Below are 60,948 nucleotides of genomic sequence, written 5' to 3' on the forward strand. Positions count from 1 at the left end.
AAACCAAAATTTGAGTTTAGTTTGTTTTAATTTTATTAGACGTTCCAGTAATTAGGTGGCTCATCTATTCGCCAAAAAGTCACCTAAAGATGTAGAATTATGTTGTAACCCTCTAACACATATGGTGTGGTTAGAGTAGAAATTTTTGTAGTCAATTTTTTCGTAATAAAAATTCATTTTTTGATAAAAAGAAAGGCTAAAGGGCTGAAAAATTACCGACCTTAATTTGTTTTGTTTTTCAATTCCACACCGACGTTGTAATTTGTCATTTTTACTCTATTTTACGGATTTAATTTTCAATAGAACTCTAAATTAGAAAAATTAGATGTTTTTATTGCTATAAGGATGAAAATACGTAAAACAGTTAAATTTAAAGATCATATCATGCTTTTTCTAATTGGATAAATTTAAAAAAGTCCTTTAACTTAAAAAAGTTTCAAATAAATCCTAAATAAAACATTAATTAAATAAGTATATATAATTAATTATTAAATTTCAACACGTCCGACGCAGCTTTCATCAGACCCGCCATCGTCGGACTCGTCGACCCCTTCTCCGCTCGTCCTCCCATGGAGGACGAGCTGGTTGTTCGTCCTACATGGGAGGATGAGCAGACCTTCTTGCCCGTCCTCTCATGGACGACGACGACAGGTTTGGGGGCCAACGGGTTCGCGAAAGACGGCGATAGTCCGAGGGAGGTAGTAATGGAGTCGGATACGTTTTAAATAATTTAAATTATTAGTTTTATTTTTATTTTACGGAGAAGATATTTTGTGTAATTTATAACATGAAAGAATATTTGATATATATTAAAGGTTTATTTTGAATATTTTCCAAATAAAAAGAGTTCAATTTAATGTTTCAAGGTGCTACTGAAAGTTAAAATCCGAAATATGATAAAATTATAACGTCAGGATGCAATCGAAAATCAAAACAAAGTTAAGTAGTGTTTTAGCTTATTAAAAAAACACCATATTAAATGAGCAACCTCAAAGTCAAAACAAATTAATTTCTATCTAAATTTTGTACTAAGAGGATAAGGCATCAATTATGTCAGTCTTTTGGGTTTTTAATTTTGACTTGTTTAAATATGTCAACTCCAGTAAACATATCTATTTTTCTTCAGAAAACTCCAGTAAACATTTTTAGATGAATTAAATATGCATGCTTCCTTTGCAGCGGAAACTCCCTGCAACCTGTGTCGTGACAGTTTAGGGGTGAGAAAAATCAAATTAATCTATTAATTTGATCTAAACTAGATCGATTTTTTAGTTTGATTAAACTAATTAAAACGGACTGGTTTAGATGAACATAATAAAAAGAGTATGGCTTTCAATTTTAGTTTGATTTTTATCAATAGTTATATATACATATAACTTGATACACACACGCTCGCACGCGCGTGTGTGTATATATATATATATATAGTTAATGTTCAAAAAAATCACGAACTTTACACGTTTTTTCATTTTAATCACGCATTTTAAATTTTTTTCATTTTCATGTACGAATTATCATTTTTTTCTCAAATTCATGCACGATGATGAGGTGGCGCTCATTCATTGGTGTAAAATGACCTCTACCTCAGCAAATTACGCCAATGGAGCCGTGACACCTCAGCATCATGAATGAATTTGAAATAAAGTGTTAGTTCGTGTATGAAAATGAGAAAATTTAAACTACGTGATTAAAATAAGAAAACGTGTAAAGTTGGTGAAACTGACAATAAATCAATCCGAAACTGACAATAAATTTTGATTAAGTGAACCAAAATATTTATTTTAATATTTGATGTGGTTTGATTTCTATTTTATTCTTAAAAGTATAATTTGATTTTAAATGTTATTGAACCAAATCGGACCGAAATGACTTACGCTCCACCTGTTTCTGTATTATGATTTAATTAAGCAATTCAATGCATATACTGAACTGGTCAATTAACTACTATACAAATGATGTACGATTTTGATAAAACTTGCAAAATAATTAGAAATATGGATTCTTGATAATAACTCTTTTGAACTACTTAATTTTCAGCCATTGAGCTCTATTCCATGTAATAAAGCTGATCACTGATCAGTGCAGATTCATTTTACATCTTCAATTTGACACAAAACATTAATAAAGGACGATTAAATTTATGATTTTGGACAAAAACATCTATATGTCAGAAACTAATTGGAGGGTTGTATATAAATTGTAGTTCAGGTAGCAAATAACTGTGGACAATTTGAAGATAAATTTAAGGATATTTTTGTCTAAACGTCCATTTTTAAGATATTTTTATATAAAGGCCTAATTACTTAAAAACCACCCACTTTGTAATTTTTTTTCATTTATACCACGACCTAGGAAAATTTTCAATTGTACCCTATTTTTGATTTTTATGTTTCATCTCTATCCTAATAAGTTGAATTAACCTATTTTCTTTTAAAAAAGAGTTTAAATTAGTCCTTCATTTTTAACCTATATTCTAATTAAACGTTAATGTTAATCATTTATGTATCTTGTTTTTAATATTTTCATCTTTAAATTAATTAAATCATCAAAAAATTTACTTTTGGGGTACAAACGAAACATAAAAATCGAAAATAGGGTACAATTGAAAATTTTCCTAGGTCATGGTATAAATGAAAAAAAGTTATAAGGTAAGTGGTTTTTATGTAATTAGGCCTTATATAAATATGTGAGTTTAACTTTATTTGATATTTTGTATCAAATTAAAGGGCTTTATACATAATCACCTCTTTTACTCAATTCATTTGTATATATACGCTGGGTTTAATTCTTTGACAATCGTACTCCTTTTGAGTAAAAACATATGCATTTATACGCTGTTTTTTCTAATCCTAGAGTCAAACTAATTTATATGTGCCCCATCACATTTTGTTTTTGTTTTTTTTTCCACTATATTAATTATTATACCTTAAATACCTTTTATATATTATAATTTAATATTTGATATATTTTTATTTCATTTATGTTACTTGAACACTTTTAGAATTTTAACTCCAGATACTGTATATTTTTTATATATATTTTTATGTTTATAATTAAAATATTTAATTTTAATTTTAAAATAAAAATAAAAATTTAATAAATTTATTTTTATCATCAAAACATTTATTTATTTTTAAAAATTTATTTTTTAAAATATAAATACATATCCTATATATTAAAAAAAATTGTCATTTTAATTTTTTTTATTTAATATTATCTTATCAAATCACTATGTATATTAACACTTTTTATTTAAGTTTTATATTTTTTGATAGTACACTCTTTTATATTTTATTATGTTTAAATATCATCTATTTTCATAAATATATTTTAAAATCAACAATTTTTAAGTTGTAATTTAAAAAAAAAAATATGTGAATATTAAATTTAATCTGATTTTGTTTTTAGATATTGGTTGGTTAATTTTTTATTACTCGTTGGTTGCTTGTTTGTTTATTACTCGTTGATTGCTTTTTTATTGTTCGTTGGTTGATCGTTGGTTGCTCATTGGTTGATCATCGATTGCTCATTATTTGTTCTTCACATATAGAAATTTATCATATAAGTTTAGACATATATTTTATATATATTTTTTATTTTTTAAAATAAAATCTATTTTATTTAGATTATAGAAAAATAGAAAAAGTTGATCATAATAATTTTAGAGTTGTTTAGCTCTATATATTCAATCATGCTATGTTTCTAGGTATTGAAAAAGTTAAAAATTTTACAATCTCATCTGCTATTTTAAGATTTTACTCTGCTTTCAACTTATATTTGCACCAGAAGTACCATCGTTTTTTTCATCATCATCATCTTCGCCGATGTCGGCATCCTCGCCGTCTTTCATTTTCTAAGTTAAAGAGATAGAATTTGAAAAAGAAGAAATATTGATTTCAATTGATTTATGTAGAAATTAAATTAAAATTTATTTTTATAAAAAAAATAGTATTTTAATAATAATTTGATTTTTAATATAAAAAGAATAATTAATGGAGAGAAGAAGGATGATTATTTTAAAAGAAAGAAAATTATGTTAACAAATAAGTATAAAAAGTTATATTTAGAATTTTAAGTAAGTAGAAAAAATTTCACAACAACAATCAGGGAAGACACATGGTATGGTCCCACTGCATAAGGTAAAGGTGGCTGGTTACAATGCAAGAAGAAAGAAAAAGGCGTATTCATGCAAATTTAATTTTAGAAACACGCACGCTTGTAATTGAAAAAGTTAAGAGAGTGGGTTTGCAAATAATTTGAAAAATTATGTAGAGAGTGTAATTTCCTCCAAATTAAAAGGGAAAATTAAACCTTTGTTGCAAAGCTAATTCATTTTTGTCAAAAGAGAAAATTAGGAAAAATACTCTCTTTTTAAAAATAATAGGATTTCCTACCTCAAGAAGGAAAAGATAGAGAAAATACCTCACCCTTTTATTATAATTATTTTTTTACTCTAAGACATATTTATATTATAATTATACCTACTTTTTATTATTATTTTACTCTAATCATATTTATTTTACTCTAATCATATATTATCTGTCACTTTTTTTTCCCTTTCTCTTTCTTCTTCTTCTTCTTCTTCTTTATTCTTCTTTTCTTCTCCATTTTCATTCTTTTTTTCGTCATCGTTCCTTCATCAATCCGTTGTTGCTCCGCCATCGTTTCGTTGTCGCTCCGTCGTTCTTTCATATTTGATTTTAGCGATTTTTTTCTTAATTCGTGGTGATAAATACAATTCATTTTAACTTTCAGATCTAAATAAATTAATCTTGATTTTTTTCAATTTTAGATCTAAAAAGCTGCATGAAAAACGATTTTATGATGAAAAAAACGATTTTCTGCAAACAAAACAGCATCTGATTATCATATGAGTATCACTGCATTATCATCACATTATCATAACACTGCAGAAAAAATTATTTTTTTTTATAAAAAAACAGCCTCCGATTATCATATGAGTATCACTGTATTATCATGTAGTTATCATAACATTGCAGGGGAAAAAATTCTGCATAAAATAATGTTTGATTATAAAATCGTTATCATAATATTATCATATTTCGTTATCATAACATTATCATATGATACCGAGATGATGATATTTATGGTATCAAGATGATAATGTTATGATAATATCTATGATTATGTTATGATAAAACAATATTTGATTATCATGTCAGTATCAGTATATTATCATGTTGTTATCATAACACTGCAGTAAGATAACTAGATGATAATGAAATATGATAATGTTATGATAATATCTATGATTATGTTATGATAAAACAGTATCTGATTATCATCTCAGTATCAGTATATTATCATGTTGTTATCATAACACTGCAGTAAGATACCTAGATGATAATGAAATATGATAAGATTATGATAATTGGATGATAACGTGCGCAAAAAAATAATTACAGAAGGATTTATGATAACCAGATGATAACGGAGTAAAATCATAAATATTTTTAAACCCAGAGTAAAAACATAAATCTGAAAAAAAACGTGAGGTATTTTCTGCAACTTTTCTGTGTTGAGGTAAAATGTGCAAATATTTTCATTTTTGGAGTAAATACCTAAACTTCCCTTGTCAAAATGCCTTCACGCAAGTTCAAAAGTCTGCTAACCCATCTAAAAATTGCTTTCTTTTTTCTTTCCTTTTAATAGTTGCTATTGCATTGCACATTTATAACATGTTGATAACACCAACATGGTTTATTATTTTAAATCATCTCAAGAAGAACAAATGCAGACCATAATCTTCAGCATTAGGCGTATATGCATCAAAAACTTTAATTGAGGTGTCAGTTACCAAACGTCGATTTGGTGATGCTAAAATATATAAAATCCGACAAGGAATTGAGTTTTCTTGTCAAAGAATATGGTCGAAATCGTCGTGATTCGAATATTGGAGCGATGTTAATTCCGCCAAAATCGCTCAAAACAGTTTCGCCACCTCCAAACAATCCTTCAATTGTTTCTATCTCTACGATTAAATTAAAGCTAAATTATGTCTTAAGATCTTATCCTTACCGAGGGTCACAAAGTTATTCACTGTGGATTGGGTATTCAATCGTCAAAAGTTCATCATTAATTAGCCGTTTCGATTCATGCCAGCTTGTACAAAATCGATAATTAACTAGTTCACTACATGTAATTAACTGATTAATTAAACTATAATATAAAATCCTAAGAGGCTGCCACAACACAAGTTGTAGGGACTTCTTGTGGCTAAGGGAGAGAAATTTTTTATTCTGTTCTTATTAGGTCATGTTTGGTTCATATCAAATGATCATTATCGGTGCGCACGCAGTCTCAATACCAAATGGTCATATACCGATGCGCACGCAACCTCGATGATGCCGGCCCATTGAGTAGTCCGTTCCAAATAAGATCCATAATGTCAAAAAACAGTTCAAAAGTTGCGTATACAATATATATACAAAATATACAATTTGTTTAACAAAGCGGTAAATAGCAACATAAACTCACTGCTTGCGGAAATTTCGGAAAAGCATGGCAAGCAGCTAGACCAGATTCGACTCAGAAGCACATGTTGTTGACGGGTCTAAAAAATGAAATATAAGTTAAATTCAATATCAACCTTAACTTTAAAGAGTACTAGACACCACTAATAACTAGCACAACACAAAATCAACGCTAAATCATAAGTTAAAGATAGAGTAAACACATAAATTCAAACCATAGCCATGTCATACAGCAAGTTAAGTTCTATTGAGTTTCATTTAAAAACATAATTCGGATACCTTTTCAAACAACTTGATAAAACAAGTTAAAAATCCAAAATGGTACTTAGTCGAGTCAATTAAGACTTCAAAGCTTAACTCACATGTCGAGCGACCCAAGTCTAAGCCGACCCAGCATAACTAAGTTGTAAACCAAAGTTTAAAATCCGAAAATTATTTAATAAATCAAAACCAAGTTTGAAAAGCACATTAACTCAATATCACTTAACTAACCAACATTTAATCAACACATATACAAGGTGTTCAATAAAATCCACAATGATCCAATCATGCTTGAAAAAACAACACAAGCCACAAAAATGCCTTAGCAAACAAATTAACAATAAGCGTATCCATCATACCCAAGCAATGCCAATAATCAAACTAATCATCAATTTAATACTTAAAAATAGAGCATGACATATCACAATATTTTTTAGCTTAGTTTGGGAATAATCCAACAATAATTAAACACCGCAATCCAAGTATAACATTACCATATAGAGCATTATACAAACAGCCATAAACATTTAGATTAAGTCAAAACAGTTTGTAGGCATCCATCAACATACGAACTCAATAAACAATCGCTAATCTTGGATTCAAACAACAATTTATAACCCAACATTTATGAATCGCAAAGACATGAAAAACATCCCTAGAACATGCTTGGTCAATACTAAACAATCAACAACTCACAATATCCAAACAAATCCATAATTCCAAATCACACATGAACTAGCAATTGGATAACTCAATTCGAACTCAAAAACCAACCAAAAACATATGAATCGAACGATACAAGGTATAATAAAATAACACATCAATAGTCATATCTCATAACCTTCCTAACATGAATTAACATAATTGAAATCCAAACAATAATATCATAGCAATATGATTATGGGCAACCCTAACATTTTAATTACATTAAAACCTAAACAACGCATAAAAAATTCAAAATCAAAAGAATATATTAAATCCCAGTAATAACACAACAAATATCGATAACTGAATATGACATACCAATCATAAAACATAATCAGAATAGCCCATATATACATACCACAACAACCAACATCTAAAAATGAAATCCAAAAGATTCGTATCAATAGAGAAAAGAAAGTATTAATTACCTTAGCAACCCAAAGGGCATAGCAATCTCAGAAATAATATGGATCTATTGCTACAACAATAAAATCAAAGGACAAAATGAATACCCAAATGAATCAATCGCATAAACAAGGATTTGAAATGGTAAAAGGTGGATTAGAACACTTATCAAGTGATTGAGGCAGCAAATATTGGTTGATAATTGATTAGAAATGCTTTGGAATGAGTTTAGGGTTTGTGAGAACGAGTGGGGGATAATTAGGTCGCAAAACGAGTTATTTAAAGGAAAAAACAAAGTGAACCAGCTCTATGGCCGGTTCTACTGGCAGAAACAGTTATTGAACCGTTCTAGGAAAAAGTGAATGGGCCCTATGGCCGGTTCTACTGGCTTAACTGGTTGGTGAACCAATTTGCTCATTTCCCGGTAAAATGGAGCAAATCGGACCAGATTGCATCGGCGTCCTTCGATGAGTACTGCAGCTAGGAGGAAGCAGTCTTGAGTTACCCGGAAAGATGAAGTGCGTAGTATATATTTGGCGATGAAGAATACCAGGAAGGCGACATGTTCTTTGTGGTCTGGCTTGTATGGCACCTCGCCCATGAACAACTTCACAAAAGGGCCATAGCTTAATTGTGCCTTGGTTAGGATAAACTCTGGAATATCAGCATATATGTTCGGGTTGATCCGGTCGCCGTTGATTGGAATATTTAACATGAGCGCTAGGTCGAGCAAAGTGATAGTCATTGGCCCAGATTTGAAGCATATGCAATTGATGGCGCTTGACCAGTACATCGAAGCCCCCATGTCGTAGATGCCGCCGTCAATCCATAGTTGGCAAAAATGGGGAGTAAGTCTGATCACCCACTTTGAGAACCCAGTATGTTCGGTCGGCCAGTTTTTGAAAGTAGTGTCGGCCCAGACGGATGACTGGTGGGGTAAGGTAAACCTGGGTGGAGCAGCTTCGTGATAGGGGGAGGCTAAGTTACATAGATGGCTGAGCAATGTAATGATGGGGCCGACATAGATTTGGTTATCGCCAGCATCAACAATTACCTGAAACTCTGTATTCGGAGCGTTGGATCGAACATCGTCGATCTTGGCAGTCACTTGATCAATGAGGTTGTTGTTTGGAGTAGCCATGGTACGTGAAAAGGAATCGCTCTGATTAGGAGAGTAAAAGGGGCGATTAGGAGAGAATAAAAGGCGAGTGCTTACCAGGTATAGGGATTGCTGAGAGCTTGAGATTGCAGAGAGGAAACAGAAAGTCTTGGAGATTGTTGAAGAAGTAGTGAATGAGAAAAGTGACTCTGTATTTTTCTTAAAAGTAAAATTCAGGGAAGCCGAAGGGTTCATGGAGTTAGTGCGTGACATCGTGGGGGACAGCTGGAGGTGACGTGGCATCAAGGGGGTACCGAACCGTTTATAGATACGCACTCCTTTAAATCTTGTCAAGTCAGAATTTGGGGGAGGAAGTGTTGGATCTGTGCCGCTTTTTTATAAGGCACAAGCCCAAAATGTTTATTTCAGGCTTGTTGGTGGCGTTGTTTACACCGGCCCAAGAAAATTATGGGTCAGAGTATCACATGGGCTTATCAAGAGAATTGAGCCCAACTAAAAGCCTTTTAGATTAGTTTTTATTCTTAATAGGAATTTGCAGCTTATTAGGAGTATTTCTCTTTAGAAATATTAGTTAGAGTTAGATTAGAAGACTTGATTTTGTAGAGCTATATATAGCTCAGAGCTTTATTATTTTTGGGATCAACAAATCAATCAATTAAAAACCAAGCACAATGCTTTTTACCCAGCAATCCCCAGATTGTTTTAGTTTAGGAGTAGTTTCGATACTAATCTCGTCTGAGTTGCTTAACTCCCAGATTAGTATTATTTAGATTACGTGGTTGGGTATTTTAACCAAGGAAGCCCTGTGAATATTTTCACGAGTTTGTTAAAGCATCAAACCTCAAACCGATCTTGACTATAAACTCAAAGATTCGAATTCGGATTATTTCCAGGCGAACACAATGATAGAGTGGTTTTAAGATTATTTTTATTTTAAATAATATATGTATTAGATAACCCATTTAGTGGTTATATAAACTCTAATTGATAACTGTCTTTGCAGTTTTCATTTTTATAGAATAGTTCACGCAAATCTGTTGAGGAGTTATTCATCTATATATTTTTTGTTAATTTTAATAGAAAATTTAGCCTATGGAAAAAAATATGGGTCAGAGTGTCATGGGCTTATCAAGGGAATTGAGCCAGCTAAAAGTCTTTTAGATTAGTTTTTATTCTTAATAGGAATTTGCAGCTCATTAAGAGTATTTCTCTTTAGGAATATTAGTTAGAGTTAGATTAGATGACTTGAGTTTGTAGAGCTATATATAGCTCAGAGTTTTATTGTTTTTGAGATCAACAAATCAATCAATCAAAAATCAAGTCCAGTGCTTTTTATCCAGCAATCCCCGGATTGTTTTAGTTTAGGAGTAGTTTCTATATTAATCTCGTTTGAGTTGCTTCAGATTAGTATTTTTTAGATTACGTGGTTGGGTTTTTTAAACAACAAAATCTTATGAATATCTTCACGAGTTCGTTAAAGCATCAAACCTCAAACCGATCCCGATTATAAATTCAAAAATTCGAATTCGGATTATTTCCAGGCGAACATAATGATAGAGTGGTTTTAAGATTATACTTTTAATATTTAAATGATATATGTATTGGATAACCTATTTGGTGGTTAGATGAACTCTAATTGATAACTGTCTTTGCAGTTCTCATTTTTATAAAATAGTTCACTCAAATCTGTTGAGGAGTTTTCTCTATATATTTTTTGTTAATTTTGATAGAAAATTTAGCCTATGGAAAAAAAATATTTCCTTAAGAACTAACTTCTCGTTTTTCAGAAATAACTAACTCTCAAGAATTCAAAATAATATTTATTAAATTTATTTGTTGACCAATTTTTTATTATTAAAATACTCAAAACACCTGAAATTCTGTAAAATGTTGTGCTTCTTGACACAAGCCTAACTGAACAAGTATATATGTTCATCAAACATGCCACTAAAATTGTTCCATAATTACTACTGCAAGCTGTTTAGTAGGTGGTGCTATTGGTTTCTATTTATTTACAATATAATAGTATATCTGTAGGTGATTTTCCTCTTTGCACAAGCATATCCTACGTAGTCATTTAATTTTCTTAACCACTTGTTTATTTTTTATTATAATTGAGGAGGAAGAAATCAAATTTGAAATTTCAAATCTAATTTATATAATTTTATTACTGTATACTATGCTTACTTTAATTATTTTAATCACTTATTAGTAGTAAATTATATTTGCAATTAAGGCTGCATGTTATTGATAGATTATTTAAAATAAATAATAATGAATCTATCTTTTCTATCTACCACCTTATCTCTCTCTTAAATGTGGATTACGCATATTGGGTAAGCTACTAACTGTAAACTATAATGACCTTTGCATGCTTATTCATACAAATCAACTCAAAGTATATTGACTCAAACGTGCAATTAAAAAAATTATGTATTTAAATTTCAGACGTAGACTTTCGCAAAGAGTCAGTGTGCACTCAAGTATAGTTTTTTTTTTCAATTTTTAATTTGGTTTGTAAATAATTTGAACCTTTAAAAATATTGGAGTTTATTATCTTTAATTGGCAGCAGAATCAAAAAAATAAAGAAAAAAAATATAACACTATAACTAAAATAATCTATAATTTGTAATTAGAAAAACAATCGTTCATCCTATCATGTTTTTTTGTTATTTTCTGATTGAAATAACGATTCATCAGTGATAAATCTGATGTAAATTTTGCAAAGTTTAAATATCTATAAAAAAATTAGAATAAATTATTTACAGGCTCTCCACGAATGTTAGAATTCACATTTACATCCTTTTTATTTGAAAATAAAATGATATAGCTTTTCATTTTGTTTTTATTAACTTATTAACCCTTAAACTTATTTTTGAGACAAATGTAAATAAAAATTATGTTTTTATAGGATTCAAGAGTCTGAAAAACTCAATTTATATTGAAACTTAATTTATTTATTTAACAAATGAAGGAATTTGGAGAGAGAATTAATTAGAAATGTTTAGGTGTATCTTTCACATGCCTAAGGTGTGACCAAAGTTGAATTTGTAATAAAGACTAATACCAAAACTTACACACAAAACAGTTGGTGGGCGTTGAGCTGATGGAAAAAACACTTCTCCTTAAGCATATTCACATGTCCAACTCATCACACTTCTCCTTATAAGTCCCTCAATTTTTCATTTCCATCTAACAAAATTTTACTCCTACACATAATAAACTCTCTCTCCCTCTCTCTATTTCTTGATTTCTTCTCTATATTTTCTTGATTTTCTTCATCTCTTCTCTCTCTAATTTCTTGGTTTTCTTGATTTTCTTGAAATGGATTTGCTCATGTTAGTGTATGCATTCTTGATCTTGTATCCACTTCTCTTGCTTTTTAGGTGGGTTGATGGCAAATTAGATCGAGAATGTTATATACTGGATTACGAGTGCTATAAACCTACGGATGATCGAATGCTTAACACGGAATTCTCCGGGGATATTATATTGAGAAACAAGAATCTCGGTCTCAACGAGTATAAGTTTCTCCTGAAAGCTATCGTAAGCTCCGGCATTGGAGAGCAAACGTACGCTCCAAGAATGGTTTTCGACGGACGAGAAGAAAACCCTAGATACGAAGACGCGATCTTGGAAATGGATGAGTTTTTTCATGATTGCATCGACAAATTATTGACAAGGTCAGGCGTTTCTCCTCAAGAGATCGATGTTCTCGTCGTAAATATATCCATGCTATCCGTAATGCCGTCTCTATGTTCAAGAATCATAAATCACTACAAGATGAGAGAAGATATTAAATCTTATAATCTCACGGGAATGGGCTGTAGTGCTAGTCTTATTTCTGTCAACATTGCACAAAACATTTTTAAGTCTCGAAAAAATGTTTATGCACTTGTGATTACATCCGAATCTTTAACTCCGAATTGGTACTCGGGCAACAACAGATCGATGATTCTCGCAAATTGTTTGTTCCGATCCGGTGGGTGTGCGATGCTTTTAACTAACAAAAGAGCATTAAAACATAAAGCCATGTTCAAACTCAAGTGTCTAGTAAGAACCCATCATGGAGCTAGAGATGAATCTTATAATTGCTGCATCCAAACAGAAGACGAGCAAGGCCACTCCGGGTTCCACCTCGATAAGACGCTACCCAAGGCGGCAACGAGGGCGTTTATCGACAATCTACGAGAGATTTCGCCGAAAATACTACCAATAAGAGAGCTCCTCAGATTTGGGATCATGGCTTTGATAAGAAAATGGCGTAACCGTAACAATAAAGGCGCCGGAGGACCGAGACCGGTGATTAATTTCAAGACGGGAGTGGATCATTTTTGCATCCACACAGGTGGGAAAGCTGTAATAGATGGAATAGGAGTGAACCTTGATTTGTCTGAGTATGATTTGGAACCGGCAAGAATGACATTACATAGATTTGGAAACACTTCAGCTGGGAGTTTGTGGTATGTGTTGGCTTACATGGAAGCTAAGAAGAGGTTGAAGAAAGGAGATAGGGTTTTGATGATAAGTTTTGGTGCAGGTTTTAAATGCAACAGCTGTTTGTGGGAAGTGGTTAGAGATTTAAAAAATGGTAATGTGTGGAAGGATTGTATTGATAGCTACCCACCAAAAACTTTGGCTAACCCTTTCATGGAGAAGTATGGTTGGATCAATAATGAAGATGAAAGTACCTTTGTTTTTCCTTCATAAAACTTCAAAATCAATTTATCTACCTACAAATATACCAGGTTTGTCGTATATACCATATTTTTTAAATTTTATCAGTATGATCCGTCACATTTTCGAGCTTTTGTTAAATATATTTACGATTCATTTGGTACATGTGACCAACCTGATGTGTAATATCCATGTGTACAAAGTTCGTCATATGTGGCGTATAAAACATCGTGTCACGTTAGTTCCAAAAAAATCATAAATATATTTAATAATGTTCGAAAAGATATTAAAATCAGACTGACGGAATTTAATGGTATGTATGACGAATGAGCTATACTTGTTACTTGATAAATTTATTTTGCAAAAACTATACAAGTATTTTTATCAAATACTCTTATTTATTAATAATCATCATCATTTCAATAGGGTCTTCTTTTAAATTTTTTTGTTTCCAATTTTAGTTTTCTTTGAATTTGTCAATTAAATTTGTACACTAGTTGTTATTATTATTTATTGTTAAATCCACTTTGTGGATTTCATAACCCAATAAGATGTGCTGCTTCCAAAAGATGAGAAGTTTGCAATATATCCTATTGGAGGGCTGTAATTTTTATTTTTTACCTTTTTTTTACAAGTTGGATAGTGTGGTACTCTTGTTGTATTATGTTTTTTTTTTCACCTTTTTACTTTTCAAGAAATAGAAGTCTCCCATTTGAATGTTCATCTCTTAATATACATGATGAATTAAATTTGAAATTTCTTTGTTAAATGTCCTTTTCTGAACATTTTATTAATTATATTCTGACCACACATGTTGTTGTACTAGTTTATTATTGTGAGATAAATTTTGAGTAACACTAATTCTAGAGGAAGCAGAAGAGAATCCAAAGTGATCAGGAAGCGTAACAGTTATTTTTGAAATTTTTGTTTAGTTTTTTAGGCCAAATATCGTAAGAAGGCCAAACATTTCATAAGAATTTCATAAAAATCCTGACCTTTCAATTTTGTCGATTTTATCCAAGAACAGATTATTTGGTTTCAATTGTGGCCAACTCTCAATTTGATTTCAATTTGCCTATATGACGCCTACGTGGCATGCACATATATTGAAAAGTCGGGATTTTTGTGAAATAATCCATTTTTGGCCAAAATCGACAAAATTAAAAGGTCGGGACTTTTGTAAAACCAAATAATCAGTTTTTGGCCAAAATCGACAAAATTAAAATGTCAGGACTTTTGTGAAACTTTTATAAAAGGTTTGGCTTTTTTAAAACATTTGGCCGTTTTTTTTATTACAAATGGAAGAGCAGAATCAAAATTAGGTCGAAATATAAAGTCTACTATTATTCCAGATAATGGCAGATATATAAACTTTTTAAGATGGATAAAAATATAATGTGATATATAGTAGTTTACAAGTATAATTTATAAATTAAAATTTTAAAGTCTATACAACTATAAAGTATATTATTATATTATTATATTTAATGATCTTATTTGTGAATATAAATTTATAAAGTGACCAACTACCTATCATATGTTATATATAGATCTAGTCATGTATGCTAGGATTTTTTGAAACATTAATTTTGAACTTTTATGTTTACAGACAAATTTTTTTATCTATAAATCTATTTATATTTTTTTAATGTCCTAGGATAGATTCAAATCAAACAAAATAAACTATAATATACAAAAGAGAAGCAAATATGCATAACCATGATTTTCAAAAAACAAACTAATAAATAGATAAAGAACATAGGAAACACAGAAATTTGTATCTGAATTATTATTTCGACAGAGAATTGGACACATAATTAAATATGCTACCTATTTTTGTGTAATTCATTTGAACAAAATATTTTTTTTGATGAATATTTGAACAAATTATTGTTATGCATTGTTGGAGTTTCTCTTAATTCAAAACACTTTCTTTATTTATTATCAAGATTTGAAACTTTATAGTAATTCAGAAAATGATTTCATAGCAATGAAGTTACATGATTTCTTATACCAAAATATTTTTGGTTGAAATGTGAAGGATTTATGACAAATTTTGGAGAGTTTGTGGCGTAAAGTTTCCACCTAAATTTTTAGGACCGCAGTTTCCTTCAAAAATTGATTTTAAATTTGTACTTTAAATTTTTTTAAATGGCCTCCTTATCACACATTTATTTTGGTTTAAAAATATCTGAAAAAAATGTAATTTAACAGCTTGTGCCAGTACCATATTCTATAAATACGGCATTAAATCAAATAGGCTTTCAGTTTAGAGCCAGCGTGGTCAGAGAGCCCACACCTTTTGCCATAAATAGCAGAGATGAAGCCTTTTCTTTTTCTTCTTCTCTACTTGATTTATAGTTGTCGGAAATACAAGAGATCTCACATTAAAATTGAGTTATAAATGAAAATGATATCTTGTTATTTGTATTTATGTAGTGTTATTATAAAATGAATATTGAAAAAAAAAATAGATAAACAAATAAGTGAGTAATGTGTAGAAATATTTTTCTTTTTTTACTCATTGGAAAGCAAAAAAAAAATAGCACTTATGAATATAATTGATCTGGTGATTTTAACAAAATTGTACCTAATACGGATGTCATTTGAGCTATAGTTTCTTTTCTGTGAAATAACATAAAGCAGAAAGAAAACAAAAACTATTGCCTAGCTATAATTAGGGGTGTGCACGGTTCGGTTCGGTTTGGAGTGCAATTTATCATAACCGAACCAAACCACCCCTAATTAATAGGAACCAAACCTCCTACTTCGGTGAACGGTTTTGTCGGTTCGGTACACCGAAATTTCGGTTTAACCGACCGAACCGAGTCATTTGAACCGAAATTTCAGAAGCAGATTTTTTTTTCCAAGTTCAGAAGCAGATCAAAGTTTCAAAAATTCTAAAGCAGAAATAAAAACAAAAATATGAAATCAACAATACAAATACAATAATAAATTCAAAACAAATTGTTCACAGTTACAAATTTAGAAAATATAAACCAAATCACTAGGAAATCATCTTATATATATGACTAACTTTCAACAATAAATTCACAGCAAGCTTTCTACATCCACCCAAGAAATCAGAAGAGAAATCAACAAACTTCATCTCTTCCGGCGATACATGCAACGCCCGATCTCCACCATATTATCATCATCCGATCTTGTTTGGTCTTCACTGGTATACACGGGTGGACAAAACCCATGAGACAACGGTCGGCGATAATAATGAAATAGTAGGGTTTAGGTTCGATTTAGGATAAAAGAGAATAAGAGAAGGAAATAGTGGGTGAGAACATGAATTTTGGTGAGGGTGAGAATGAGGGAAGAGTGCGGCTGGGTAAATTATTAGGGTTTTGGGATTAAAAGACTATATATAGTATTATATAAAAATGACTGAAATGACCTTCCCATTAATTCGGTTTTTTCGGTTCGGTTCGGTGACCGAACACTTAAACCAAACCGAAACCGAAAACCGCAAATTTAATAAATACAAAACCAAATCAAACCGTTTTAATCATTTATTTTTCGGTTTGGTGTTTTTCGGTTCGGTTTGACTCGGTTTTTCGGTTCGACTCGGTTTTTGCTCACCCCTAGCTATAATAGATAAATCAACTTATGCATTTCGCTTTTCTTTTCTCCAACACTCTTCAACTACAGTCGAATGTTCTTCGATCCACACTCTTTCTCGTACGATTATGTCATAGCAACCAAGCTATGGGCCATCTGATTTGCTTCTCTGAACACGAAACTGCACTTAATCTACAAAAACTCATGAGCCAGTTGATGCAACTCTACAGAAATAACATTTAATTCATTTAGGTAAGTCACCTCTGAGTTTACAACCTTGACTAACTGCATATTATCACTTTCCATCATCAGCTTCTAAATGTCGCAATCCTTCACAATTATGGGACCGAATAACATCACTGATCTCTTGGATATGATAATTTATACGTCTATCTTTAGCATTTTTTTCCCAGCTACTAAAGTATCACCATCTTCATTTTGAATCACCATCCCAGACCCCATTGACCACCTTCAGTCTTTCCTGCATCTGAGCTAAGCTTGGACCAGTTTGGATCATGGTGCCTTTGCACCCTACAAACTCTCTTTACCCGACTCACTAGCAGCTTGATTGTCAGTGAACATATTACTACTAAGCTCCATAATTCGTTCACACGAGATGTCAAAATTTTTGAACCAAAGTAGGTTTCTGGAAAACGATATAGACCAACACAGAATCCAGAAGTTTTTAATGTCTGCTTGTTAAATCGCCTTGGAGTGTAAATTTGTCCACTACAAGAAATTGCACTTGGGACCCCTATTTTTGTCTAAACCAAACGTGCTAGCAAACCGAATACCACGCGCCCAAGGACACTCTTTAATGATCAACTGTTTCTCGACTTCTAGACCTTAGGAATTAACCTTCTCCCATTTTTGTGTGGTGATAAACTGAACTCTATATTGCCAGGCTTCGCTTCACCAATCGTCATACGTAGTGTTCGATTTTTTATTTAATATTCATATTCCAAATGGTAATCCATCTCAAGGAACAACCTATTTCGCTACCGAAGAGCTCGTTTAAAGGGAACTATCGATAGCCAAAAAATACGCTGATTTTACCAAGAAATGGCATACCTTTAAGAAATGTCACACTAGCAAATCATCTTGCCAAGAATTACACCAATGCAAGTCCTTAATAGTTTTAGCATCAAAGTTTTTACACACTTCATTAATAATCGCATTATCAAGACTCATCAGGCCACACTTGGTCCTGCACTATGATGTCTAGATCAACATCATTTTCCTATGGATAAGCACATAACAAGCCATATGTCGGAAACCAAGGGTCTCGAAAGATATTAATATTATCCCCAGCCAACTTCCCATCTAACTCCCTTTCCAAGTGAAGGAATTTCTCCATGAATGCTTCTCCAACTGTAACTTGATCTAGAGAAAATTTTAGTATTAAATAACGACGAGCTAGAAAAATATCTCGATTTGAGAACTCTATCAGCTAGCGATATTACATCATAAATTAATTTCCAAGCTTGCTTAGCTAAAATAACTGAGTTCAAACACTCGATATTTCAAAAAATAAGGTCCCCACTTTTATTTTCCATGCACATTTTCTACCACCCAACAAAAGCCAAACCCCGCTTACCATCACCTTTATTCCACCAAAAATTAGCCTTTAGACTTTAGACTTCGGTACAAATCGCCTAAGGAAGTTTAAAAACACCCATTGTATCTGTTGGGATGGCATGAACACCCGCTTTTAGAAGAACCTTTTCCGCACCTTTAGAAAGATAATTTTCCTTCCATCCATTTAGCTTTTATCAAACTCTTTATAGATGGATGTTGAATATTCCCCGTTTGGATCTTCCTACAAACGTCAGAAGACCCAAATATCAATTACGGTGAGCCACCTAAGCCACCCTTATAATTCTTGTTAACCTCTTTTGCTCCTCCTGTTTAACATAATGGCTGATAGAAATTATCACTTTATCAAAGTTGATAAGCTGTCTTGATGCCTCCTCATAGCATTTGATAATTCTTCTAATTTCAGTCTCTTCTGCATCGTTAGCATGGACAACAATTATAGATGCATCCACAAAAAAAACAAATGGGAGATGGCCGAGGCACTTTCAGAGACTTTGATCCCATGTAATTGCAAATCAAAGCTACCGTTCATGAGGAGCCCAGAGAACATTACCGACATCACAAATTGACTTCTTACCATCACCTCAAACCTCAAAAAGCTTGGAAAACATTACACACATGGAGGTATTAATGACAAAATTCTTCGTTCATTGCCTCTCTTAGATTAGCAACTAAAGGTAACCGCCATTAATGAGTCTCATGATATAAGGACCTTGAGAAACGATGAGCTCATTGAAAAAGTTTCTTCTTCATGAATTGACTTACAATAAGAGAATTCAAGAGGCCAAGCATCTTCAAGATGAGAAGACCAAGGGAATTGCCATGAAATATTCAGAAGCAAATGAAACCAAGGTTGAGGATGAAGACTACTTGAGTAATTATGAGGATGATTATGATATTACAATGATGGAAAAGAAGGTTAGGCATCGGAAGATAAGGAAGAAGGGGCGAGCAAAAAGATTTAAGAATAACAAAAGAGAAGCCTCCAAATTCAAGAGGGCTTCCACCCCTATAAGAGATACCCTCACTCCTAAAAGGTATGTCACCTGCTATGGATGTGGGGAACTAGGTCATACTAAACCAAAATGCCGGTAAGGTGCTAGAAGAACCTTTCAATAGGATAAGAATGGGTATATAGCTACATGGGATGAGGAAAGTGATTCTCAATACAATAGTGAATGGCAAAGAGAACCGTATCACAAACCTTATGAAGATTATAGAGCATTTGATTTTAAATGCTTTATTATAGCATGTGTTATATCAAATATGGTTAGTATGCATGTTAGGGCTATTGTATGTTGTATTTTTTTCCTATTTTCGTATGTTTGTCCTTGAGGGACTTTTATCGAACATCTTGTGTCCGTGTTTATTTTGGTTGGTTTGGTTAAGCTATTGAGTTCCATTGTTTTTCAAATAATTATATGTATGGTTTATCAAATTGATTTCCGGATTTTAAACTTTGGTTTGTACTTTGGTAATATTAGGTCGAGTTAGACTTGGATTGCTCGACATGTGAAGTGGAGCTTGATAGTTTTGGTGACATGTGTGTGCGTGTGTGCGCGCGCGCCATGCGAATATAAAAATAAAATTGTATTATTATTGATTTTTAAAGGGGGATAACTCCACTTGATAAGATTTTTTAGCTTTTAATTTGTTGCTCTTTAATAGTTTCACAGTTGTTTGTGTCGTTTTTTCTTCATAAATTATTGTAGTCATATTTTTATCGATAATTCACATAAAAAAGAGCCTAGTTATGACATCATTTTAAAATTGGAGCACAAGATGTTTTTATATCCCATTCTGCCTTTTCTCCTTTGTATATTTTGAAACAAATAGATAAGTTGTACTTGATTGTACCAAATATATTAATCATTACAAATTGTTGTAATTAAGGGTATCCAAAATAATAACAAATTCGCTTTACATATTAATATGAGATTGTGACAATTTTATTTAGCATATCGTATGATAATAATTAAGAGAGGAGTGTTTATCTCACTCAAACCATTGCGCCACATCATTTTTACAACAAACCAATAAGCATTTGCGATAGGGAATCTTTTAGTAATTAATTTTTTTATCATTCAATTTTCCACAAGACTAACGCTTTATAGGTTTATTGTACAAATGACATGGCGCAACGGTCGTGTTGTATAATGTTTCTTAAGAGAATGGTGAGCGCAGACATGACTTCTAAACTAATATTATATAATTATCTACCTTGTTTAATTTTAAATTAATTTATTAGGTGTAGATAAGTTAGAAGGATCATTTGTCATTCAAATGTTATCGATGGACCTCAAAATACTTCTCTGGTTTTTGACTTAGACGTCATGAGATAGACTCAGTGATGCTTGAAAATCTGGGGTCGTCCCAGACTCTATGCGCTAGCTGCAAACATAGTCAATCAGAAGCACATGCCAAGAAGTTAAAGCGATAAAGCATAATTCCGAAATAACAGGGATAGGGATCAAGCTTATCTCGCTCCAACAAGAATATGAACTCAAAGAAGAGAAGGGTTAAGTATTCAACTACAATCGAAACACTGATGCATATATATAAAGAGAGAAATAAGTCAGGTAATGAAGGTATGTTCATTGATTCTATTACTTCGGTGATTTCACCATTATAACCTATCAAGATCCTGACTTAGGCATCGAAGGGTGTTCGGACCAACATCGGCTTAAATCCTTTTAACTTATTCTCTATTGAACGGGTTGAAGTATTACCAGCCCGACTGCGTCGAAACCATCAGTCATGATGTTAGTCGGGAATAGCAACCAATAAAATAGAGTAAACAATATATCATACAATAAGCAACCAACGAGCAATCAAAAGTAACCAATAAGCAATCAAACTGCAACCAACGAGCAATGAAAAAGCAGCCAATAAGCAGCAAAAGATCAACAAACAAGAAATCAAAATTAAAATTAAATCAAATTTAATTTACACACATATCTCTTCTCATTCTTTTTTAATGTACATCTAATAAATGATTGTTTTTGAAATAAATTTATAAATTTTATTTATTTAATTTGTCTAAAAAATTTTATTTATATAATTGATATGGTGGTGGAGGAATAGAGAGCGTTTCAATATATATTCGAATCATCATTGTAATTTGTATCACATCAGAGTTTAATATGTACCAAAGTAGGATCAATATACTCAAATTTTATAAAATTCCAGTTGTTGAATATGCAATATTCTTGATATCGCCATCATTTATATAACTAAAAAAATGACAAAGAAAACGTCGCATCGAATCATTAATATTTGCTATTGTATGGAGTTCTTCTTTTGAAAAAACCATTGCATGGAGTTGGCAATTTAAAAGTATATTAAGCTAACATAAAATTTATGTTTAGTAAAGTAGAATATCAAATAGCTTATATAAAAATATGGCACAATTTATAAATAAATATATAAATAATTAAAAAAACAAAAATCAAAATCTTGCTAAGAAATGAGATAGTTCAGATGAACAGTAGTCTTCAAAAACACATAGATTAAAAAACAGAAGAATTATAAATGAAGGGTTTTGAATTGGAATTAAGAAAAATGAGGTTTAGTAGAATTAGTGGTGACACGCCAACTCGGACAGATTCCATTAAGAATATGAGGCCAAATAAAATCATATCCTTTAAAAGTACCATATGTTACTCTTCTTTTTTGACGGAATAGCATTTAATAGAGCGGATTGGGCCAAACCCATCTAGAGGTCCCTGTACTTTGTATTTTTTTCCGTTGGTCCTTATACTTCATTTTTGTATTTTCTGGTCCCTCTACTTACTCATTTTTTATTTTCAAGTCCTTTTTGAGTTTTTTTCTATCCTTTTGTGTGACCGGAGGAAAAAAGATTGTAAGTAGAGGGACTGGAGGAAAAAAAATTATAAGTACAGGGACTGGAAAAAACTCAAAAAGGGCCTCAAAATCAAAAATAGGTAAATAGAAGGACAAAATAATATAGAAATGAAGTATAAGGACCTACGAAAATAAAAGTGTAAAGTACAGGGGCCTCTAGATGGATTAAGCCAGCGGATTGTTCTATTTAAATAAATGAGGTATATTCGCAAACATAACTTGAAAAAAAAGGCATGCTTGAAATAACCTAAGATCACAGAATATTGTTGCAAATAATTTGAAAAAGAGGGTAAAAGGTGTAACGTCTTCTTTTTATTATTAATTTAAAAAGATGGTGAATAATATATGAAACTTTAAAGCAAAATTCGGGAATTATTGATAATAAAGGTTATTGTAGTTTTTTTTTATTGTTATAGTTTATTATCATACTATAAAACATAACAAACTGGTTATTGTACTTAAAATTGTAATAAATTAGCTATTGTATTGGGCAATCAGAGACTCTAACAAGTTTTTTTTTTTGATAAAATTTGGCCAATTTATATTTATGCGTGGGAAATTTCTAAATTTGAGAGAATAAGATATCTTTCGTTTTATTAGTATGGTTGATGTGGAAATGAGAAAAAATTAAAACACAAACTGGAATTTGTCATATATTTTTTAAAGTATATACCAGAATCACTAGAAGCATAACACACATTTGAAAATTTAATTACCAAACTGCAAAAATAAAAATCAATTACCCAAAATCTAGCAAACAAAAGAGCTAGACAAATTGAAATCAAGTGTTCTTGATCTGTCAACTACTCCACAGTTGGTGACATTGATACTATCCACAAAAAGTAGCCACCAATGTTGCCATTAATGTACCTTTAAACCAGCTTTTGTTGGCTAACTTATTGCAATTCTCTCTAAACTTAATTATTTCAAGACCCAATTTTTTTCTCTTACGGCATACTATTTCTTATTACAAGAAAAATATAATTGATATAATGTCAATTCACTTTATTTTATCTATTTCAAGAGTACGCATGGAGGTGAGGCAGATGAATCCAACAAAAAGAGATTGGACAGGATAGCACTAGGTGTTTATTCATGTGCTATGTTGGTGGCATGAAAATGAATTGCATTTAGTAGCCGTCTCTTTTACTTTAATATCAGGCAAAAGGTTCACTTTACCTTCTAAGTTCAGACCAAGAAAATAAATAAGTTTCTGATGTGGAAATTGTCTCAATTATCATCCTGATATTGTCCAAAGTAATTCACATCGCACCAAACATTAACTCTGTTGGTTTTTTCCGTCTAGGTCTTTAGAAAAAAAGTTCCAAAACATCCTTCATGTTTAAAATGTTAACCAATTTTATATTTATAATCTTTTTAATCATTTTCACCTTTATTCATTTAAGTATATAATATTAAATAATAGGCGAAACAAATGAATGCGTAGCATCCAGATCAAACAAAACTAACGCATTCATAAAAGCGATAGAAAATGTACCTTACACAATAACATTAGAAGTTTGAGCCTTTTGGGGGTTCAACGCGAAAAATTCTAGCATGATTCCCACCAGCCTGTGAGGTCTGACCAGTTCCATGACCGCCACCATTCTTTCCTTCTCGATTTCCATAACCTCAGACTGTCTGGCCAGTAAACGTACTCCCCGTCCGACCATATCCAAACACTGCCTGATATGCAGGTCTCCGCTGATGATAGGATGGTTATGCAATTGTGGTAATTGAACTTTGGGTGCTCAACAATTCAATATTATGCATTTTATTTTATAGATCGAATTTGAAATTTGAAATTCTTTTCAGCTAATAGCTATTATAGATGGTCTTTGAGTGGTAGATACATATGTAATATAAAAGATAATAAAATAAATTTTTATAATTCTCCTCCATAATTTTTCACATCATGAAAAATATTGAATTATTCGCACAAATTTTTGTTTTAATTTTTATTTTGGCTAGTTGTTTATTTTTAATTCTTTTAATTTTGTATTTGAATATAGTATATTTTCTTTTTAAATTTTATTATTGATAGCAAAAAAAATATTGTGACTATAAATTTTAGTTAAAAAATAATTAACATTTCATTCAACCAAAAGTACATTAAATTGTCTATAGGATAAATGAATTAAATAATAATTTTATTTATTTTGTGAGCTAAATTTAAATAACCCATATTTAATCCGTTTTTTTATTTGTCTATTTAGAGTACACACAAATTGAAAAAGTGCTATTTGTATCTTAAATTATACTAAAGATAAAGACTAATTTAACCATGTTAATCAATAAATGTTTCAATTTATTACATGAAGTTATAATTATGAGGAGCAGTAAATTTGAAAGACAATAATAAAATTTATTTTGAAATTTAAAATGAAAAAACAATTACTAAACAAATGAATTTAATTAAGTGATTATTTTCCAAATACCCGTTTTTGCAAATTATTTACACCATTTTAGCCAATCTTTTTCTATTTTCAAACGCTATCTAATTTGCTAACTTATTCACCAAAAATACACTATATAAAAAAAGTCTTATCTCATTTTAGATTAAATTTTTACATAGCCATTTTTTTTTCTCTCTCTTCTCTCTCAAAGTTCTCTCTTCTTTTCTTCTTCTTCGATTGATTTTCAGTTTGTCTCCACCGGTTACTTTTCTGTTCGTATTTTTCGTTCGTTTTTCTGTTTGCGCTTCCGTTCATCTACTTCCAATGGATTTCTCGTCGTTTCCGATCGTTTTTCCATTCGTCTTTTCCGTTCGCGCTATGATTTTTTCGACTCGTTTTTAGATTTGTGTAATTTTTTAGGTTTTTTGTAAATAAATTATTGTAGATCTATAATTTTTTTATTTATAAAATTGATCTAGTATTCATATAATTATTTATTTTGTATTTCTCTTATTCATAGATTTGTTTATTGTTACTGATTTTGTAAATAACAAATTGATATATGGTGTATTTGTAGTAATTTTATAATATATTAGTGTATTTTTGATGTATTTATAGTGTATTTCTGATATTTTTCTAGATATCTATGTTTTTTTGGTGTATTTCAACTGTTATTTAGTAAATCTATGGTGCATTTGCAGTGTTTATGGTGTATTTGCAGTGTTTTCATGGTATAGACCACAAAACACTACAAAATGCCATAAATACACTATAAATACACTATATATACACTGATCTTAGACTATAAATACACTATATATACATTATATATACACTAATCTTACACTATAAAAACACTATATATACACTAGTGTTACACTATAAAAAAATAAAAAAAATTCAGGAAAAAAAAAATCTTTAAAAAATAAATAAATTATTCAAAACTGAAAAATATGGCTGTGCAATCGGTCGGTTCGGTCGGTTCGATCGACCGAACCAAAAAACTGAAAACCAAAATTGGAAACCGAAAGCTATTTATGAAATTTTTAAAAAAGGTATTTTTCGTAAATAAAAAAAGTCGGAAAAGAAAATCAAAACTTAACAGGTAAAAGTGTAAATAAGTTACCGAAACATGTATTTTAGGAAACCACTTGGACAAATAGATAAAAATAGAAAAAGTAAATGACTATTAAATTATTTTCATCAAAATTAATGAACTTATTAATTTTTTAAAATGAACTTATAGTTATTATACTATATCACTGTCTTAAAATTAGTTATTACACTGTTGTATTTTTGGTTGAGGAATTTTGTCAAACATTTGGCGTGCGTTCTGCAATTTCAATGGAGAAAGCTGACTACAAGCTTCTTCTATCGTCTCCTTCTGGTCTCTCACCATCTCAGGTTCATAAGCATAAGATGTAGTACATGTTTGTGTATTTGTACCTGTTTAATTTTGTAAATGTTGAATTTCAGGTATCGGTGGTTTTTGATCAATTATATGACAGGATTCCTCATCCTGATATTGAATTAGAAAACTCCATTGCTAAGGTTAGTGAATTTTCTCTAGTGGGTTTTGCTATTCTATTCTACTTTCATTTAATTTAAATATGAAATGGACCCATTTTGAATATCATGTTGAATCGCATTCATTTTTGTAATCTTAGCATTAACTTGGATATTGGAATTATATAAATATGTATCTTAGTTTGTAGAATTAAAGCTGATTTTACGATGATTTATGGCACATTTTTTTTAATGAATTTTGAATAGATTTGGGACGAAAGGGTACTGAAGAATCCATCATTTTACAATGGAAAAAAGTTCCGGGTATGTTCATGTCTTGAACTATCAACTTCTGGTATGTATATTTCTTTATTTTCATCTGTTCATATCGTAAAATTTGTTGAGAAAAGGAACGTCAGAATACCATCGAACTAGCTTAAATTTGATATTAAACACTGTGTGTCGCAAATGTTTTTAGTGATACTACCAATTGGGACAAAAATTCTCTTGTAGTTTACGACGCAGTGTATCTGTGGCGGTAAATCATAAGCTATTTTGACTAGATCAATTTAATTTAAAAGTTTTAAAAATCACTTTAAAGTTCAATATCTTGTAATTCTAAAAGTGCAAGTATGATAGATTTACTAGGCAATATCAAAATGAGAAAGGAACTGAACCTTTTTGGTTGAACCATTTGATGCAAGAGACCACAATGCATTAATACCACAGAGTCACAGACAAGAAATTAAGGACATGCTGCATTGATTTGTACATTTAAACTTTAATCTTTAATGCCTATATGTATGTCCCGCATTTAACTTTTCATAACTTTCTTACCAATTGAAATGGCCTTTTGTTTTGCTTGCATTAAATAATGACAGTATGGAGGTTACAATGTGCCTAGTGGGAGTGGATCAAACAAAGATTCGCACGTATGCCTCCACCTTGGTCTGACAGAATATAGGTCCATCTCTTCGCCCTCTTATGTGTGTGTTCGCTGGCATCTGAATTTAGCAGTCATACCAAATTTAATATCCTTTAGTTCTGCCTCTTTTGAGCTATATCCATATTCACTTATTGCCGGACAATGCTATAGGTCTTGCATTTCAAAACGTTCTACATCACGATGCTGTAGCGTAATATGTCATTAATGCAGTGGACATGTTATTTTCCGATGTTATATCGTCTGTAGGAGCCAAATGCAAGTATAGTAAAAAGTTCCTGTATCAAGTGTCACTAGAACGTGGTCTTGCATCAACCTATCAATTTTTATCAAAGTAGTTTTGGTGTAATTGAATGATTTGCTGCCAGTCCTTTAGTTCATTATGACCTCCATTTTTTTTCTGAAACTGATTCACTAGTTTTTTTTTTGAATGAATCGAGCATCCCTAAAAAGATAAAGAATGAATAGTATCTATTTGTTATTCAGGACCTTTGTGGGGACAAATTTAAATCCGATGTGGGAAAAGTTCCTTGTTCCATCAGAAGGTATTTCTGCAAATTTTAACATGTTCTTCAACCATCACATAAGAGAATTTTACTACCCTTGCTATTATTTTTACTAATGTGGCAATTCATCCTTGCTGGTATAGCCGTGTGGATAATGCACAGACATGAATTTACATATATGTGCCTTGCCTGTTCTCATCTCCTTATGCATGAACTTCTGAGATCTCAAGTTTACTTTTGGTGGGTTATAAAAAATAAAGCATATGGTTTCTGGTTCATTATTGGTTTATTTTTCCAGATGACTCTATGATGTGTCAACATATGTCAAGTCCCCTGGGAAATGGTGCAATTGTGGAGACATCTGACGAGAAAATAGTTGTATTGCAAAGAAGTCATAATGTTGGTGAATTTCCTGGACATTTTGTTTTCCCTGGAGGCCACCCAGAGGTAAAAGTCTACCAAATGAAACCTTTGCATTTATTGCATTTCTCGTTGCTGTGCAATTGCCTCCCTGGTTGAGGCTATGAGTACTTTGGTGCATTTTCCTTTAGGGCTTGATCATATTAAGAACATTCTGTTTCTGTCATCCTTTGCAAATTATTATTCTCTTTTTTAAGTATTTGCAAGCAGTTTTCATTTTTCTGTTATTCTTTGGTCGGCAATTACATTGTTGTCTAGAATTAATGACGCAGCTGCTCTTTTTTGATGATTGATAGCCTGAAGCAGTTGAAATTGCTTCTCATCAGCGCAGCAAAGACTTTAAGGACACTGATATGATTAACAGGAAAGTTTCTCTTGAGATGTTTGATAGTATTATTCGTGAAGTGGTGGAAGAAATTGGAGTACCTGCAACATCTCTGGTAAGCCACAAGTTGCCTTTATAGCTTCTTTTAATAACATAATTTATTTCTCTCTTTTAGCAGGCTATGTTAATTAGAGAGAATGGACACACAATTTTAGTATCTTTATAAGCTTTACTTGCCAAAACAACTTAAGCATATCAGCATTTGATAAACTTTCCCGATGTAACAAATTGACAATGTCTTTAAATTTCTGGTATAAGTTATGAGATATATGTTGCTCTTCTTATCTTCAGCCATCAATATATAGTTAGGAATGCTTAATATTGTCAGTTTCATGGCTGGATCCCCCACAAAAGGGGATTTTCAACAGTTCAAGCTTTTGTGTCCAATTTTACTTATATGAATGGACATAAGAGGAGTTGTGCTTTTAAATAAATAAAACAATTATATCTCTGTTCGTCTTCTAGATAAACATTCGAGAGCTAAATAAAGTTGTATCTGATATTTTGAAAATTTTACCATTTTAGTTTCTTAGATGTCACCAAAGGATACTTATCGGTGCTTTTATTGCCTGGAATAACAAATAAGTTTGAGCATTATTCATGCGGAGCTATATGAATGAGCAAGTGGCATCGCATTGATAGCATGTTGAGTATACCATGAAATTATAAGTGTTATAGGATTACCTTTTAATTGCATCTAGGCATGCGCACAAATTGTTATTAATTTTTTTTATATGAATATATTAAGACCATGCAGAAAGTACATCATTTTAGCGGTAGTAGCCATAAAAACATCAAAAAGAAGCTGCAAGCCTGCAGCCTCAAATGTTAAAAGTACTAACTCAACATGTTTTGAACTTCCCCTTAATTTACACATTCTTCTTCCAAATGGAGTGGAGGGTTTTGAGCAAAGCAAACAACTAAACTGTACCTTGCTATTATTCTCCTTCCCTTTAATTTGAAATATATCATTGGAAAATCTAAATAAAGTAGCAGATATAGTTTTTTTTCTCCTATGCATGTACTAGTACTGTAAATAAAAAAATTAGTCTAACATAGTAGCTTATGGTACGCCATACAAGTATTTAACATAATCTTAGAGGTAATAGTCAATATGGTATTATACAAAGCAGAATAAAAAGACAAGTAATAAAACGCTAAAAGGAAATTGAGATCATTGTCCCCACAATGAGAGCCACTATACATGAGTAGGTTTTCGATATTCTCCCGAACTTTTGGTACATGATATCAAAAACTATGGAGGGTATAGAATACATATTTTTTCTTTCTTAGTCACATAGTAAAGCTTCTGCATATGAGTAATATATACTGTACTAATACTTCCTGTGAAAATTGATAGTCCCTTTACTCTAATGGATATGTTTGCATGGTCATTTGGGTATTATAAACTCAACGCTTGGCTTTAATTTTCATTGCAGAGCAACCCACTTTTTATTGGTATATCCTGCCGGGTGTTGAATGTCAGACCAGCTGCATTTTTCTCTATCAGATGCTCCCTTAAGTCTGAAGAAATTCAACAATTGTATCGCCATGCTCAGGATGGTTATGAATCAACCCAACTCTATACAGTTTCATTGGTGAGATGAAATTTTATCTGTTACCCCTGATGTCCAAATTTCATTCATTTGTTTCATTTATTGGTCTTTTGTTTTTCAGTCTCAACTAGTTGTATAGTATCGCTATATTTAATTAAGATGTCAAGGGCTTGATATATGAGGATGGAAATACTTGGTAGTATGACTACCAGTCAGGGAGAAGGGTAGTGGCCTGAGATGCAGCAATCAGGTGCATTATGTCTATAAAGCTGATCACCTGGTTGTTAGGGACTTGAGATAGTAGGGTGATAAGTTATTATACGTAGAACTTTATGAGAATTGGCAATGGAAGGAGTAGGGTGTGTTCAGTTTAAACTGCACCGAACCGAATCAAAATTTTGATTTTTTTTTAAAACAGAACCAAATTGATTTTATAATAACTTTAAATAATTTGATCCAAACTGAACCTAACCAGCCGGTTCATTTTCAATTTTGTTTTTTCGATTTGGTATGTGCCAGAAGTGAACTGAAATGTCTTTACTTCTAAAACCAAATCAAAGAATCTTTTTTTTTAACCGAACGGAGTCAAATATGTTAGTTGGATTTGGTTCGGTTTTTGCACACCCTAGATGAGAGCATCTCAATGAATTAATTTTATAAATAGATCTAACATCTGAGTGATCACATACATACCTTGGATTTTACAGCAAATTTAACTCTAATATTTCGTTTTCATTTGCTATCAGAATACAATAGTTGTAACATGCTATGAGAAAAGATTCTGAGTTGAAATTCCAGTTTTAGTATTTTGAGTGATTCTCTTTGTAAACATTAATTTTCTATATGTTGATTTGATTTATATAAAATTGCTTTATCTGAGTGTTTTTACATATCAGGCTGATTTGGAAAACATGGCATCTAAAATGCCTGGGTGCCATCAAGGTGGATTTTCTCTCTATAAGCTGATGATGGAAGCATTAAAGAATTCATGATTGTCCCTGGTACTGATTTTAATTCGTTATTATCATAAGCTCATGTCAATCCTCTTCAAGATGTAGTACTTGCATGTCGCTCATTTCATGACATGTTTTCCAATTCCCATCCTTGTAAAATTTCATTAATGTAAGATTGCTTTACAAATAAAACTGGCTTACAACCCCAAAAGAAAAAACTGCAAGAGGCTAAAATTGCTCAAAGTTGTCTAATTTATGTTAGTTTTTAAAGAGTATAGTTTCACCTAGGATGGATGGCAAATGGAAGGGTCGGTATGGTTTGGCTTGGATAGTCAGTGTCTAGGTTAATTTAGATTCCGGTCCTTTTGAGTTTAGATTTTATCTTACGGTATGGTTTGGATTGTTAGTGTTTAGGTTAATTTGGATTCGGGTCCTTTCGAGTTTAGATTGTTATCTTATTCGAGAGTTGTTAGGTTTGCGTGATTTGGATATCCTTTCAGGAATCAAGTTTGGGTCATTAAACCTAAATTTTATCAGATCCGTGTATATAATTTCAAACGTTATCAGTTTTCATGTTTGGTTTAGAGGTTGAGGGATTCTAGAAATTGATGGAAATAAATTTTTTGAAAATGGAACTATTAGAAAAACTGTTATCAACTGTGGGATTCTATCTAAATAGTTCACAAGAGCAACAGCTTAACCAAATGAGTACGTAAATTGATTCATATTATAGACTCTGTCGAGTTCGAATTTGTTCAGATGTACACGAGTTTGGTCATATCCTGGTTCTACCGAACCAGCTACTTCATCCCCGGACATGTCAGGTCGAGGTTTGCCATCTTTAAGTGATCAAGTCCCTGACCTCCTGCAATAGAAGTTGCAAGCAGATGAACAAAAACATTCGTTTTCAATCTTTGAACCTTGTGTTTGGACTTGTTTCAGTGTATGTGTGGGCACTGAGTCTTCTAATCCATAATTTCCATTTACAGTTCATTTGATAGATACACTGATTTGCCACATTGATGACTGCATGCCACTGTCAGACTGCTCTTGTTTTCTCAAAATTAATGGCAGATCATCTAAAGCCTTGCTGCCCTGTAAAAGATTATATCTGATAAGTAGTAAATAATTATTTGTGAACCGCTCAAAAATTACCAAGACGTGCCCATGTCGTTATTCACATCTAATAGAATGAGGCTCCATAGCTGCATTAAAGAATTAAAATACAAGCGGAAGACTAGGGGTAGGGTGGACAAAATTTTGAACTGACCGAGTTAACCAACAGATCCGATGACTTTCGGATGGTTCGGTTTTGGCGGTAAAATCTTCTTTAGTCAGTTTTCGGTTTTCAGTTCTGCTTTGCATTTAAATTGCCCATTCTAACCGAACAGACCGAAGTTTGAAACACTGTTAACTCTAACTTCTAATTCTAAGCACTAATCGTAACCTAGCAGCATATTACATTAAAAAGAAAATCAACCTAGCAGTGGCCACCAACATCTCTGATCTTCCTATTTTTTTCTCTGTTTTTTAGTCAATTTGAAATCAATCTCTCAGCTCTAACTCTCCTTGCCCTTGGTAATCTTCAATTCTTCTTCAGTCGACCAACAAATTTTCGATCATCTAATGAAAATGAAAAAGAATTTGTTCAACCGGTAAGATAATCATTGTGGTAACGAATTATGGACGCGAATGAATTGTCTTTACTGTTGAACGTTCTGCATTTAATGTTAAACTCTTTGCAGTAATGAACCGCAATCTTCTACTCAATTAATACTTTTGATAAAAAAAATCAATACCTACATCGACGTCTTAAAAGAGAGCCACGACTTCGAGGTCAAGGTCAATTGTACGGGATCATCCTGATGTTGTTTCATTCAATGGAGAGAAAAATGCAAGTGTTTTTGATAACATTAATAGAAGAATGCAGATACTTGAAGAGAAATAGAAGAAAAAATATATACAAAAAGATGGAGACTAATATTAAAATAGAAAGCCTTAAATCCTAATATAACGCAAAAGAGTATATAGATTAAATAAGAAAAATACTACACTGCTTACATAATAATAAATATAATGATCTATTTAACAAAAAATTTGTGCTAAAGGATATTTTTGTTATACAAAATCAAATGGTATGTCATTATAACATCATATAAGTGTTTGCTTAGACATCTTGCTAGGTTAAGAGGACGACAAAAGATTTTGAATTTGCAATGTTTAAATAATTAATTTCAATGAGTCATACTAATTGAAAATTTGATCAAAATACGATAAAAACATCTTTAGCTCATATGATTGTTGTTGATGAGCTTCCTTTTAAATTTTGTGGAAAAACATACAGCTTGCTCTAATTTTAGGATGCCTTTTAAATTTACTCTTTCTGGTGATTGTTGTGATTTTTATGTTGATGAGTAGAAAAATATAAAGGCTTAATTACTTAAAAACCACCCACCTTGAACTTTTTTTTCGTTTATACCCTGATCTAGAAAAAATTCATTTATACTCTGACGTATGTGTTTATGTTTCACCTCTACCCCAAATTTCAAAAAAAAAGATGATTTATTAAAGCAACTAAATATAAGGATTATTTTATATTTTTTTCTATTAAAAAAAATACAAATAAATACTTCATCTTTAAAAATGTTCAAAAATAAGGATTATTTAAAAAAAAAATTCTAAATAGAAAGAGGTTAATTTAGTGCCTCGGGGTAGAGGTGAAACATAAACACATACGTCAGGGTATAAATGAATTTTTTTCTAGATCAGGGTATAAAGAAAAAAAATTTAAAGTGGGTGGTTTTTAAGTAATTAAGCCAAATATAAAATATGTAGAAAAACACAAGACAGAGTTTGTTTGACTATTTTTTTCCCAGTTTGTTTGACTATGGCTACACAAACTTCTTTACAAAGAATCAGTTATATGTGTCACCTTTTATTTTATTAAGGCCTAAAAACCCCCCACCTTATAATATTTTTTCGTTTATATCTTGATCTAGGAAAAAATTCATTTTTACTCTTTTTTTGATTTTTTGTTTTCAACTGTACCCCAAAATTTATTTTTTTGACAATTTAATTAATTAAAGGATGCAAATATTAAACACAATTAAATAGAAGGATTATATTATACTTTTTTCTATTTGAAAAAATACAAACAAATCCTTAAACTTTAAAAATATTCAAATTAATCTTAAAAATTAATCATTTAAAAAAAATTATTTAAATAACTTCGGACCCACTATTATACTCTTTCGATTTACAGATCCGCTTCAAAAATTCGACAAAAATATTTTAAAAAATAATTTTTTTTTTAATTTTTTCGGATTTCAGGCAAGGAGAAGGAGGTCCTCCTCCTCGCCTGAAAAGAGGAGTTGCTGCTCCTCTTCTCAAGGAGGAGCAGCAGCTCCTCACCTGAAACTCAGGCGAGGAGCTGCTGCTCCTCTTCTCAGGCGGGAAGAAGGATTTCCTCCTCCTCCTCGCCTGAGATCCGGAAGAAAAAAAAATTAACGTAAATTGTTTTTTTAATAAAAGATATTAATTTTTACGTTTTTTAATTTGACAAAGTTATTGATAATTAATATAAAATAAATAATTATTATTAGTTTAATTTTGTAAAGAAGAAGGTATTTTTGTATTATTAATAACATTAAAATCTAATTAGAATATAGGTTAAAAAATGAAGGACTATTTTATATTTTTTTCTAAATGAAAAAAGTTCAATTTAATGCTTTGGGGTACAGTTAAAAACGAAAAATCAAAAAAGGGTACAAATGAATTTTTTTCTAGATCAGGGTATAAAAGAAAAAATATTACAAGGTGGGGTTTTTTTAAGTAATTAAGCCTTTTATTAACAATGATTGAAATTTGTTTAGGAAAACTGTAATTTTTTATCTGATTTCTAGTCATAAAGGTCTGGAGATCGGGTTTAAAGTAGAAAATTGATTGAAAGAATGAGGAATTGTGAATGTTTTCACTATTATTACGGACAATGCAAGCGCAAATGATATTGCACTAAGATTCTTGAAAGAACAATTTATTGGTTCAGAAACTTGCATTCTTAATTGTAAATATTTTCATATGAGATGCATTGTTCATATTGATGGATAAAAATAAAATGGAGACTCGATAAAAAAAGATTAGGATGATGATATGGCGCATCAAACATTCTTTAACTAGGTTGAAAAGATTTAAAAAATGTGTGGCGAGTGAGATGTTTTTACTAGGTAGAATTCAACCTACCTAATACATGTGGCCCGAATATTTAATTTTTTTAATAGACTGTATACTCTGTTAGAACTAATGACTTTTGGAAACTTAGTTCATTGTTTAGTTACTTTCTAATGTAATAGTGTTTAGAGGGAAACTAATATTTTGTATAATGTTAGCTTATGTCAGAAGTTTGAATTTAGAGTCAAAATGTAATCTTCCCTTGTAATACATACATTATTATCTTTTGAGTATATAAAAAATATAGAACCTGTGAGAAAATATGAGATAACTCTAGTTTTAAGAAAAAATTCTCTAATTTACTTTCAAGCTTTGCTCTAATTTGCGTTATAAGTTCATAAATTTTCAAAAAATAATGATTTAATGTTTATAAAATAGATTTCAGTTTAGTTTTTTTTGATAGATAAGTAGTCAATTTTATTCCAACAAATCTGAAACAATTACATTCCTGATGACCTGAGATAGACCTAACATTTTGCGCGAGAACATGCGCAACTCTGTTAGCAGATCGCCTAACAAAACTTTAAACTACGAAATTGCTTCGCCAAATCAGCACAATCAATGATAAGGACGTGACTCCTCTCTATCCTAATTTCGTATATCCATAACCACTTCCATAGCATCTGACTTTATAATCAAGTTTGGCCAACCCTTCAACCAAGAAAGAGCTTCGCGAATGCCGATTGCTTCAGCGATTTTAGGAGAGTAAGAGCCCTGGAACACCACATTTCTAGCCTGAATAACAACACCATCCCAAATTCCTATCTTGCCACTCTCAGCAAAAACAACTGCATCCACATTGCATTTCCACCAACCTGGTTCTGGTAGTCTCCACCTAAAGCCACAATCAGTCTTCTCAGCTGAACTAGACCGAATGTCAGCCCTTTCATGGTGTGCGATATTCCATGCCAACAACTGCTACTTATCAGCTCTGAAAATAGCACTAGCTGTCCAGCTTTTCTAATCCCAGACACATTGTTTCTGTTGCACCATAACTGCCAACAGATAATCGCCGCCAAACACGCTTCATCGGCTCGTAGCTTTCCCAACCAGTTCAAGCACCATTCCTGAATAGATACAAATTGTGCATTCATCACCTGCAACTTAGAGAGCTTCCAACAATCCATCGAAAATGGGCAAAAGAAAAAAAATATGCAGAGCATTTTCCTCAAAAGAGAAACACACGGGACAAGTGGAATTAATAAAAATTTGTTTGCTTGCTAATGCATCAGGCGTTGGAAGATAGCCGAAGAAAAGTCGCTATAAAAAATTGCAAATGTGCAGCGGAACATGAAGCTTCCATAGTTTATTCTAGATTCCATTGGGAGCGTGATTAACTTCACCACAAAGAACTCTGTAACAGCTCTTAACTGAAAAATTCCCTTTGACTTCAAATTTCCAAAACCACATATCACAAACTTTCCTTACACTCAGAGGAATACTCAGCACTCGCAATGCTTCAGCATGTCTAAGAAGGTCATTTAAAATTCCAACATCCCAAGACCGATGATTAACTTCAAATAAACCACAAACTTTTGTATCCATCAGTGCCGAAACAACAGGATTGACCAGACATCCATTATTATCGCCTTCGAGCCTAGGCGTCCCCCAAACATTTGTGTTCTTACCATCACCAATTTCAATTCTAGCACCAGTCTTCAAAACAACCTGGGCTTCGAATATACTATGCCAAATGAAGCTAGGATTAGAACCCATTTTCGCTTTCAGAAAACTTGAATTGGGGAAGTACTTAGCCTTGTACAATATGGAAACCAAGTAGCTCCCTGAATTAATAAATCTCCATTCTTGGCGGGTAAGTATAGCAGTATTGAACTCTTGGACTTTCTTAAAACCCAAACCTCCAAACTTCTTGGGCAAACATAATTTCTCCCACCAACCCCAATTTATGCCTTTCTTATACGTTTTGGTTTCTACCCCATCAAATGGAGTTAAGCATCCTTTCTAGCGCATCACAAAGGTCCGCCAGAAGAAGAAATACATCCATTGAATAGTTAGAGAGAGATTGAGCTATAATTTTAATTAAAATTTCTTTACCACCTCTCGATAACTATTTTGCGTTCCACCTTTTAACTTTTTGCCAAACCCGCTCTTTTCAAAAAATTAAAAATTTAGTTCTTATTTTTGCCTATAAGAGAAGGCAAACCTAGATAATTGCCTTGGTCCTCCACCACATCTACATTAAGAATGCTGGCAATATTAGTTTGAGCCTCATTAGTCATGTTTTTGCTGAACATGATATTAGACTTCTGAAGATTAATCTGTCGACCTAACATCTGTGCATAACAATCAAGAACCCTTTTTACTGAATCCATCTCACCAGTAGTAGCACGAAAAAACAAATAGCAACCATCTGTGAAAAAGAGACGGCTAATAGATGGGGCCTTCCTACAAACTTCAATACCATGCACTCTACCCACATTCTCACACTCCACAAGCAACCGGCTCAATCCCTATGCACATATGATAAACAAATACGGGGATATAGGGTCTTCCTGTCTGATACATTTGCTTGGGGCAATATCGAAATTATCTCCAATACCTGTAAACCTGACCAACGATACACACTCCATAAAATAGATTATGCCTTAATCTATACTATATAAAAAACACGGAGGGGGGAGGGGGGGGACAAGCAAATTTACTGAATAATGCTTTTCAGTTTACTACTAAATAAATGTTTTGTAGTCATTAACTAATTAGTAATTTAATTAATCACTATTGTAATTAAAGTCCTAATTAGAATATATAGCTAAATTATCTCCAATTTAGTTATTAGTATGTAAAAATAACTAAATTGTCACCAAATTAGTAGGAATACCTATCTTTTAGTTTGATTGAATTACAAAATTAAAATATTGTATTTGGTCAATATAATATTATTTAAATTTCTATCTTATTATTTTTAAAGATATTATTAATAAAATGAAGTTAATTATTTAATTATGGTTATTATAAAATCAAAAGAAGAATAAATTTGGTATGGAAAAAAATTTAATAACCGAATATATTATTTACTTTTATAAAAATTCTTAATTAATTTAATATTAATTATAAATAAAAAAATTGATATAATTATAATAAATCTATTAATATGTTTATTGACGAGTTACGTTACGAGCCACGTGCATAGCACGTAATGCGAAACTAGTACAATTTAAAATTGCAATTTTAAGCATGTGAAAGTGTCGGGGGGTGCAATTGTTTGGACTTGATTTTGGATTTTTGTGGTGCATGTGAAATAGAATATATAACAATACACGTAAAATCTATTCTAAATCTAATCAATTCCACATTCTAGAAATCATAAAATTATGATGAAAGGAATTTGTAGAAAATTCTGTCAAAATTAAAAAATTTACATATATTTATGCTTTAATTTGGTGGATGGAGGATCACATACTTTGGGTCGCAAATGATGCTTTGTTTAAAAGTGCTAATACAAAAAAAAGTTTAAACAAAAAGTAAAAATGGTACTTTGATCTGTATTACCAATAATTTTAGTCTACTTGCTTCTTTCTTCGACTTGAAGCACTCCTTTTTTTTCCTTTTTTTTTTCTCTTTTATAGTGGGTTAGTTTTTAATTCATATTGTTCTATATAAAACTTTTTATTTATTTCTAGGGTGTAAAAAGAATCGAATTAAATTGAATATTAAAAATATTGAGATTGATTTGTCTATTTCAAGTCAAGTTTCGAATTTATATATCAAATATCTTTTGAACTTATTAAAAAATCATGAGTTTAATTTAATCTCATTTTTATTTAAGAAAATTATTTAAAAAATTAATAAAAAATTTAGTACTATGTTACCTTATAAATTAAATTTTTAACAAAAAATATATAAATTAAATATTTAAAGTTTAAAAATTGAAATAATAATATATTAATTAGAATATAAATATATAAACAAACTTAATATATTAATTAAAATATAAATATAAAAACAAACTTACTTGCAAGTTTTCGAGTAAAGTATCACTAAAATTGAGATTGACTTGTTTACTAAACAAGCCTTATAATTCAAATTTGAGTCATTTTCATCAAATCGAGTTTCAAGCTTCCCTACTTCTAGTGCCCTTATATTTTTTTTTTGTTAGTGGCGTAAAAAATCACGAAATTTAGTTTGTTTTGCAAATTTACCACAAATTTGACAAATTAATACACGAACTATCGGGTTTTGGCAATATTAGACACCGAGCAATTTTCTACAGAAAAAATGTTGATGTGTACACCAGAATAAATACTTTCCGGCATCCACAACATTTTCTGACGGAAAATTGCTCGGTGCTAAAATTGCAAAAATCAAAGTTGGTGTATTAATTTGCCAAAATTAAAAGTTTGTATTATATTTGAAAAACACGCTAAATTTCGTGATTTTTTATGCTATTAAACCTATCTTTTTATGAATTGTAATTTTTAGAAAGAGACACAATAAATGGTAAAAGCTGAACTACCTATAATTTTCGCACAAGAAGTGGCAAACTAGTTGCGCACTAGAGGCTACTAATAAGTGAGAGAAAAAAACAGAATCGTCCAACTAAAATACAATCAGATTTTCTAAAAAAGTTCAAACCCGAATATGGGAAAGAAGAATTACAACAACAAAAATAAAAAATAGTCTTAAGAAAACTTCCACAAATAATCTTATTTGTCAACGTACTCTTATTCTGAAATATCTTCATGTTTCTGCAATTGCAAATCTTCCAAATTAAAATAATCCACAACAATTCCTTTAGTTTCGCATAATTCCCTCTTGAGGTAAGATACAACCATTGAAGGAAAAATCATCAAACGAATCTGGCATAACTCACATAAACCCGACCTTATGAAGCACACCATGCCAAGAAAAACGAGCACCTTCACAATACATAAATAAATGATCTTCAGTCTCAATGCAAAAACAAAAACAACATCTTGAGTCCTAAATATAAATAAGGCCACAAATACGAACGTTATGTTGGCTATTTTTTCAGAGGGTAGTGTCTAGGCTGGAATGCATGTGGCCTGAATCGATGAGTTTTGGTAGTAACCGGTTTAAGGCTTCCATACAGTGATATACCTTTGATAGGTCTCCTCAATCACGAGTACAAACGACCGAGGTATTGGGCTCTGAGTGATAATGCTCTGCAAAAGACATTATGGACGTAGGAGTGCAACGCTAAAGTGTGAGAGCGGCTATGAGTATCGGGGCTGGATAGGGACTTCTAGATAGTGGGTGAGAAGATAATTTTCTAATGTGATGCAGCAGGTGCGAATATGACTAGAAAATAAAGCTTATGATCGATAAGGCACAAGCCGTGCGGTTTAGGTCCATGGAACCCATTTTTAAAAATAATTATGAAACGTCTTTATGTTTTATGTTTTAAAAATGATTGATTTTAATCCCCAGTGGAGTCCCAATGTGAGTAGAGCGGGGTTCGTGGGCCGCTCGCCCAAGCTTATGGATGACTTCTTGATCTAGAAATGGTTTGAAAAAATGGAGTCAACACCTAGTTCAACTAGGAAATTTCTTTTATACCGACTGGATAACCTTACTCGCCTCCGGTAAGATTATCATGCATCAAACCAAAGACCGAGTTTGTGGACCTCCCTGAGACTCGCGTGATGAGCTTATAAGTTACCAGCTTTATTTACTGGACATATTTGTTTTATTCTCATCTTAACATTCGATAGCAGTCCATAGGATATATTGCTGGATATAAACAAGTTTGAAAGCAATAAACACATTTGACGCGCATACATCTAAACCTTGCAGTTTTTAGCAAATAACACAAGTCTGGCTGGTCTGGATTGATTACATGCACAAAGCCTAAAAACCGGATATCTAAATTTGATTGATTTTATTAAGTCATCATGAATGCCTTATTCAACCGTTTACTACTTTTTCGTGGTAGTCCTGAAATGTCTAAGTGACTGGCTGGAATTAATTTGATTGGCTAAATTAACGTGGTTAGTCCTTTAGCCTGTTAAAATCGGTTTTGGCATGCTTTTTGCAAAGATAAACAATGTCAACATTTTCATGGGCAGTTGGTATACATAGAAGGTTAGAGATAATTTTAAACCTCGTAGACTTTTGAGTGCCTTGCACTCGCGCGGGTTCCACTGTCGGTGTGGTCAGGATTAGTTCTCGGTCAGAAGATGGAAGTTGTCCGACTCGGCAATACGATTCTATCAGTTTGAACCACGGTTGATTCTAAGTTCTGCTAAACCCGAAATCTACTCTGAAAGTTGCTGGATTTACGGGCCTCGAACTCGTGGGCCCGGTTTATACTTTATGTTACATATCTGGGCCCACGGACCCGATTTACATTGGGTCTGCCCGTTGTAGTGTATAAAATTAAACTAAATTAAATTCTCTACGTTTGAGTAAAACTGGGCCTGATTCTAACCCCCAACGAGCCCGAAAACCCGTTTGAAAGTCTGGATCGGAGTTTGGAAGATCTGGGAAGCGATTCTGGAAAGCAAGGAACGACGAACATGGCGCCGGTATGACTGCCGGCGCCGCCACTTCATTCTGGCGACGGCGGCGCTGCGGGCAGCAGGTCGTTTTTCAGCTCGTTTCAGCTTCGTGTTTCGTGCAAAAATAGCCAAAACGCTTAAAAAAGAATAAGGAAGACAAATATACTGGTCTAGAAGTGTTTCAAAGCGAATTAAACACTAAAATCATCAATTTCCAACAGCTTTAAGCTATTATTTTTCAAAGCGAATAGTTGAATAATTATAAAATAAAATAAACCAATAATCGTTTTTTTACAGAGATAGACCTACTTACTTGTTAGCGAGAGTTTAGCGGGAATTAGCGGGAATTAGCGGGATTTAATTAGATATTCTTTTTTTAATTCAGCCTGCTGGCTGTAGAGGTCTTGGTCGAACCCATGATCTCTGAAGGATGCCATAAGAATTTCGCCAATCAAACCAAAACACTCACAATTTCACTTAAATCAAAAATGCGCCTTAGCAACTTTTTTACACCTTATGTTAAAAGGTTGATATTTACATTTAAATAAACCAGTGATCTTTTCTCTAAGTTTATTTAAATGTAAACATGAGTCTTTTAACATAAGGCGCAGGAAAATTAGTTAGGTGTATTTTTTATTTAAGTGAAACTGTAGGTTTTAATCGTATTTATATATATATATATATATATATATATATATATAATAAAATTTCAAGCCAAAATTTTCTTCCCGCAAAGGACCTTCACTCGAGTGAGAATTAGTCAAATTTAAAGATATTGTCTCAAAACTCATTTGAAAATTTCATAAATCATATACCAAAAAAATTAAAAAGTAGCGTTTGAAAGACATTTTTTCTTCCTCTTTATAACTAAATTTAATTTTACTTTTTTTTACTAAGTCTAATTTTACTATATAACCAGAGGATATAAATAATTAATTTAATTAGACCTTAGCAAACGGTTGCCTATATTGGATTAATTGATTTATTTAAGTTCACTTATGTTAAAAATATTAAATTATTTTAGTTAATTCAGTTAATAAAAAATTGGTTCAGTTATGATTAAAAAATTAAAATTTTTTCTTAACTAGATTACATATTTTTTTATAATATTCTATTTTATACTTGTATATTTCCATTTAATCAGACTTACGGGTTAATTTATATATTTTTTAAAAAAATTATTAATTCAGTTAAATCAATTTTGATCTAAAATATAATTAGCTGATGTAGTTAAAAAAAATATTTTATTTACTCAGTTTTGGTTAAATAGACCGGTTTTAAATCTAAGATGACTATTGTTGTCTTTTTTTATACAAAAAATGGAGCCTCCTTAATAGACTATCGCTCATTTTCATCCTAAATCAATGATTAAACTATGCAATAAAGGTAGACTTATGCTCTAATTAATTGAAATTTTCTCACTCCGTCCACTTATTTAAACACCAAAATTTCCATTATAAATGTAATTTTCAAAGTTCTAATCATTAGATTATTCACTTAACAACATTATATTCACATTTAACTCAAATTAAAAACACCTAAAATAAATAAAAACAAGGGAAAAACACATAAAGAATCCATATAATTTTTTATATATCACTGTCAATTGATAAGTCAATGATCAAGTGTGATGCCCGTAAATTAATGTTGTAACATGTTAATATATAATTTGTTTACTATAAACAATATAGATAATAAATTTTATTTAAATTTAAAAATAATTGAATTAATATGTATGTCTCTTCATTTTATTTATAATTAAATGATTTTCAATTCAATTAAGTATATATGTATAAATAATTGTAATTAATGAGAATATTTTAAAAATGGACATGTGTTTTCCGTCCGTGTTTTTATTAGTATATTTGTTTTTTTCTAAAAAAAATTCACAAGTATGATCTAATAAGTATATGATTTTGCTAGATTTTTATAATCATTCATCAGGAAAATGAACATTAATTTGAATTATCCTAATTATACATTCATTTGTAGAATATTAAAGTACAAGTTAAATGTAAAGTGAGAACAAAATTGTACCTCAGTAAATTCTAAATTACACTTTTATATTTGTCACAATCGTTTTTTTAAAAAAATCAGTTTAAATGTAGATTACAGAATTAAATTAAAACATGTGAAAAGAATAGTATCAAGTATCAACCCCTATCTTAATATATTATATTATGTAACACAAATTGTAATTATAAATTCAGCTCAAGACAAAACAAAAAAAGGTCCTAATTTTATATTAATAAGTTATGTATCAATCATAGAACTAGATTCCAATCCATATAAGAACATACGTGACTGCATTTTAAAAAGGTATATCTAATATTATGTGATTGCAGAAATTTAATGGAAAATAGTACTGTTAGTTTGTGGTCGGTTTGTATGGTTACTAAATTAGTATTATACAGTTTGGTATCTCTCCAATTGGACTAATAATGCATAATGGGTAGCATTACGAGCAAGATATATCACTGTTTTTTTAAATTTATTTATAATAGTATTGTGAAGTTTTAAAAATTATACTCATACTTTAAAAAATTCTATTTTTTACTTTAATTTTAATTTTTATTTAAAAAATATATAAAACACTGAAAAAATATATCCGGAATCTTGCCAAAAACATTTATGACAGACGACAATTAACAGTGGACAAAAGTGCGGTCAACACGTGATATGTGCACTGTTGGCCAGTAGATTGTTCATTTCGTGCATGAGTGTCTTTACGTGTATTTTAAGTTTTTTTTGATATTTTTTGGTATTTTTTCAATGTATTTTTCGCTTTTGTTGAATGTTATGTTTAGATTTCTTTTAAGTATTTATTAGGTGTTTTTAAGTGTTTTTTAAGTTTAATTATGATTTACTGAATTACTGAAAATAAACAAAATTTAACAAAAAAATATGGTTAATTTTCGGTTTAATTTGATTTTTTTTTTTTGCAATTCTGTACCTTTAAATTGTGTGTTATATTTTTATTATCTTTAATTAATTAAAATAGCCAAGAGAGAGCTTTTAATTTTAAATCACAAGTTAAAATAACGAATCGACTATTTACTCAATTTCTTACCTATATATCTTACTGGCGTGTAGCCACGCGCTATGCACGTGAGCGATATTTACTTGACCCGTTATTTAAATTTAAAATGAATAAAATATTAAATATAATACTTTATTTTTTATGAATTATTATAAATTATTTTCGTTTAAATTGAAACTATATCACGTCCTTTATATTAATATGACCCATTATATATAATTCGTCAATGATTTTTTTAATTTGTCAATGATTTTTTTTATCAGAGGTAGACCTATTTTAGGATTAGTTGTTACCGGGAGTTTGCAGGGATTAATATGTATTTTTTTAAAATTAAATCAGACAAACCACGGTCTGAGGAGAATCAGGGATTCGAACACCCGACCTCATGCAGTATAAGGACCTAACCATTAGGCCAAGTCCTTATATGCTAATTCGTCAATAATTTGTATATTTGTATATTTTTATAGTTTTTATTGAACTATTAAAGTTTGCATGTCTTTTGATAAAGGCCTAATGTCTTAAAAAAACCCCGACCTTTTAGCCCCTTTTCAATCATACCCTGACGCTGTAAATTTGTCAATTTTATCCTATTTTGCATTTTTGTGTTTCAATTGTACCCTAAAATATTTAATTAATGTCTTTTTTATTTGAAAAAAATTTAAAAACATTCTCCACGTCTAATATATATTAATTGCATGTTTTTAAAATTTATTAAAATTTAATTAAATTAATTAGGAATTTAAATTAGTGTTAATTTGATTATGGTTTTTAATTTGTTTTTAAAAATAAAGGACTTATTTGTACTTTTTTGAATACAAAAGAATTTAATTTCATCTTTATACTTAGTTAATTGAATGATTTCATCATTTAAGTAAAAAAATTAACAAAAATTAAAAAATTGGGGTACAATTGAAAACGGAAAATTTAAAAGTGGATAAAATTGACAAATTTGCAACGTCAGGGTAGAATTGAAAAAACATTAAAGGTCAGGGGTTTTTGAGTGATTAGGCCTTTGATAAATATGAAACTATAGTAATAATTTTTTATAAATCGTTAATATTTTTCTTACTTTTGTAGTCCTTGTTGGACTAATAAAACTGTTATATTGCCTAACATTTAGCATATATATCCGAATGCTTCTGGTCTAAGTAGTTCATTTGTATTTAACTTCTATTATAATATATTATTTAAATTAATCTTTTCTAGCTTTATTTTTTAATTATAAATTATACCCTTAATGAAACCTAATATCGTAATTTTGCCTGCCCCCTTCCCACATATAAGATAGTTATAGATAATATAAAGTATTCATACTCATAGAAAGTTATTTAATATTTAAAAATAAATAAATTTTTATATGAAATAATTTATAATTAATAATTATAAAAATAATTTTTATCTACATTCAGCGCATATATGACAATGGTAAATTAATATTATATGATTATTTTTTTTATTTATAATTTATAATTAATATTTTATATTTTAAAATCGAATAATTTAGATTATTTAATATAAATCATGTATGCAAAAAAAAATTCCTCATCACAAAGAGAAGAATGAAACAGAACTCAGCATGATAGGAAATGGACTTTGGACTTAATATTAATAATAGGATTGTTTTTTAGGTTATTTGATATATGGTCATAGGTACACTGCACTTGGTATTTAATACTTTTATTATTGTCCAAACTCATATACAGGTCTCTGTATTTTATATTTTTTTTTAGTAGGTCCTTATACTTTACTTTTATATTATTTGATCCCTCTACTTATAATTTTTGTTTCCTTCAGTCTTTCCACTTACAATTTTTGTTTCCACCAGCCACACAAAAGGACCGGAAAAAACTCATAAAGGACCTTAAAATCAAAAATAGGCAAGTAGAGGGATCAAATAATACAAAAATAAAATATAAGGACCTATAGAAAAAAATGTGTAAAGTATAGAGACCTCTATATGGATTAAGCCTTTATTATTCTCTAACTATATAATCATGTCTCATATTTGAATTCTATTGAAATACATTTTATTTTTCTTTTTATTTTATAAGAAAAACAACTATTTTTTGTTTAGGATAATGTAATAGGAATAGTAAATATAGCGAAATATTGAATGTTATTATTTGGACTATTATTCTCTAGCTATGTAAGCATGTCTCATATTTGAATTCTATTGAAATACATTTTATTTTTCTTTTTATTTTATAAGAAAAACAACTATTTTTTGTTTAGGATAATGTAATAGGAATAGTAAATATAGCGAAATATTGAATGTTATTATTTGGACTATATTAAATTATTATTGTTTAATTTATCGCACAAGTATGATCACGTTAATTGTAGTTATATTAAATTATTATCGTTTAGTTTCAAAAAAAAAATTATTATCGTTTATTTATTTTACTAGGATATATTATAATTTGGAATTCCTTCCCTATTGAGCTTTCAATGCATATAAAAAAGGTATTATGAAAAGGACTTCAGTTTCAAACGTATTAATAAAAAAACCTCACAAGGATAATTTTCTAAAACAATACTCTCTTTTTCAACTTTTTTATATTTATTTTAAAATTGGTTATTTAAAATATCTTGAAAGGATACTCTAAATCTCTAACAACTTTATATTTTAACTCTTTTAACAATTTTTTTTTCTTTTGCAATCTCCTTATAATTTTTTTTTCTCTCAATGTTATTTTTTGTTGAAATCTTCACTATTTCAATTCATCTTCACTTTCTTATTTTTGTTCTAACTGTTTATGTGTGAAATAAAGAAAAATGCAATCATGTCATAATATGAGTAGCGATGATACGAAACCAACATAAGAGAAACGAAAGATAAATATTTTTTAAAATTTTATTCCTCCTTCTGTTTAGAAAATCCTTTTGTTTTTATTCATTCAGAAGGTGAGAGAGGGTGTTTTCCGATATTGATCGCGAAATCATATTTTCCTTGTCCAATTGATTTTTTTTGTTTAAGAATTTTTGTTCAATAAGCTCTTCAATTTTTAAACAAAATAAATTTTTTAGAGCTTGAGTAAAAACATTAACTAAAAGAAAAGAAAAGTATTTTTTATGAGGAGATTATTCATAATATCTCTTTTTAAAACATAATTAACCCAATACTTTTTTAACTTATTTACATATCACTCTTTTTTACCTGAAATATATATTTTAGAATTTTAATTTCAATAACATCTTTTTTACTTTCACATTTTATTTCTTTTATAAATTTTTATCTTTTTTTATATTTTCTGTTGGTGATTTGTATAACGTTTTTATAATATTTGTCCTATTGTGTGTTTATAATGTTTCTATAGTGTATTGAAGGTGTATTTGTATGATTGTTTTTAGTAAAAATATATTATAAAAGTTTAAATCGATTCGTTGTATAAAAAAATTATTAGCAAAGATACTATAAAAATACCACAAAATTATTATAAAAAAATATAATTCGTTATGTATGAAATTAGTAGCATAAAAATAAATTAAAAATATTCTGATTCGGTAAACCTTTATATTTTTTTTGGAAAAAGTTAAGTGTTATCTTTGTACACCAATTTGAACTATAAAAAAAAAAGGAACTTTTAATTCGAGATTCATCATGACATCACACTTCAAGTGTTGAACTGATGAGTTATTGATCAAATCACCTTTATTTTTTTTCTGACTCGGCATGAATCATAAAACCAAAACCAAATCCTAGTGATTTAGTATTAAAGTCACTATCTAGTTTGATTTTGTTTAATAAATTTTGGAAATACATATATGCAAATAATGCCCCCAAAATATAGAAACGATTCCATTTTTGGCTAGGCCTAATGTCTTAAAAAAACCCGACCTTTTAGCCCCTTTTCAATCATACCCTGACGTTGAAAATTTGTCAATTTTACCCTATTTTGCATTTTTGTGTTTCAATTGTACCCTGAAAAATTAAATTAACGTCTTTTGCGTTTGGAAATTTGTTTAAAACATTCTCCACGTCTCGCATATAATGATTGTATATTTTTAAAATTTATTTAAATTTGGTTAAATTAATTAAGAATTTAATTTAGTGTTAATTTTATTATGGTTTTTAGTTAGTTTTTAAAAATAAAGGACTTATTTGTACTTTTTTGAATAAAAAAGAATTTAATTTCATGTTTAGACTTAATTAATTGAATGATTTCATCATTTAAGTAAAAAAATTAACAAAAATTAAAATATTGGGGTACAATTGAAAACGGAAAATTTAAAAGTGGGTAAAATTGACAAATTTTCAACGTCGGGGTGGAATTGAAAAAAAGTTTAAAGGTGAGGGTTTTTTGAGTGATTAGGCCTTTTGGCTATACTTGCAAAAATAAATATATTTATTTTTAGAGCAAATTACTCTCAGACTCCTCACGTTCGTCATAATTCACAATTTGAAAATCAAACGATTTATTATCTCAGTTTTGATTCCGTCAATAATTAGGGGTTTCTATTACTTCCGTTAATAATTTGAAATTTACTTTCAAACGATTTGATACCTCAGTTTCAATTATATAAACGATTTGGTACCTCAATTTCAATTATGTAAATGATTTGGCACCTCAATTTCAAACGATTTGGTATCTCACATTTCATTCCGTTAACGATTTAGTACTTATATTTAATAAAAGGGCCTTATAGTTAGGGGTGTGCATTCGGTTAAACCGAACCGACCGAACCGAAATTTTTGGTTTTTTAAGAAACCGAACCGAACCGAAATTCTGAAAAAATTTAATTTTTCAAACCGAACCGAACCGAACCTGTCGGTTCGGTCGGTTATTTCGGTTCGGTTCGGTTTTTCGGTTCGGTTTACGTGTAAAAGTGACTGAAATTTTTTTACTTTAAAAACCGAACCGAACCGACCAACCGAAAATATTCTACTTTTTCAAACCGAACCGAACCGAATTTGTCGGTTCGGTTCGGTTATTCGGTTTCGGTCGGTTTTTGCACACCCCTACTTATAGTTAACAAAACCAAAACTAAGGTACCAAATCATTTGATTTTCAAATAAGGGGTATCAAACTGTGAATTATGATAAACGTGAGGGGCTTTAGAATAATTTGCTCTTATTTTTATAATATTATTGTAAAGTTACATCGACGGTTTTAATATATATTTTAATTTTAATTAGTGAAAATTTACTAATTATAATAAATATTGGAGTTATTTTAAAAAAAAAATATTGAAACATTATATAGCATTATTGACGTTTATTATGCTATTCTAAAAATGTTAAAAAATTAGAGAAAAAAAACAAAAATATTTTAAAATAAATCAAATATTACTCAAATAGCCAAAATCTAAATTATTTACATTCATGACAAAATAAGGAGAAAGTTTATATTTTCTAATCAACCACTAAATAAGATACACATGGCACACTCGAAACAAAAAAAAGTAAAAAACATGTGAAACGGGTCGAAAATGCGTCTGACACACGCGTTAGCGCGTGTAAGCATGTCATAAATATTTAAACATGTATCGTTTATGTGTTGCAGAATTGAGACCCCCCGTTGGCGAACTACCCTCGTTGGATCTATGCACATACACTTAATATCGAGTAATTCTTGTCAATGGATACTACATCATATTTGTCGATTTTCAAAACTAGGGAATGATGTGGCAAACAGGTTTGAGTTGTAACTGCGGCACTATTCTGCTTCCCTAATCTTTGAGTATCATTAAGTCTGAGCAACGATGGAATGCACCAGAAATAGGGCTACGGAGGCATACGAGCATTTTCAAAAACGACATTACTATGATTGTTCTATATCATCTGTATAGTCATAATAAATAACGGAATTCTTCTCATTTCAATGAGCTAAAAATAATTGATAGTCATTCGGAATAAATATACTCTCAAATTTGTCCACTCTCAAACAGAACGGGAAAGATATCCATAGACCCCGAACTTTGCATTTATTTAGGCTATATAACATTGTTTCTTCTTCATACTGCATCCAGGGCTAAAGATATAGATCGACATCTATAGTAACCTAGATTTTTAGTTATTATGTATAGTGCCGCGAAGCATGATCGTAAAGATTAAGATCAAAAGTATCGAATCAAGATGAGATAATAAGGACTTAAACCAAAGCGGGTCTATCAAAGTTATCATAAAATAATAATTTAAATGAGAAATTATTATACGATAAATTGGATTGTCCGAGCTAATAATTTTCACGCCAATGTCCGTGAAATATTATAAATAAGTTATTGTCAAAGTTTTGTAAATTTACAAAATCATTTTAAAGGTAAGCTCGACGATTAATTAAGGATACGGGTTAAAGTACAATTTAGCCATTTGAGCTAAAAAGGGATTTTAGCCAATAATAATCTAAGGAAAAGATTATTATAATTTAAAATAATTAAGAATTGATTGGAAAAGGATTTCCGAGATTGTTTATAAAGTTAAGAACGTCGGTTAATCGATTTAGTTAAAGTGTATTTTAACCGAACTAAAGTGAACTTTAGCCATTTTGATGACCTCATCAGCTTAACCAAGAAGGAGTTGGATTATCTTCTTCACTTGATTCATTTGATGAAAGAAACCAAAACACTCCAAAAGGTTCGTAGAGCTGAGAATAAATTAAATATGATGGAATAAGATTGATTGGAATTTGATGATTAAGTGCTCGACCATTTTGATGGTTGTGTGATTGAATGAGTCAAACAATACTTCTGCCATTGGATTGTGTATGTATTGATGTATAGGGGTTGAGTTATGTTGCTGTTGAAATATGTTGTCGATAGGTTATAGGTCTCGTTGCGTAATGAGTTATGATTAAGAGTTTACGCAACCTAATTACACGAATTGCAGAAAACTGTTATACAGAACAACCATATTGCGAGGGAAATATCTCGAGGTTAATAGCTCCAAATTAAGTTATTTTTGTTGGTACAAAAACTTGAAGATGTTGTCTATAATTTGTTTAGGTTTGAGTTTTCCTGAATCAGCCTCTAAACTGTTCATAATGAGTAGAACATTATGTCGCGCATGACAGTTCTGCAGTTTTAAAACAGCCCAATGTCTTAACTTCCGGACTAGTTTCAGACACCTTCGGGTGCTAATCTTAGTCAGAGACCTCAACAAAAGTCATAGACGACGTTCCAAACCTTGGGATTGTCAATTTTTTTTAGAGATCGGAATATTTTAGATAAGCGTTTTTAATAGCCGAAGTAGGCTAAAAACAGCTTTCAAACCAAAAATCATAAATAGAATCGTTATTAATTCGCGATGGTTATCGAATTTGCGTAGACCCGACGAGACGAATATTGATAGGGCATGAAACTCAAAGATCGAGATCGAGTTAGCGATGGGCATATTTAAAGTATATGGATAGCAAGTGGTGAATACACTTTAAATTACTCGTCAATATTCATAAAGCCGCGTATTTTAATACGACGAGTTATATGAATATTTATATATTGAATTGTGTTTGCAAAGTAGTATGTATTGTATGTTTTGAAATTGATGATTTATCATATTATGTTATTTTGATAATAACATGATTAAATAAAGAAGATTCAAATGCTTAAAAAACCAAGGAAAGGATAAATTGATGATTTCCGTTGATCTCTTAATTATATAAATAAAGATAGATAGGTTGTTAATATTTTATGCAGTGTAAATTATATGAGATAAAAATCCAATCCTAACACTTCCAATAATTCAGAAAAATGGTTTATCTGATTTAGTTAAATCTGTCTAAAATTTAATAGAAGAAAAAAACAAACTTATCCATATATATGAAAAATTAGCTTGTTGATGAACAGGCAAGTAAGTCAACCGACAAACTGTAAAGTCAAAAAACCGACATTGCACTCGCCCATCTAACGACATTTTACGCGCGTGGTTCTGTTATTACCGTTGGCACCCATCACCTGAGAATTTATCTCCGGTGCATTGCTCTGTTTTCTCTCTCATTTATTATACAAAAAAAAATTGCAAAAATGTTGTAATCATAACAACCTTTTTAAAAAAACTTTGTTTTAACATTTGCAAAAGCTACATTGATTTGGTTCCTGTAATACCCATTTTCTGATTCTCAATTAATTTTTGATTCACAGAAATTTTTTAATAATAATATTAAAAGTTGTTGCCTACATGTGCGTTTCTCATTCCTTTTTGGCCTGATGCTTATTGCTCTTCTTCTTCCTATTTTTATTCCTCTTTAGTTTTTAAATTATTCAATTATGAAACCACCAAAATGTTTTTATCTTGTTTCTAAATTGCATTACAGGGTGTTTTCATCCTGTTTTCTTCTATAGAGTGGCGTAATTTTGTCTTTTTTTTTCGATTCTAAGAAAACATATTATGAAAATGCTCTGTTCTTCAAGGTAATAATCAATTTCTTTTTCATTTTCATTTTCTTGATCTTAGATAAAAATAATAATGTGGGTTTGTTTATTTTTTTGTATTTATCCATTTAAATGTTGGTTTGGATGGCAGGAAGTGAAGAGCATGGGAGGCAGGCAAGAACTGAGATTAAAGAAAAATTTGAAGTTTTTGAATTTTTCAAGAAATTCAATACAAACTGATTCTTGATGATAAAATATGAAAATTCTGATCTGGGTTCTTGCTAGAAAGAAGAAATTATAGAAAAGTTGCAGTTTTTGTAAACCAGTGGATCTCCAATGGACTCGCCGATTCTAGAACCGAGTCCAGCACCGAGTCCAGCTCCGAGGAAGAAGATGACTAAACAGTTGACAGGAAAACGAGACGATACGCCATTGCATTCTTTAGCCAGAGCAGGAAATCTGGCTGCTGTGATGGAGATTATCTGTAACAGTGAAGAGGAAGAGTTGAAGAAATTGTTGGAAAAAGAAAATCAATCAGGAGAAACTGCACTTTATGTAGCTGCTGAGTATGGTTATGTTGATTTAGTTAGAGAGATGATTAAGTATTATGATCTTGCTGATGCTGGTATCAAAGCAAGAAATGGGTTTGATGCCTTTCACATTGCTGCCAAGCAAGGCGATTTAGGTACGTTTCGATCTGTTAATTTGATTCAATTTATGTTGCACGGAAACTTATTAGACTTCTATGTGTCGGTGTTTGGTTTTCGTTTCTGGAAACGCTTCTGAAACTACGAAACTTTGTATTTTACTGTTTGTACATTTTCCATTTACTGTTTCAGCGTTTTTTGCTTTAGAATGCGTTGCGTTTCCGTTGCTAAAAGTACAGATTGTATATTTGTAACATTCTGCATTCTTAGTTTGAACATTTTGAATTTCGTGCTTGTAGGTTTCAATTTTTGATTTTAGGATGATTATATGATTCTATACTTAGGCGTGTGGTTCATTTCCGGGAAACTCTTTTAAATATGATTTTTTTTGTTTTTGGTTTTCGATTTTGATCAATGTTTCCATTTCCGTGCTACATAGGTTCCGTTTTTTGACTTGTCTTATGTGTTATTCCAGATATTTTGGAAGTATTAATGGAGGAACATCCAGAATTGGCTATGACAGTTGATTTATCAAACACTACAGCTTTACACACAGCAGCAACACAAGGCCATATAGAGGTAGTGAATTTTTTGTTGAGTGGAGGAAGTAGCCTAGCAGCTATTGCTAGAAGCAATGGGAAAACCGCCTTGCATTCAGCCGCTCGAAACGGGCATTTAGAAGTTGTAAGAGCACTCATTTCCATGGAGCCTGGGATTGTGACTAGGGTCGATAAAAAGGGTCAGACGGCACTTCACATGGCGGTGAAGGGGCAGAATGTTGAAGTTGTGGCGGAGCTGATTAATGCAGAACCTTCGTCCGTCAACATAGTCGATACCAAGGGAAACACCGCGTTGCATATCGCCACCCGAAAAGGAAGATCTCAGGTGATTGATACTTTTCTTATCTTACACTGCCACGTAGCACTCAAAACGACATATATTACAAGAATAGCTTATATAGAGAGAGTTTCAGAGTTTTAAATGCATTTCTGAAGATGAAAATGAACTAAAAGCGTATAATCCAAGAAGTTTCCGTGCAACATAATTGTTTTGTGGATAATTGAATGGTCATGTTCATATTTTGTTGAATAGCTCAAACAAAGACATATTTTGTTTACATCAAAATTAATTGTTTATTCAATTTGTTCTTTAATACTATATCCTATGCTCTATAGTAGCAGTCAAGGCAAATTGTATTAAACAAACAATTTCTGGTTTACCAAAGATGACCTAACTCAAAAAATATTAATAATCAATGTAGAATTGCAAATGATAAATTCATTCTTAATTCATCTAGATTACTTTGACCTAATCATAATACGAGCGATTGCATACCATCGATCCACATGCCTAGTTGATATTTTGTCGATATTCGCTAGATTTTCCATGATAAGGAACAAATTCCTCATATTCTGGATCTTATTTTTGATATTTGATCTTGTCTGTGATAATGTTGATATGATATTCATGTTAGTTTCTGAAATTCCATTGCTAGTTGACTTCTAAACATACTCCTGATATGTCTGATTGCTTGACGAAATTATTTTAGCTAGTGGATGCTATAATATTGAGAATGGTCAACTAGTTGAATTTTAAAATTTTAAGAACATAAATAATAGGCCAGGACTCTAAATCAGAAAATGATTATCAGAGCTCAATCAAACTTATGCTGCAAAATTTAGAACAACATTTTACTCTCCAGTGATGCCATAAATCTATAGACAGAATAGTTGAAATTACTTGTATCCCTTTATATTACCAAATTACTTGTGCAATATGCAATTATAAAACTAGACTTTATTGCATGAAAACTTATCAAATATTAGATACTATTACTTTTCATTTTTCATTTTAGAAACTTATGAAATTCCAAATTGTTATATTTATAACCTATTGGAATAAGAAATGTCTTTAGCCGTTCCTATTTCAGTGTTTTCGTTTCCGTGCAACTAGCATAATTCTTTTGAATCCTAAATTTAGTTTATCGTCTTCTGTTTTAAAGTTCCCGTTTCAGTATTTTTTGTTTCCTAGAGAGAAAATTGATTGACATAATTGTGGTCTGTTTCTGCAGATTAGACACACAGTTTTGACAGAAGCAATATGCAATTAGACAGAAGCAATATGCAATTAGAAAGAACTGTTAGAAATTACTTGTATTCTCATATTTGTCATTCCTTTGACTTCTAGACTATGTTGCAAAGAAAACCTATAATTGCACGAAAACTCGTCGAACCTTAGGTTTCTGCATTTCGTTTCCGTTTCTGGAGACACTTCTGAAATTCCAAAATGTTATATCTATAACTTATCTTTATAAAAAATAGCATTTCACTGTTTTATATTTTGTCGTTTTCATTTCCGTGCACCATAGCATAAAACTTCTATGTTTCATCATTTGTTTCCAGAGCGCAAATGCTTCTGAAACTCCGAAACTTTACATTTACAATAAATTCTTATAGAAAATGTTTTTTTCCCGCATTCTGTTTTAACATTTCCGTTTCGGGATTTCTGTTTCTGAGAGGGAAAATTGATTGACATAGCTCCCTTCTATTCCTGCAGATCGTCCAGTTGCTGCTCCGGCACAAAGAAACGGACATGAACGCCGTGAACAGAGCGGGCGAAACCGCCTTCGACACAGCAGAGAAAACAGGGCACCCAGAGCTAGCAGCCATTTTGCAATCTCACGGAGTTAAAACCGCAAAAACAATAAAACCACAACTAACAAACCCCGCGCGGGAACTAAAACAAACCGTTAGCGACATAAAACACGAAGTCCACTACCAGTTAGAACACACTCGCCAAACCCGTAAGCGCGTCCAAGGAATCGCCAAACGCCTCAACAAAATGCACGGCGAGGGCCTCAACAACGCCATCAACTCCACAACCGTCGTCGCCGTCCTCATCGCCACCGTCGCCTTCGCCGCCATCTTCACCGTCCCCGGCCAATACGTGGACGACAAAAACAACATCCCCGCCGGACAGTCGCTCGGCGAAGCCAACATAGCTCCACAAGCTTCGTTCATAGTCTTCTTCATCTTCGACTCCATCGCGCTCTTCATTTCGCTAGCGGTGGTCGTCGTGCAAACGTCCGTCGTGGTTATAGAGAGCAAGGCGAAGAAGCAAATGATGGCGGTGATTAACAAGCTGATGTGGCTAGCTTGTGCGCTTATTTCGGTGGCGTTTTTAGCTCTGGCGTTTATTGTGGTGGGCGAGGATGAGCAGTGGCTGGCGATCAGTGTGACGATCATCGGAGCGAGTATAATGGTGACGACGCTGGGGACAATGTGTTATTGGGTGGTTAAGCATCGGATTGAAGCGAAGAATATGAGAAGTATACGGCGATCGTCGTTGGGAAGTAGATCACGGTCGTTTTCTGTTGATGTAATGTCGGATACTGAGGTTTTGAGTAATGACTATAAGAAAATGTATGCAATTTAACACCTTTTTTCCTACAGGATTTCTTCTCTCTTCTTGATTTTGATCATCATTTAACACCATAATAATGCATGCTGATTGCTGATCATCTTCCGAAAAACAAAATTAAAAAAAAAAAAGAAATCGTGAAAGAAAATTAATTTTTACTTTTTGAATTATTCCCAGAGCGTATTTTGTTGGAATAATTTCACATATTTTAAAGTTTTATTATTTAAGTTTGATATTTAAATATTAAATAAATACTTTCAAAGAAATTTCAGTTTTATGAAACTAAAACATCATAAAAAAAATATTAGTGAGTTATAACTCAAATGTTATAAAGACTAAACAACAAACTAATAGGTCGTAAGTTTAAATCTTTTCATAAACACTTCTCATTCTACAATTATAAAAAAAACACCATAAAAAATAGATATTAAAAAATATATTTTTCTATAGAAATATAAGGAGTGTAATTTTCTCACTTTATCTTATCAAGGTATAAAATATTTATTAATTTATATTTACATTTTTAATTTTATCTATACTATTCTACAATTATTTTATATGTGGGGGGACAGACAAAATTACAATATTAACTTTCAATAATTAAAAATATTACATTCAACTAAGACAGGGTAAAAATAATTAATGGAATTGGATTCTCATTTGAATTGAATGTCTAGAATAGTAAGTGGAATTGGATTCTCAATTTAAAATCTTAATGTGTTTCTGAAATTAAATTATGATTATATGAAACACTTTAACTGAAAGTCTATAATATTAAATGGTATTGGACACTCAAATTGCAAACTTTTAATATTTGGAAAATTAAATAATATGTAATTGTATATTTCTAAGTATAACAATTATTATTATGTTTTGTAAGTTGATAGAATATTCTAAAATCGTACGATCAATTGTAGGATTAGGATTAAAAGTTTTTTTTTAACAGAGATAAATTCATGTTAAAGAAGAAGATCAAAGTACAAATATGAAAGTCATACAACAGTAAACAAATATATAGTCTTTCATATACTCTAAGCTAATATAAAAGTATAAAACAATAAAAAATACAAATAAAAGATAATAATCGAAAAAGAAAAATTAAGAATCAAATCCCACTAAGGTGATGCAACGAAGGACAAAATTTTGTTGGAGCGGCGTCTTAACTTGATTCTCGATCGACTATGCCGTTAAACCGCTTGATCCTTTAAAACTTCAAATCTTGTAGGCACATTCTTCATCATGAATTTAAAGTTAGAAAACCATCAACAATCATCAAAACAAATATTAAAAAATACAAACAATTAAAATAAAATATTGAAGAAAATCTTCAATATTTAAAGGTTCATAAATCATCATCTAGACAAGAAATTTTTAACATGCAAACCAAAAAAACTTCAAAATTTCTTCTTTGGACCATAGATCCTTAATGCAAATCAAAAAATCTTGATAGAGCCAAGATTTTCCAAAAAGCATAAAAAAAGAGCCCACAAAAGCACACCAAACTTCATCTATGAAGTAATTATTTAAAATAAAAACAATTTAAAAATAAAAATTAAAAAAAGGGTGGTGGAGGAGGTGGTTTTCCGGCCAAAAGGCCAAAAAACCACCCCCTCTAAACTAAGTTTGTTGAGTTTTAGCTAGAGAGAAGGGGGAGGGTTTTTTAGAGAGAGAGAAAAGGTTTCTCTAATTACAGTTAGGATTAGAAGTTATTTTTGTATTACAACACAACACTATCTAAAAGGATAATTAACTCTTATATAATATATATGTTCTTAATTTTGCTCAATTAGTACGATCAAATTTATATTTCAATTTTCTTCTACAATGGAAGAAATTCTAAGTAAAAGTGAAGTCGAAAGCAATGAATATCAAGACATGAACTCTTTTAAAATTGATGCAATTAAAAGCGAAATTGCAATCGAAAGTGAATTTGATATTGAAAAGAATCAAGGCAAGAATTCTCTAATCTTTTTAAAAAAAAAAAAATCAAAAACACTTTACAATTAAAGTAATGGTGCTTCGAATGTTTATGATCCAAACAAATAAGAATCGCCAATTAAAAAAATTAATTTTATTTGATATTAAGGTAATTTTCTTTATATATAAATCAATTTTAATTTTATTTATATTATATATTTGATATTAAAATTTTGTATGTTTAGTTAAATTAATAGTTATAGCTGTAAACTTAGAACATAGGATAAGTCTATTGAGTTTAGAATGTTTATATAAATTAGACTACTTAAGTGATTACTGGATGTTCCATGTAAAACTAAAGTCATGTCACGACCCAATTTCATGGATCGCGACCGGCGTTAGGGTATGAGTATGGTCGTACCAAAATCCGTAGCAAGACTCGCTAATAACATGTAATCAAATAAACTTGCAAGAAAACTACTGCTCGGAGGGAAACCAAGACTTCAACCTAACTCTAGCAGTTTATATAACAATTCTAATATAATACTTGATAACAATCTGAAACTACGAAACATGCTTTAAATATAATAACCCAATGTAACATGCCAAAGTTATAATAATAAAATAGTCGGACCAATCAGACAATCCAAAGTATAACGACCAAAACAATAAACTAGTTCTACTTGGTCTAAGAAGTAAAACAGTTGACTAGTATAAATGACTTAAAAACCTTCGAGGAAATTAAAGTATCGGAGTCGACCAAGCTTTCAAATCATAAACCTGAAAAATTGGAAAAAACAATGGGTCCAGATATACTGAGATGAGTTCATAATGCTATTTAAATTTATTAAGATTAAAACCCTTAAAACCAAAAAAATTTATACTAATATATTTATATACTTGATTATGGAATACAGTATTGAAATGAAATTTCAAAGTATAGCTCAAAGTAGATGGGAACAAATCTTCATAAATTCCCAAAGTAAGCCAGACATATAGTCAGCCAATCCCAAAATACTTACCGGTGCACACAGTTTCGATACTCGCCTATCGAGTAGCTCGTTCCAATCCAGATCCATAATCATTAAAACAGTTCGCAAACAGTTGATATACTAAAATAATTTATGGTACTTAATAAAACGGTAAATAACACTATAAACTCACTGCTTGCTTGTCCACGTGAAATCTTGGCAAACAGCTAACTCTGCGTAGACTCCGAAGCACGAGCAGTCGACGGGTCTAAAACAATGTATAAGTTAAAATTCGAACAATCCCTAACTCTAAGAATACTAGACACCATATAAGACTAGCATCTCAATTCACAACCAAAGTACAACCAAAAAATTCATACAAACCAATAACAAAATTAGGCAAGTTAAGTTTAGGTGAGTTCTTATTCTTAAAGCAAAATCCAAGTTCTTAAATACTTAAATAGTTCTTTTAAAACCAAAGAATTTCTCAAAGTAATGTGTTAGCCTTAACTGCAGTATAACTCACACAACATGTCGGGCGACACAAGTCTAACCCAACCCAACCATAAGCCAAAGTGAAAT

At 30.9% G+C, this 60,948-nt stretch overlaps 3 protein-coding genes across 5 annotated transcripts; all 3 read left to right on the plus strand.

Moving 5' to 3' along the window:
• The first annotated feature begins 12,121 nt into the window (after nucleotides 1–12,121).
• LOC126665765 (3-ketoacyl-CoA synthase 12-like) lies at nucleotides 12,122–14,386 on the plus strand. Its single transcript, XM_050358665.2, has one exon. It carries the CDS (start codon nucleotides 12,311–12,313, stop codon nucleotides 13,694–13,696), a length of 1,386 nt encoding a protein of 461 aa, XP_050214622.1. The 5' UTR covers nucleotides 12,122–12,310; the 3' UTR covers nucleotides 13,697–14,386.
• Nucleotides 14,387–26,347: 11,961 nt separating this feature from the next.
• Nucleotides 26,348–31,601, plus strand: LOC126675328 (nudix hydrolase 9). 2 transcript variants are annotated; one of them, XM_050369988.2, is made up of 9 exons: nucleotides 26,348–26,493; nucleotides 26,566–26,640; nucleotides 26,863–26,919; nucleotides 27,477–27,559; nucleotides 28,025–28,083; nucleotides 28,343–28,491; nucleotides 28,761–28,904; nucleotides 30,289–30,447; nucleotides 31,302–31,601. In XM_050369988.2, the coding sequence occupies exons 1-9, from the start codon at nucleotides 26,434–26,436 to the stop codon at nucleotides 31,395–31,397; spliced, it is 882 nt and encodes a 293-aa protein (XP_050225945.1). In that variant the 5' UTR covers nucleotides 26,348–26,433; the 3' UTR covers nucleotides 31,398–31,601. The 2 variants fall into 2 exon arrangements, with proteins under 2 accessions (XP_050225945.1, XP_050226015.1); XM_050370058.1 differs by lacking the exon at nucleotides 26,348–26,493 and having other exon boundaries at nucleotides 26,863–26,950.
• Nucleotides 31,602–51,683: 20,082 nt separating this feature from the next.
• On the plus strand, nucleotides 51,684–57,507 carry LOC126666179 (ankyrin repeat-containing protein At5g02620-like). 2 transcript variants are annotated; one of them, XM_050359176.2, is made up of 4 exons: nucleotides 51,684–52,459; nucleotides 53,563–54,096; nucleotides 54,534–54,943; nucleotides 56,615–57,507. In XM_050359176.2, the coding sequence occupies exons 2-4, from the start codon at nucleotides 53,748–53,750 to the stop codon at nucleotides 57,491–57,493; spliced, it is 1,638 nt and encodes a 545-aa protein (XP_050215133.1). In that variant the 5' UTR covers nucleotides 51,684–52,459; nucleotides 53,563–53,747; the 3' UTR covers nucleotides 57,494–57,507. The 2 variants fall into 2 exon arrangements, with proteins under 2 accessions (XP_050215133.1, XP_050215132.1); XM_050359175.2 differs by lacking the exon at nucleotides 51,684–52,459 and adding an exon at nucleotides 53,112–53,450.
• The last annotated feature ends 3,441 nt before the right edge of the window (nucleotides 57,508–60,948 follow it).

Source organism: Mercurialis annua, linkage group LG1-X (assembly GCF_937616625.2).
Source record: "Mercurialis annua linkage group LG1-X, ddMerAnnu1.2, whole genome shotgun sequence".
In the NCBI taxonomy this organism is placed as follows: Eukaryota; Viridiplantae; Streptophyta; class Magnoliopsida; order Malpighiales; family Euphorbiaceae; genus Mercurialis; species Mercurialis annua.

Excerpts from the sequence above, each read along its gene's own strand:
- LOC126665765 (XM_050358665.2), top strand. The coding sequence starts at position 12,311 with ATGGATTTGCTCATGTTAGTGTATGCATTCTTGATCTTGTATCCACTT.
- LOC126675328 (XM_050369988.2), top strand. The coding sequence starts at position 26,434 with ATGGAGAAAGCTGACTACAAGCTTCTTCTATCGTCTCCTTCTGGTCTC. Across the intron at positions 26,641-26,862 it reads TAGAAAACTCCATTGCTAAG|ATTTGGGACGAAAGGGTACT; the intron begins GTTAGTGAATTT and ends AATTTTGAATAG. Across the intron at positions 28,905-30,288 it reads GAGTACCTGCAACATCTCTG|AGCAACCCACTTTTTATTGG; the intron begins GTAAGCCACAAG and ends TTTTCATTGCAG.
- LOC126666179 (XM_050359176.2), top strand. The coding sequence starts at position 53,748 with ATGGACTCGCCGATTCTAGAACCGAGTCCAGCACCGAGTCCAGCTCCG. Across the intron at positions 54,097-54,533 it reads TGCCAAGCAAGGCGATTTAG|ATATTTTGGAAGTATTAATG; the intron begins GTACGTTTCGAT and ends GTGTTATTCCAG. Across the intron at positions 54,944-56,614 it reads CCCGAAAAGGAAGATCTCAG|ATCGTCCAGTTGCTGCTCCG; the intron begins GTGATTGATACT and ends CTATTCCTGCAG.